Source organism: Schistocerca piceifrons, chromosome 9 (genome assembly GCF_021461385.2).
Source record: "Schistocerca piceifrons isolate TAMUIC-IGC-003096 chromosome 9, iqSchPice1.1, whole genome shotgun sequence".
Classification (NCBI taxonomy): Eukaryota; Metazoa; Arthropoda; class Insecta; order Orthoptera; family Acrididae; genus Schistocerca; species Schistocerca piceifrons.
Genome location: NC_060146.1, coordinates 78,471,073 through 78,543,161, shown reverse-complemented (window position 1 = coordinate 78,543,161; position 72,089 = coordinate 78,471,073).

Genomic DNA, 72,089 nt, shown 5'->3' with positions numbered 1-72,089 from the left:
AAACATCTGACATCTAAAATCTAAAATCACTCCTGCTGGACAACTCCCATTCCATTGATGAATTTCTGCTTAAAAGCTGGTAGCCAGTAAAAAAAAAAAAAAAAAAAAAAAAAAGATTTGTTCATTAATGTTAACGCTAAAGCCGTATACGTATCCTGTAAGATGACGCGTTCCACATTTTGATAAAAGAATCGTTCAAATGATCTATAGAACATCTATCTACTCTGAAGCCAAGACAAAATTAGGCTAACTACAGCGCCCATAGAGGCGCTTAATCAGTCATTCTTGCCCTCTGAAGTCACGACTGGAACGGGAATAAGACCCCTCTAATGACCTCGATGTCGACGAGACGTTAAAGCCAGGAATAAGCCTCAAATCGTGGAACAACGGGAGTTACTCCCTGGCATGCAGTTGACAGCGCTTCTGCAGAGTACAGCTGCAGATGAGGATGCAGAAGGAGACGCGCCTGGGTGGAGCATCTGCAGCGAGGAGCAGACACAGTGACGGAAGCCGTTTATGCAGGGCGGTGAGTGGGGAGTCGTGTCGTGTGTCTGGCGGTTCCCCGATACACCGCGCGCGCCCTCCGCCCTCTCTCACAACGCGCGCTCGCTCTGAATAAAAGTTTACAAGACTTCCCTCAGAGAGACTTCCGCGCTCTCGGTTCCACAGCGGGGCGCGGTTTTCGCCCTCCGCCTGTGATGGTGAGATTATTTCATGCCGGCTGTTTACGGAGGCCTGAAACGCCTTTGAAGGAGCAGATCGACCAGGCATGAGAAACCATTACGGCACTAGATTTACAGTGATGTGACCTCTGAATCATTTTATGAGGCGTTCAGGTTTTCAATTGACCAGATGCCCTTTCACCTAACTGTACCCTTCTTTTCGTTTTTACCCTCTGAAAATCTCTCTATCGCTGCACATGTCAATTTAGAGTAAACATAGCGATTGCTAGGTAGTGATGCGTGCATTTTCCATTTTTTTAACGCCGCTTCACAGACTCAAGTGACGCGACAGCGCCATGACCGGCCCGTTATACCGCCGACGAGTATAACGCCTCCAATCCCAGTCACGCCGACGCAGAGCTGAAGATTACACTGTGGAATGCAATAGGAGCTGAGATAGAAAACATTGGTAAGTGCGTACTTATATACTTCTGATTTTACATCAATGAATACATCCAGCTAAGTAGAAGATCATTGTTTGAGAATGTAGGCTATAGCTGTAACATATTCCCGTGTGCCCCGACATCAATAGCAATATAATTACATTGAGTAACTACAAGAGGCAACGAGGTAACTAAAGAATCTCCCCCTCCCCCCCGAAGCATGGACCTTGCTGTTGATGGGGAGGCCTGTGTGCCTCAGCGATACAGATACCCGCAATGCAGGTGAAACCACAATGGAGAGGTACCTCTGGAGAGGCCAGACAAACCTGTGGCTCCTGAAGAGGGGCACCAGCCATTTCAGTAGTTGCAGGGGCAGCAGTCTGGATGACTGACTGATCTGGCCTTGTAACACTAATCAAAACGGCCATGCTGTGCTGGTACTGCGAACAGCTGAAAGCAAGGGGAAACTACAGTTGTGATGCTTCCCGAGGGCATGCAGCTCTATGGTTAAATGGTGATGGCGTCATCTTGAGTAAAATATTCAAGAAGTAAAATAGTCCCCCATTCGGATCTCCCAGTGGGGACTGCTCAGGAGGGTGTCCTCATTATGAGAAACAAAACTGACATTCTACGTATCAGACTGTGTAATGTTAGATCTCTTAATCGGGCAGGTAGATTAGAAAACTTAAAAAGAGAAATGTACTCGTTGAAGTTAGACATAGTGGGAGTTAGTAAAGTTCGATGGCAAGAGGAACATGACTTCTGGTCAGGTGAATACAGGGTTACAAATACAAAATCAAATAGGGGTAATGCAGGAGTACGTCTGATAATGAATAAAAAATAGGGAACTATGAACAGCATAGTGAACGCATTGGCCAAGATACACATGAAGCCCATATATACCACAGTAGTACAAGTTCATATGCCAACTAGCTCCGTAGATGATGAAGAGACTGGAATGGCGTATGATGAATTAAAGAAATTATTCACATAGTTGTGCGAGACGAAAATTTAATAGTCGTGGGGGACTGGAATTCGACTGTAGGAAAAGGAAGAGAAGGATAAGTAATAGGTGAATATGGGCTGGAAGTAAGGAACGAAAGAGGAACCCGCCTAGTAGAACTTTGCGCAGAGCATAACTTAATCATACCTAACACTTGGTTTAGGAATCATGGAAGAAGGTCGTATACGTGAAAGACGCCTGGAGACACTGGAAGGTTTCAGATAGAGTGTACAATGGTAAGACAGATATTTAGCAAACTAGGTTTTAAACTGTAAGACATTTCCAGGGGCTCATGTGGACTCTAAGCACAATTTATTGGTTATGAACCGTAGATTAAAACTGAATAAGATGCAAAAGGTTAGGAATTTAAGAAGATGCGATCTGGAGAAAAGACTCAGAGGTTGTAGAGAGTTTCAGAGGGAGCATTATAGAACGATTGCCAAGACTAGGGGAAAGAAATACAGTAAAAGAAGAACGGTTAGCTTTGACAGGTGAAATAGTGGAGGCAGCATGGAATCAAGTTGTTCGTCCGATTCTTGAGTATTGCTCATCAGTATGGGACCCTTACCAGGTTGGATTAATAGAAGAGATAGACATGATCCAGCGAAAAGCAGCGCGATTCGTCATGGGGACATTTAGTCAGCGCGAGAGCGTTACGGAGATGCTGAACAAGCTCCAGTGGCGGACACTTCAAGAAAGGCGTTACGCAATACGGAGAGGTTTATTATCGAAATTACGAGAGAGCACATTCCGGGAAGAGATGGGCAACATATTACTACCGCCCACATATATCTCGCGTAATGATCACAACGAAAAGATCCGAGAAATTAGAGCAAATACGGAGACTTACAAGCAGTCGTTCTTCCCACGCACAATTCGTGAATGGAACAGGGAAGGGGGGATCAGATAGTGGTACAATAAGTACCCTCCGCCACACACCGTAAGGTGGCTCGCGGAGTATAGATGTAGATGTAGATGTAGATGTAGAAGTATGAAAAAGACGAGGGCTAGTAGAAATCCTTGTTAACACAAGAGATATCGTATTCACTTGATGATAGGAGAAAATACAGTAAATGTAGCAGGATAAAGGGACCACAAACGTCTAAGAGATGAGCTTGACAGAAACTGCAAAATGGCTAAGCAGGAATGGCTAGAGGACAAACGTAAGGATTTAGACGCGTATATCACTTGGGGAGAGATACATGCTGCCTAAAGGAAAATTAAAGAGACCTTTCGAGAAAATAGAACCAGCTGTATGAGCATCAAGAGCTCACACGGAAAACCAGTCCTAAGCAAAGAAGGAAAACAGAAAGGTGGAAGGAGTATACAGAGGGTCTATACAAGGTAGATGTACTTGAGGTCAGTATTATGAAGATGGAAGAGGACGTATATGAAGTATGAAGTGGGAGATATGATACTGCGTGAATAATTTGACAGGAACCGGAAGTAGACAACATTCCGTTAGAACTAGTTATATAGCCTTGGGAGAGCCAGCTATAACAAAACTCCTCCATATGGTGAACTACATGTATGAGACAGGTGAAATACCCCCAGATTTGAAGAAGGATGTAGTAATTCCAATTCCAAAGAAAGAAGGTACACAAAGACGTGAAAATTACCGAACTATTAGTTTAATAATCCACGGTTGCAGATCACAACACAAATTCTTTACAAAAGAATGGAAAAACTGGTAGAAGCCGATCTTGGGGAAGATCATCTTGGATTCCGGAGAAATAATACAGGAGAGAATATAGACCATACAACTTCTCATAGAAGATAGGTTAAAGAAAGGCAGACCCACGTTTATAGTATTTGTTGACCATGTTGAGTGGAATACTGTGTTTCAAATTCTAAAGGCAGTAGAGGTTCAATACAGGGAGCGAAAGTCTATTTATAATTTTTACAGAAACCAGATGGCAGTAAGAAAAGGCGAGGGGCATGAAAGAGAAGCAGTGATTGAGAAGGGAGTGAGACAGGATTGTAGCTTGTCCCTGATGTTATTCAGTCTGTACATTGAGCAAGCAGTTAAGGAAACAAAAGAAAAGTTTGGAGTAGGAATAAGAAGAAATAAAAACTTTGAGGTTTGCCGATGACATTGTAGTTCTGTCAGGGACAGCAAAGAGCTTGGAAGAGCAGCTGAACGAAATGGACAGTATCTTGAAACGTGGGTATAAAATGAGTATCAACAAAAGGAAAACAAGGATAATGGAATGTAGTCAAATGGAATCATGTGACGCTGAGGGAATTAAATTAAAAAAAGAGACATTCAAAGTAGCAGATGAGTTTTGCTATTTGCCCAGCAAACTAATTGATGATGGTCGAAGTGCTGGCTCCAGTGGCCGAGCGGTTCCAGGCGCTTCAGTCTGGAACCGCGCGACCGCTACGTTCGCAGGTTCGAATCCTGCCTCGGACATGGATGTGTGTGATGTCCTTAGGTTAGTTAGTTTTAAGTAGTTCTAAGTTCCAGGGAACTGATGACCTCACATGTTAAGTCGTGCTCAGAGCCATTTGGTCGAAGTAGACACGATGTAAACTATTGACAGACAATGACAAGAAAGGGGTTTCTAAAGAAGCTAAATTTGTTAACATCGAGTATACGTTTAAGTTTCAAGAAGTCTATTCTGAATGTATTTGGAGTGTATCCATTGTAAGTGAAACATTGGCGATAAACAGATTAGAAAAGAAGAGAACAGAAGCTTTTGAAATGTGATGCTGAAGATTAGATGGGTAAATAGCGTAACGAACGAGGAAGTATTGAACAGAATTGGGAAGAAAAATTGTGGCACAACCTGACTAGAAGAAGGGATGAGCTGATAAGACACATTCTGAGACATCAAAGCTGGATGGATGCTTGGGGGGTAAAATAGTAGAGGGAGGCCAAGAGATGAATACACTAAGCATATTCAGAAGTATGTAGGTTGCACTGATGAAGATGATAGAGTGGCATGGAGCTGCATAGAGGAGTCTTTGGACTGAGGACCACAAGAACAATAAGTAAAGAATAGTGATCCTGTGTTCGATTGGGCTGAATGGAAAATTATTTCCGAACTAAAGCTTCTCTGAGGTTAGAAAAAAATGCTACATTCCATACAAACCCTTGGCGATGTTCTGCTAAATTTCTTCTGTGAGTAGGCATCAAATCATCCATCATATTGTCTGCAATTGTCTTGAAGGATTTCTCACATGATCTTGTGAACCGTAAAAAGGCCCGCTTGATAACTAAATGAAACTGTGTTCAGGCATATCCAGTGGTACAATATATCAAAAGAAAGACAGGACGCTAGGGATACTGCAAACAAAGGTTTCACATGTGGTCTTAGAGGTAATAAATCAGTATCGCACGAAACACAAGAAAATACTGAAGACTATACAACAGTAGCCAATAATGATGAATGTTGATTCCAGATATCCAATTAGAAATAAAGGGACTGAACCATGAATTTACTTTCAAAATCTTTTCTTAAAAAATTTACTTCATCTACAATCAAGAATATTAACACATTGAAAAACACAAGGTGAACGTGGAAGTAGTTGCCAGGGAGTAACTGATGAAAATGAAATTACCTTTAACAAATGGGAATTTTATTCATAAAAGCCTTTTCAAAAACAGATTTAAAATTTATAAGCAGAAAAGCACCATCGAAATATCAACTTACAATTGTATTTAGAGGCAGAAAGAACAATATTGACAGTATGAGCCATCGGGCTGAGAAACTTGCCGCTCCCTTGCAACACGACCGTAGTCATGATCGCTCACAACAACCTCTGAAAGACTACACTGGTGCAAATCTGCAACACACCAGATTACTTTAAACTAAAAATTTTAACAACTCACACAAACACATTAACTATGCACCGCGTAAGAGGGATGGAAATGGTACAAACACTCACTCTCAGAAATTATTTGCCACCGAAAGTGCAATTTATTTTTAAAAGGACTCTTACGGTGGAAGGGTGGCAACTTTATAAAAAAGATTATTTAAATAAAACTCATGAAATTCAGACTTACATAAATGTACAACATGCTCTACATTACACATATACCGTCTTGCAAGATGATAGGCAAGATAAAAACATATTTTAGGAATTCGGCCTTTACACCTTAATTCTATAAATTCGTTAACACCGAATCCGACAAACATGACAGGGGCAGCTATTAACCTATAGCAGATTGACAGGGGAATTAGTTTACAACCTGAACCGCAGATTGCTCTAACCCTCCCCAACTCCACAAGGAAAAAACGGACCACCCAATTCACAAATAACCACCTTCCCGTGGGTGGGCAAACGGAGAATGGTGGGACCACCCCAAAACGAAGCGGATGGTGACCTCACCAAGAAAACAAGTAGAATTTAACAAGTAAATGAAACAACATATCTTCAATCACATAACTTCTAATAAACTGCGATTTCTGGCGAAGACCTGGCGCAGCACCCGCAACGCTGTCCCGAACCGTCCGCTGCCAGCCGCTTCAACGGACGCAGGAAGGCGCGCCGATCTCCCGTCTCACGGCGTCTCAGCTCGCCCCGGCCAGCCCGATGTCGTGGTTTCACTCCTGTTGCTCTCGTGTCAACCCCGAAGCCACTACCCCTTTCTATACGGAGCAGCCCACTGGACTCACGTGGGGACCTCACATGCGCCGACGCTCAAAGCGGACAAGTCATCTCGTGTCTCAGTGCGCGACTGACCAACCAATTGATCCAACTGCCAATGACCGTTGCCCAAGCAACTCGAGCAGATTGGCAGCCTAACGTGCAGACTCAGATGCAGGAACTCAGCCCTGACTGGGCGCCCACTAGCTGAGTTCTGTTACTGGCAGAGTGGCAAGACTCTCATTTTGTGGCTTAAAGCTTGATCCAAACGACAGACATACTCGCACTCCCATGACAGACAGACACTAACTGCCGCACAAATGCAAACGAGAGACAGACCAGCAACTGGTGATGTGAGACTGACCTAGCCTCACTCTGGCTGACCAACTGCCTTTTTTTTTTATTGTGATTACATTCCCCTGCCTCATATGGGGCAGGGGAGGGCTGTCAGCGGCACAATCCGCCGCTCTTCAGCCGAGTGATATGACAACTTAAAATAAGAACAAAATGTTACATACATAAGGCGATAAAATAGGGGAATTGAAAACGGAATAATGGGAGAAAATGGAGGGAAAAATAGACTGACATGGAGACGTTCATGGAGGACAGTTAAGAAAGTCACCAGAAAGTTAAAAAAAACACAGTTGGAGATTCTTAAAACACAGAGAAGACACTGAATGGACATGCCACAGCATTAAAAACACTCCAGAACAACACACTTAAAACCCACTCGGAACACACATGACGAAGAATAAAACTGCCAGGTGGGACCTGCCGAGGGAAAGGTCAGAGAGGATGGAAAAGGAGGGGTGAGCAAGGGGCAGCAGGGGAAGCAGCGGGATGAAGAGAGGAGGGGCATCAGTGGGTACATGAAGAGGCAGGAGACACGTGGGGTGGGAGATGAAGAGGGAAGACAGGGCAGGAGGGCATGCAGAGACACTGAAATGGGGCACAAGAGAGGGAAGGGGAGTAGGAGGGGGAAGCCACTCAGGAGGAGGGAGGGCGAGGAGAGGGAGCCCTGAGGAGGAGGCAGGAAGATCCCCATCTTAGAGTTGGTAGGAAGGGTAAATGTCAGCACGAAGCTCATCTTCCGGAAGGGGCACAGGAGGGGTAGATTATGGAAGTTGTATTGGGCAAGGAGATGGTGGGACACAATGGTAAAGGAGCGGCAACTGGTTGGGGGTGGAGGAAAGGAGACACCAGGGTGTGAGGGGGATCAAGGCGGCAGACAATATATAGTGTGTGGATGTGTTCAAGGAAAAGGAGTAGGTGGGGGAGGGGGATGAGGTCATACAGGATGCGTGTGGGGGACGGAAGGCGGATGCAGAAGGCGATGAGAAGCGCATGGCGTTCGAGGATTTGGAGGGCTTTATAGAACCAGGGAGGGGCGGAAATCCAAGCTACGCTAGCATAACAGAGGATGGGGCGGATCAAGGATTTGTAGGTGTGAAGGATGGTGGAAGGATGCAGACCCTACGACCGGCCAGACAGGAGTTTCAGGAGGCGGAGGCAGTTGTGAGCTTTGTTTTGGGTGGTAAGGAGATGGGGAATCCAGGTGAGGTGGCAGTAGAGTGTGGCCAAGGTATTTGAGGGTAGGAGTGAGGTGGATAGGACGGCCATAAATGGTGAGGTAGAAATCATGGAGGCAGAAGGAGCAGGTGGTGCGGCCTATGATGATTGCCTGGGTCTTAGAGGGATTGATACGGAGAAACCACTGGTTGTATCAAGTGGTGAGGGTACGTTGGGACCGTTGAAGGGTAGGATAAAGGGCTAGGAAGGCGGTGTCATCAGCAAACTGGAGAAGATGAACAGGTGGGGGAGGTTTGGGCATATCAGCAGTGTACAGGAGATAGAGGAAAGGACAGAACCTTGGGGCACGCTGGCGGAGGGATAGAAAGTACGGGAGTTGGAATTTTGGATAGTCACATAGGAGAGGAAGGAAGCAATGAGACGGACAAAGTTGATGGGGAGAGCATAGGTCTGGAGTTTGAAGAGGAGCCCAGGATGCCAGACACGGTCATAGGCGTTCTGGAGATCAAGGGAAACAAATATAGCAGAGCGATGGGAGTTAAGTTGGAGGGAGAGAAGATTGGTAAGGTTTAGGAGCTGGTCGTCGGTGGAGAAGGAAGGCCGCAAGCCACATTGGGTAAGGGGAAGGAGGCAGGGCTGGTTAAGGTGGCGGTGAATACAGTGCGAGAGGATGGCCTCAAAGACCTTACTGAACATGGAGATGAGGCAGATGGGACGATAGGAAGAGGTATCAGAGGGGGGTTTGTTAGGTTTAGGGAACAGCAAGACACGGGAAGTCTTCCACAAGTCGGGGTAAAATCCAGTAGAGAGGAGGACATTGTACAGGGTAGCAAGGACAGACAGGAAGGATGGGGCAGATTCCTTTAGGTGGCGGTAGGTGACACCATCATGGCCAGGGGTGGTGTTGCGTTTGGAGTGGAGGACGAGTGTGATGTCTTGTGCGGTGATGGGAGTGTTGATGTCTGAGGGGGTAACCGATCCAAGTACTGGAAGCTAGGGGCGAGTGGGGCGGACAGAGGTGTCAGTGCCGTCGAGGACAGTGGGGAATAGGTAGTAATCAAAATATGGATCGTCAGAAATGGAGAAGACCTTGGATAGGTGGGAAGCAAAATGGTTAGCCTTACTGAGGTTGTCAGGAAAGGGTCGATCGTCATGGAGGATGGGGTAATGCAGAGTGGGATGGCTACCAGTAATGTGGTGGAAGGCTGACCAGTATTTGGAGGAGTTGACAGGGAGGGTGGAGTTGAGGTGTGTGCATGTCTGGCGCCAGTCCTGGCGTTTCTTTGCTGTAAGAATGTTCCGGATGTGTCGCTCTAATTGCCAGTGGGTGTGGAGGAAGGAGCGGTAGAGCCTGCGGGATTCACGCAGAAGAAGGACAGCCTGTGGAGGAAGCATAGGGGGGTGAGGGTGGATGAGTTTGGTAGTGACATGAGCCTCCACAGCGTCAGTGATGGTCTTCTGAAGGAAGGAAGAGGCGTGGGTGATGTCATCAGGGTGGTGAAAGGTGAGGGGATGGCTTTAGACCTGTAAGGCAATGGATTCCCAGTAGGCATCCCAATTGGCATGGTGGTAGTCATGGACAGACTTTGGAGGGCAGCTGGGCGGGTGGCTGCAGGGGCGGGATGGGTAGAGGAGATGGTGAGAAGGACCAGGAGATGGTCACTACCAACGGGATCGAGGACATCAACGGCGATGCGACCAAGGAGGTTAAGGGAAGTGAGGATAAAATCGGGGTGGAGTTGCTTTCAGGATGGGTGTGCTGTGGCAGAGGAACAAGGTCACCATGGACGGTGGCAAGGAAGTGATGCCACCGCCGAAGTGTGGCAGGGTCACGGGTGTGAATGTTGAGGTCAGTGGCGATCACATAGGTGCAGAAGGTACGAACATGGGAAATGAAGTCAAAGGGGAGAGGAGTTGTGGGGTGGACATAGATAGTGGCACAGGTGATGGTGTGGGAGGGAAAAAATAGGCTGAGTAGAAAGTGTTCGGTCGGCTCATTGAGGAGAGTTTGTGCCCAGACAGGGAGATGCTTGATGTGGTCCATCGCGACCCCGCCTCAGGTTAGGGGAAGGGGATTGTCAGTGCGGTGAAGGAGATAGTGCAAGGTATGGACAACATGGTGGGGTTGGAGGAAGGTTTCATTAAGGATGAAAAAAGTCAACCTGGTGCTGGGAGAGGGTATGCATGAAGAGGTATTTGTTTGCAGGGAGGGAGCGAATGTTGAGGTAGAGGAGACGATACTGTTGACGCGCTAGGAGGTTGGAGGTGAAAAGGATGTGGGAAGGGGAGAGAGGGGCTTACACGAGGGTGCCAAGGCGGCTGAAGTTAAAGTGGGCCTGGTTGTGGGAGTAGGTGGCGTAGGTGTTTAAGTGGAAAACAGAGCGGGCGGCAAGGGAAATCTGCTGGAGTGTGTGGGGGCGCTGGAAGGGGTGGATGTTCTGCAGGACGATGGTGAGGAACTGGATGATGTCTTCTACTGTAGGGGGAGGGCGGACGGAATTGTTAGGGTGGATGGGTGGGTCGATGGGGCGAACGGGGACAGTGAGATCATGGTTGGTGGGAGGGGGCTTGGCTTTGCATTTGGAGGAATAGGTGGGGTGAGGTTCATTGCAGGTGCTGCAGGAAAGGGGGGAGGCGAGGTTGGGACACTGTTTAAGGAATGGGGGCAGGTGGGTGGGTTCTTGCGGTTTTGGGTGAGGTGGTCGTTGTACAGGAGACAGCGCTGGCAGTGGTAGGATTGAGGAGGGGAAACTGCCGAGCTCATAGCGCCCCTTAAATGCACGTGAACAGGCAACCTTTTCACTTTCCCACCAGAGGGAGATACCAAAGCTGCGATTGCCACAGCGGCGCCACCGCCAGAAACGGAGGGCGCTGCGGCGCGCTCTTCAAACAGCAATTTTTTTTTTACCATGGCTATGGGAAAAAATGTCTTATATACCAACTAACTGAAGCAAACGGAGATCCGTTCTCTTCGTGTGATGGCTTTAATTAACAATAAAGTGACAAAGTGTGTTTTAATTGTGTTACTTGAGATGCGACAATAAAGTAATGAGACTGATTTGAAAAAAAAAATGTTGCTTACCGTTTTAGTCAAGTTTAGTGTTGTATCCTTCAAAGTAGTTCCCTTCTGATTGCACACACTTTTTCCAGCGTTTCTGCCATTGATGGTAACATTTCTGGAACTCATATTCTGTAATATCCTCCAAGACCCTCGTCACAGCTTTTTGGACATCTTGTGTTGTTTGAAAATGGTGTCCCTTGACCGCCGTTTCGACTCTAGGAAATAGAAGAAAGTCGCACATATCTGGTGAATAATGTGGCTGTGGTAGCACTGAAATTTGTTTTGAAGTTAAAAATTGCTATACTGACAGAGCAGTATGGAATGGCGTATTATCGTGATGCAGAATCCAATCATCAGCAATGTTGGCACGGACACGAAGAGCTCTTTTACGTAGTCTTTCTAAAATTTCTTTGTAGTAAAATTGGTTGTATGTCCAGGAGGCACCCACTCTTTATGAACAATTCCCTTGGAATCAAAGAAGCACACAAGCATGCATTTGTCTTTTGACTTTGACATGCGAGCTTCTTTTGATCTGGGTGAGCCCTTTCAGCACCATTGCGAACACTTTGGCGTTTTCTCTCTGGATCATACTGGAAAAAAAAAAAAACTTTCATCACCAATGATAACACGGCTCGACAATTCTGGATTGATTTCCGTTTGCTCTAACAGATCGGCTGCCACATTTTTCCGTGTTTCTCGCTGTTGTGGTGTGAGATTTTTGGGGACCATTTTTGGACAAATCTTTCTCATACAAAGATCTTCACTTACTATTAGACGAACCTTTTCTCGATTCATGTTCAGTTCTTCTGCAAACATTTTCATGAATAATCTTTGATCAGATTGTACGAGTTCACGCACCCTGGCCAAGCTGACATCCGTCCATGAGGTTGATTGATGGTCGTCCACTGCGGTCTTCATCTTCAACATTCGTTCTGCGTTCACTAAACATTTTATGCCAATGAAAAACTTGAGTTCTTCACATAACCTCCTCTCCAAAAGCCTTCTGAAGCCTACTGTAAGTTGTCGTCGCGTTTTCACCCAATTTAACACAAAAAGAAATGGCATACCTTTGCGCAATATTATGTGGTTCCATTTCCGTGACGACAGACACAAACACGTGTTAACTTATTACAGCACAACTCACGACTGAGCAGTTGCATCGATGTGCCGCTTGGACTAGAAGCAGTTTATAGACCAAGGTCAAAAATATTGTGCCTACAGATGCCTGTAGGCATCTTGCAAAGAAAATAAGTCTCATTACTTTATTGTCGCACCTTGTATACCAACTGGAGCAAACGGCGAGCCGTTCTCTTCGTGTGATGGCTTTCCTTGCTGTGTTTCGCTCCTTCATATGAACTTCCAACTTATTCAATACTAAGTCAATGCATCTTCTGTCAGTCTGAATTATGCATAAAACTTTGCTCCATTGCTCGTCAGTTAACTGCATAGAACCACAAATCCCCTTCTGTTGCTTTATTTGCCTGATGAAACAATCCCGTTTTTGCGCTTGTTTTTCCTGTTCCTCATCCAAAATTCAGCATGCATGATAGCTTCGTCCGAGAACTTCGCCATAGCGACCGCTCGAGTGCATTGCCACGCGCTGGGAGAAACTATGACCTCTGTGAATAGGCGTCACCGTGGCATCATGGCCGGTGCACTCAGGGACCGGTCACGGGACTGTCGCATCAGCAACGTGCGTCAATTGGCCTTTACTGTCAACTGCGGCGAGTAGACAATTTCAAAACCCCGTGGCAGATACGCTGTGCACTAGTGTAGGGAAGTCAAAATCAGTTTTGTGTTGCGTTTTTAATAACGGTGTCTTTGCGTGAATAGCACACTGTGGAATGTTTCTGAAGAGCTCTCAAGGATACGAAGCGGATTAGCGAATAAAAAATACATTATACAATTTGGAAACGACGTACCGCTGTTCTTATCTTCGCAATGATGTAAGGAGTGTGTCAGAACTCCACATTACATTGAAAACAATATAGCCAACTTCACGCTATCCTTTGCATTGTGTAATCACTCAGATATCGATAGTAACAATCTGAGGACGAAACATGGGAGCGCGATTCTAACTATTGTTGTGAGACGATGTCTGTCTGCGAGAGTGGAAGCAGTAGTGTCAGTCGAGAGCTCGGAGACAGAAGACGTGCCACGCTGCCCTCACGTCGGTGATGGCAGACCTTACCACACTCGAGGCCTGACTTCATTTAAATGGCCAGGAGAGATTTAGATGGCTACACAACGTTAGAAGATGGAACTCGAGGTAAAATTGCCAAGCACGGCACAAAAGCAATTGCAGGGCTAGGCTCGTGATTTTTAGTCAGAGTTTGCAATAATCCCATGTTTTACTTGTTAGTTAACGAAGCCTCCTTATCCTCCAAATAGATAAATGCTGTGGTTATTAAATGTTAACTTTGAAACTGAAATAATTCGTTAGTTTGGCACTCGGCAATTATTAATACGTATATAGTCATTGTGAGGCATTTCGCCATTATTAATACTTAATTATGATACTTTCTGAAGTTTTTAAATATACTTAATTTATGAAATCCCTTCTCACAAGTCATTTATCAGTTAACAGGAGCCAAGCAAACTCCATTTATTAAATTCATGCTTAGTAGCAATAAGCTTTAGCCGCTGCTGCTGCGAATTGCTGTAAACCACTTGGAAAAAGGCAGTCATGTAAAGAGGCGAGTGTAGAACTTAGGGTCAAAACAGAGACACTGACACGTCACAACATGTCATGTACTCTAATCCAGTAAATTCCGTTGCACAAGCCAGATTTTATATCACTTCCAATTCTTATTGAAAATCGCAGTCAGATAGCTTAGGTATTCATTGCTACTGGTTCATTTGTTCCTATAGATCAGGTAGCTTATCGAGTCCATTTCCAATGCCGAACATAGGTAAATTTGTTGCAGAAACGACACATATTTGTTGCATATACGTTACAATGAACAAAGTTACAAGAAAGGCAGCTGAAGTATCCTGGACTTGGAACACTTGCGCAAGAAACGCGAGAGCATGTAGTTCATCCGTTACATTTAATAACACAATGAATTCAACACAAATGGTCCTTGTCGACCGTCACAAACAAGTAACAAACTTTGTAACTAGTTCCTAACAGGAAAATACGTTATGTGATCAAAATTATCCGAACACCCCCAAAAACATACGTTTTTCATATTACGTGCCAACAACCCTGCCACGGCTCAGGTTCCAGCGACTGGCAGGTCACGCGAGGACACACCAGGCAAGAGACAACGTTCTAGAAATGAATGCTCCGAACCAGCTGCAATAGCGTAATACGTTTTCTAATATTACCATTATAAAATGATCTGCGAAATAGCGTTAATAAGATTGTCTATATATTAATTGTATCTGTTTTACGTTTTCGCCGCGCGGGATTAGCCGAGCGGTCTGAGGCGCTGCAGTCATGAACTGTGCGGCTGGTCCCGGCGGAGATTCGAGTCCTCCCTAGGGCATGGGTGTGTGTGTGTTTGTCCTTAGGATAATTTATGTTAAGTAGTGTGTAAACTTAGGGACTGATGAACTTAGCAGTTAAGTCCCATAAGATTTCACACACATTTGAACATTTTGTTGTTTTACGTTTACATTTCGGCTGGTACTTCCGTCTAGTTGGAACTGATGGCAATAGCGAACCTATAATAAAGTTTTTCTGTCAGTTGTCCCGATACTTTTGATCACATAGTGTAGTCCTTGCAGTTATCGAAATGTAAAAATAAGTTTTGGTCCGGTATTTTGAGAGTTCAGTTTTGATAGTTCTTTACTTTGATGCAATATGTTTACAAAGCATATACAGCATACTGTAAGACGTCGTGGTCTCCTGACCTTCATTGCTTACATATTCCGCCCTCACAATCATGTTCCACACATCAAGACACTTCATTCGAACCCAAACGCGATAAGATAAATTCAATGTTGTTTGAATTCATGTAAACGATATGCAATTTACAACTGAGTGCACCGTGGTTTGAAATGCTCGAGGCTGGCGTGCACACATACATTCCAGACACGACGGTCACAGAGGCTTTTAGTTCGGGAGAGAGGCCGCACAACGGGACACCAGGCCCTTCAGAGGACGACCCAGCCCATGTCGGCCGGTGACCGCCTGTAGCGGACAGCGTGGGCCATAGTGGAAAGGGGGTAACAACCCCGTGTTTGGCTTAAAATCAAATTCCGCTACATTGTGTGGGAGCGGCCAGCCTACGCATTCTTTACACATAGCACGCAGTTTCAGAGATTTTCACAGGGAGACAGCAAACGCCAAACGCCAAAGCTATAGGTTTCCAGATTGGTCACCTTAAACGAAACGTCAATCTCCCGTTTTGGAAGAGCAATGCTAATTGGAAGACGATATTTCTGACGCCTTGAGATGAAGGAATAATGGAAGAGACCGAAAGATATACCCCTTCACATCTGGCGTGGAGAGGCACCGTTCCGTTGTCGCTCGTGAAGCGAGAACACGTAACGAGAGTGTTCGCGCTTGTACGTGTACTCAAAGAGCGAGGAACAAGTCGCTCCTCAGTACTTCACTGGGAGAGCACCTCGGTCAAGAGGCGACTCTATATTGAGTTCTTGTGATTGTTCACTGTGTTGGCCGACACACTTATTGTGCAGTGTAAATAGACAGAGTTATATTTAAACACCTGCGAGTGAATTTTGAGTGGCATCACGGTGGACTGGTTATCTGACCGGTGTACCACGCCAATAGTTAGGAGTAGGGGCAAATAGGAATCCTTGACTTCATCAAGGCATAGGGAGAGTTTGATTGGCGAAGGTCAATCCAGATAGAACGAGAGTTATCTTATTTGTCAGCAGCGAGCGGCGCAGACAGCAGTCATCGTGGCTTACGGTATTGTGCACTACAGCTATTGCGAGCCCCATATTTCCTCCACAACTGTACACTTCACTGCATTTCACACGCGACAGCCTCAACCGTACCTAAGAACATTCTAAAGGATAATTATTCAAGTTGAGTAGGTGCGCCTCTGAGCTATTCTGCCAAGGCAACAAGCATCTTAAACTTTATATAGAAATCTCATTAGCGAATCCTATCCTTGAAAGGTAACTTCACATTCCGAAAAGAACCAGGATATAACTTGTTCAATTCATAACTAAAAGTGTCATTGTGATTTCTCAGAATTTTTGCAAAATAAATAATAACTTTCGTTATTTCATGCTTTTCTTACACGAACTAGCACTACTCCAGTACCCAAGTTTCCAACTAGTTACATAAGAAATTTTGTGAATGTTTGTGTCATTTCCTTACAGCGGACGACTCCAGAAGATATTTATTGCTGAATGTTTTTCAGGCATTTCTCTTTAGAACTTTAGGAGCGTCTGTCTGACTTCTGTAGTAGTGTGGAGGTGGAAATTGCATCTTGCAGGAGCCACAGGGTAAGGGATACATCTCAGATTAATCCGTTGCGCAGAATAAGAGATCAACCCCACACACCTCAGAATACAAGCGAAGATATTACCTCTTGTTTTCCTTATTTTCTTTTAAATTTTATCTATGCTCCGTATACGTTCTGTTTACGTCTTTTCGTGTTCTATTATGTCAATAAAGTTTTCTAGGTAGTATTTATGTTCTAAATCTGTTTGTTCACTTAGAATTTCGTGTGGATATTTCCTTGTATGAAAATAAATACCCAGTTCTTCGAGAATGTTGATAATGAGTCCTTTCGGTACTTTGTGCAATATTTCTAATGCAGTTTAGATTCTCTCCGCTTTGCAGTGTTAGGTTTTCAGGTCTAAATAGAAGCTTGACGGATTACTATCACTGTTTCTTCAAATCTGGTGTTCAAATTTCGCCCGGTTTGGCCAATATGGACATTGTTACAACTGTCACAGTTGATGTTGTATATTCTAGAAGTGGCATATTCTGAGATTTTGTGCACCGGCCGTTGTGGCCGAGCGTTTCTAGGCACTTCAGTCTGGTCGCAGGTTCGAATCCTGCCTCGGGGATGGATGTGTGTGATGTCCTTAGGTTAGTTAGGTTTAAGTAGTCCTAAGTTTCAGGGGACTGTTGACCTCATATGTTAAGTCCCATAGTGCTCAGAGCCATTTCAATCATTTTGAGATTTTGGTTGTTCTTGAGTGTAATTTCGTTATAAAATTGTTCTTTCTACTGTCTATACCAGTGCTTCAGTATCACAAGCAGGAGTGAATGATGGTCTCTGCCATGCAAGATCACTGCGGAGGCCACTCCGTAGGTAATGACTGACACGGATAGTGGTAAGTTTCGTGAACAACATTACTCAGCTCTTGAGTGTGGAGTTCAACAAATAATGCAGACATAACACTTTCAATCATCTACAACCGCTCGATCACCGATAGATCTGTACCTACAGATTGGAAAATTGCGCAGGTCGCACCAGTGTTTGAGAAGGGTAGTAGGAGTAATCCATTGAACTACAGACCTATATCATTGACGTCGGTTTGCAGTAGTGTTTTGGAGCATATACTGTATTCAAACATTATGAATCAGCTCGAAGGGAACGATCTATTAATAGGTAATCAGCATGCTTTCAGAAAACATCGTTCTTGTGCAACGCAACTAGCTCTTTATTCGCACGAAGTAATGGCCGCTATCAACAGGGGATCTCAAGTTGATTCCGTATTTCTAGATTTCCGGAAAGCTTTTGACACCGTTCCTCACAAGCGACTTCTAATCAAGCTGCGGGCCTATGGGGTATCGTCTCAGTTGTGCGACTGGATTCGTGAGTTCCTGTCAGGAAGGTCGCAGTTCGTAGCAATAGACGGCAAATCATCGAGTAAAACTGAAGTGATATCAGGTGTTCCTCAGGGAAGCGTCCTGGGACCTCTACTGTTCCTGATCTATATAAATGACCTGGGTGACACTCTGAGCAGTTCTCTTAGGTTGTTCGCAGATGATGCTGTAATTTACCGTCTAGTAAGGTCATCCGAAGGCCAGTATCAGTTGCAAAGCGATTTAGAAAAGATTGATGTATGGTGTGGCAGCTGGCAGTTGACGCTAAATAACGAAAAGTGTGAGGTGATCCACAAGAGTTCCAAAAGAAATCCGTTGGAATTCCATTACTCGATCAATAGTACAATTCTCAAGGCTGTCAAGTCAACTAAGCACCTGGGTGTAAGAATTACGAACAACTTCAGTTGGAAAGACCACATAAATAATATTGTGGGGAAGCCGAGCCAAAGGTTGCGTTTCATTGGCAGGACACTTAGAAGATGCAACAAGTCCACTAAAAAGACAGCTTACACTACACTCGTTTGTCCTCTGTTAGAGTATTGCTGCGCAGTGTGGGATGCTTACCAGGTGGGATTGACGGAGGACATCGAAAGGGTGCAAAAAAAGGGCAGTTCGTTTTGTATTATCACGTAATAGGGGAGAGAGTGTGGCAGATATGATACGCGAATTGGGATGGAAGTCATTAAAGCAAAGACGTTTTTCGTCGCGCCGAGGTCTATTTACGAAATTTCAGTCACCAACTTTCTCTTCCGAATGCGAAAATATTTTGTTGAGCCCAACCTACGTAGGTAGGAATGATCATCAAAATAAAATAAGAGAAATCAGAGCTCGAACAGAAAGGTTTAGGTGTTCGTTTTTCCCGCGCGCTGTTCGGGAGTGGAATGGTAGAGAGATAGTATGATTGTGGTTCGACGAACCCTCTGCCAAGCACTTAAATGTGAATTGCAGAGTAATCATGTAGATGTAGATGTAGATGTAGATGCACTTGTCCAGAGCGTATTCATGTCTGCTTTCAGTCACTGAAACCTACACTGTCAAAGGTATTTCAACCTCCTCCTCCGAGTGACTGTGCCTGCTCTGGAACGCGTTGCTGGCCACACCATCTTCTTAGCTCATTCCTCTATGACGGACCGTTTCCTGCAGTGAGCCCCCATTTAGGAGACTCACTCTGTATATAGCGTGTGTTGCAATTAATTTTTTTTTGGTCATCAGTCTACTGACTGGTTTGATGCGGCCCGCCACGAATTCCTTTCCTGTGCTAACCTCTTCATATCAGAGTAGCACTTGCAACCTACCTCGTCAATTATTTGCTTGACGTATTCCAATCTCTGTCTTCCTCTACAGTTTTTGCCTTCTACAGCTCCCTCTAGTACCATGGAAGTCATTCCCTCATGTCTTAGCAGATGTCCTATCATCCTGTCCCTTCTCCTTATCAGTGTTTTTCACATATTCCTTTCCTCTCCGATTCTGCGTAGAACCTCCTCATTCCTTACCTTATCAGTCCACCTAATTTTCAACATTCGTCTATAGCAACACATCTCAAATGCTTCGATTCTCTTCTGTTCCGGTTTTCCCACAGTCCATGTTTCACTACCATACAATGCTGTGCTCCAGACGTACATCCTCAGAAATTTCTTCCTCAAATTAAGGCCGGTATTTGATATTAGTAGACTTCTCTTGGCCAGAAATGCCTTTTTTGGCCATAGCGAGTCTGCTTTTGATGCCCTCCTTGCTCCGTCCGTCATTGGTTATTTTACTGCCTAGGTAGCAGAATTCCTTAACTTCATTCACTTCGTGACCATCAATCCTGATGTTAAGTTTCTCGCTGTTCTCATTTCTACTACTTCTCATTACCTTCGTCTTTCTCCGATTTACTCTCAAACCATACTGTGTACTCATTAGACTGTTCACTCCGTTCAGCAGATCATTTAATTCTTCTTCACTTTCACTCAGGATAGCAATGTCATCAGCGAATCGTATCATTGATATCCTTTCACCTTGTATTTTAATTCCACTCCTGAACCTTTCTCTTATTTCCATCATTGCTTCCTCGATGTACAGATTGAAGAGTAGGGGCGAAAGGCTACAGCCTTGTCTTACACCCTTCTTAATACGAGCACTTCGTTCTTGATCGTCCACTCTTATTATTCCCTCTTGGTTGTTGTACATATTGTATATGACCCGTCTCTCCCTATAGCTTACCCCTACTTTTTTTCAGAATCTCGAACAGCTTGCACCATTTTATATTGTCGAACGCTTTTTCCAGGTCGCAATTAATAGTGAATCTGATACTGCAGAAAGTGACCCGTCTCTAGGTATCGATATCAGAGAGCCTCGATACGACTGCGCTGTGTCGGTCGTTATCTGCGGCCGACGTGGGAGTGCACGCACATCGGCTGCTGCGGGGGGGTATTTGAACGATGTGCTTGTGTCGAGCAGCACACTACTGACGCTGTATGCGAACGTTACGGGTTTGTTTTTGCTGCCCATTCGCATTACCATAGACATACGGGATATAAAAATCAAAAAGCTGGCATACTATGCTTACTTTCATTCCATGATGTCATATGGGATTATTTTTTGGGGCAATTCATCAAGCCAAGCTAAAGTTTTCCGGGCACAAAAACGTGCAGTAAGAGTTATGTGTGGTGTAAACTCAAGAACATCTTGCAGAAGCCTGTTTAGGGAACTAGGAATACTAACTACTGCTTCCCAATATATTTATTCCTTAATGAAATTTGTCATTAAAAATATATCACTTTTTCAAACCAACAGCTCAATTCATGGAATCAGTACTAGAAATAAGAATAATCTTCACAAGGATTTAGAGTCACTTAGTCTTGTACAAAAAGGTGTGCATTATTCAGGAACACACATTTTCAATAAATAAAAAGCTTAACAACCAATGAAATTCAGTTTAAGAGAAGCCTAAAGGATTTATTGGTGGCCAATTCCTTTACTCCATTGTTGAATTTATTCAGTAGAATCAACTGATTTATATATATATATATATATATATATATATATATATATATATATATATATATATATATATTTTCTGCACGACTTCAGTGCAGTAATGTGTTCATTGTAAATAAGTATTTAGTAGTTGTATTACACGTTTATTACCTTATAAATAAATAAGAAACTATTTTATTTTAAGTTAAATGCATTATTATTTGTAAAATGATTCTTTCATATAGTGTTCATTAAAAAATGACGACCATGCCACTTGGGACCTGTGGAATGGTACATTAGCTTATTTGTTTGAGTTGTAAATATTTGTCATGTATTGTTGTTTTTCTGACATGTTCTACATCCTGGAGGACCTCCTCACTACGGATCAACTGGAATGAAAGCAAATCCAATCTAATCTAATACGTTTTTCTACATTTACAGCCAGCCGGCGTTCATCACACCAACTAGATATTTTGTCTAAGTCATCTTGCATCCTCCTACGATCACTCACCTTCGACATCTTTTTGTATAAAGAAAATAGTAGCGGGTCAGTTACAATCCTGACGATATCCTTGTCTGTGATGAACACTCGCCGCCGAGGACAACGTACTGGTTTCTATTACTTTAGTCTTCGAGCCACTCACACGTCTGGGAACCTGTCCCTTACAGTTCTATCTTCGTTAAACGTGTGCAGTGGGGCACGGTGTCAAATGCTTTCTGGGAATCTGGAAATATGGTATCTGCCTGCTTTCCTTTATCCACAGTTCGCAGGATATCATTTGATAGAAGAATTAGCCGAATTTCGCAAGAACAATGCTCTCTAAAAACGTGCTATTTGTAAGCATAAACTTCTCTGTCTCAAGAAAATGTATTATATTCGAACTGAGTTTGTAATTTTGCGGATATGTTATTTTACCTTCCTTATATACGGGGTGTTCAAAAAGTCTCTCCGCAGTGCCGTATGCTTGTTAGCCGCGTGTGCCGTATGATTGTTCGCCTGCCTGGTTACTTCCCTTCAAGTGGTCTCTCCCAACATTCCATTGTTTCGTTTATCTCAGCCAGCGTCAGTAGTGTCGTTGGTGTGTGTCGTTACGTGTTGACGTGAACGTTTAAGTTCAGTTCCTTTGTTCGTTTCTTTCGTTTTTGTCACTGCTAAAATGCTAACCATTGAAGAACGTGTGTTTTTAGTCGAACAAGGGTTCAAAACTGGCCGTAAATACACAGTTTCAGTTCGTCAAACATTTAATTCATTTTTCCCGGAGACAACACTCCCTCATGGCGATACTGTGCGAGATTTGATTAACAAATTTCGAAGTACCGGTTCAGTGACAGATGCACCGGGAAGGGGTCGTCCTAGCCTTTTGTCTGAGGATAAACTACTTGATATTTTCGATAAAATGTCCATGAGTCCGAACAAGTCAGTAAGAAAACTGGCCCAGGAAATTGATGTTAATGTCGGAACGGGTCACGCAGCTGTAAGCAAAAAATTAGAACTTTTCCCATACAAAGTGACAGTCGTGCAAGAACTGAAAAATACTGATCATGGCAAGACACTGCATTATTGTCAATGGTTCAAAAATTTCGTTCAACGAAATGGAAGGGATATTCTTAGTGAAACGTTTTCCACTGATGAGGCGTGGCTTCATTTATCGGGGTACGTGAACTCGTGAAATTCTCATGTGTGGAGTACTGCGAATCCATCGTGTATTCATGAGGAACCACTTCATTCTGTGAAAATAGGAGTTTGGATTGCAATTTCTAGACGTCCCATATTTTTCAACGAAACAATAAACGCACAACGATGCTGCAGTGATATTCTGTACCCACTCATAGGAGAACAAGATGGTGCAACCGCGCATACAGCTCGCGTTTCAATGTCACTGCTTGCTGATGTTTTTTGGTGATCGTATAATTTCACAGAGACTATGGCCTCCACGATCGCCTGATCTAACACCACCTGACTTTTTCTTCTGGGGTGCAGCGAAAGCAACTGTCTATAAAAAACCGTCCAAAATCCATCGATGAATTGAAAACTGCAACATCCACTTTCACTGCTTCTGTTACTGAAGAAATGTTACAGCTTGTGTTTGGAAACTTGATTACACGAATTGAATTGTGTATTCAACAACAGGGGGGATACGTTCAACATTTAATGTAAAAATTTGTAAGTGGAAATGAATATTCAATAAATTAATAACTTGTATTTCACTGAGTTTCAATAAATGGGTCAAAAAATGGTTCAAATGGCTTTGAGCACTATGGGACTTAACATCTGAGGTCATCAGTCCCCTAGAACTTAGAACTACTTAAACCTAACTAACCTAAGGACATCACACACATCCATGCCCGAGGCAGGATTCGAACCTGCGACCGTAGCGGTCGCGCGGTTCCAGACTGAAGCGCCTAGAACCGCTCGGCCAGCAGCGACCGGCTCACTGAGTTTCGTTTCGGTTTATTCACTGCGGAGAGCCTTTTGAACACCCGTACAAGCGTCGCCTGCGCTTTTCTCCAGTCGCTTATGAATTTGCGCTCGGCGAGAGAAGCACCTTTTTTTCCTGTCTTCATCTATCACCCTTCACTAGTCAACGAGTGACTGAATGGAAGCCTTAGACCCGCTCAGAGATTTTACATAGGACCATAATACACTCGGGTTTTCGGCTATATCTTCTTCTAAAGTACGATGGTGGCTGGTAGTTCTTGCATGCTTCGTGCACTACGCAACTACCTGCTTACAAGCTTACCACCGAACAGTATGTCCATAATGGCCCACTATCATTTCAAAGAATCAAAACTTGGTAAAGTATTAAAGAATCGTGGTTCGTTGTAATACTTTTACAGTTCTTAACGTGTTTTCTTCCTTTGTTCTTTCTAGCAGATTTGACTTCAGAGTGACGACAGACCAGAAGAAGGCACAATATTTCATCTCGTTCCGAAAACCCACACAGCACATGTTAACACATTCTTGAAAGCCTGAAACCTAACGTCTGGTGTGGCATAATGCATGGTAGAGTGGTTGGCCTCTTCCTCTTCGCAGGGAAAACCTTAATCTGAAATGTTTACCTGTACATGCTGCAGCAGATCCCGCTACTACAGATCAAAGAGCTGCAGCCGTCCACCATCTTCCAGCACGATGGTGCACCCACACATTGGAGTCTGAAAGTGCAGGATGTGCTCAATGGCACATTTGCTGAGAGGTGGATGGGTGGTGATCGCGCCATCGCATGGACCCCGCCCTCTGCCATGGTCTCGCCATTAGATTTCTTTTTGTGCGGTTACGTCTAAGGGCGACGAGTGGAGCACACTTTGAAATTCATGAATAACAGGGAAAAAAACTTTGTGAGCTGCTAAACGTTTTACAGCAAACCTCGATGAATGAAATTTTCACTCTACAGAGGAGTATGCGCTGATATGAAACTGCAAGGTTCGCAGGAGAGCTACTGTGAAGTTTGAAAGGTAGGAGACGAGGTACTGGCAGAAGTAAACCTGTGAGGAGGGGGCGTGAGTCGTGCTTGGGTACCTCAGTTGGTAGAGCACTTGCCCGCGAAAAGCAAAGGTCCCCAGTTCGAGTCTCGGTCCGGCACACAGTTTTAATCTGCCAGGAAGTTTCAAACCTCGATGATTTGTCTCTCATAATTTTCGAGTCACGATTTTTTTAATGAATTTTTTTAATGTGTGGACGCTACTACAGCTTTTGGCTAACGCTCTCCATGTCAGATTTCCCGCCGAGCTAATACAGTAGCAGATCACAACGCGCTTGCCTCTGGTGTAGCCCACAAACGACTAAATGCGTTATGTCTGCCACTATCTGACGCAACCATCGACGTTTAAGCCCCGTGTTAGCACAACGCGTTGCGTGCTGCGGGACTTATCTTCAAAGCGTATCGCTCGCTGCCCCACGTTACACGCTTACAAAGTTACCTGCTGCGTCGTTTTCACACTAATCTCCAACCCCGCGTCTCTCAACAGGTGCCTACGATCGATAAATAGCTGAGCGGAGCGACTAGTCGTAAGCAACTTACGTGTGCTAACCCCATTACGCAGTAATCTGACAGACATGTGCCTAATCAGGTTTTCAGTGTTGAATACGTGTAGCAATACACTTCGCCCGCAGGGAATCTGACAGAAGCGTTCTTAGCACAAACTGTGAGAAAAGTTTCACGCGCTGAGAGCAGCATATGTTCGTACGTGAATCAGCCAGAAGCTGAAGCCAAACGCGTTCACCGAACGGTGTTCGAATATTACATTCATTGTCATAAATTATTAAAACAGTACTAATAACCGGACTGATGGGAAACTTTCTATAATCTTTTGTAAATGTCACAGTTAAGAGTTGAACAAATTTCAGCTTGTTATATTAAGTACCTTTTGGTATATGAAACACTGTATAAAACACAGAATTTAAGACTTTACTTGAGAAATAACTTTCTGACATGTTAATGTTTTCACGTGAAAAGTCAATGAAGAACGTTCAGTAATTACCTGATATTTACATAATGCACTAAACACATTCTGATGAAAGCACTAACAATTTACACAATAATTTCAATCCAGACTGGTATTATTATTTCTACTGGACAATGTTACTTTCGTTTGTTTTCTTGTTTACGTAAATGAGGGAATTAGTGGTGCATTTATGTAAAGTGTGAATCACCAAAATTGGGGATAACTACACTCATGCTCACAAATTAAGGATAACTTCAGAATATCGTGCCAGACAACGTGGCACTACACAAAACTGGCGCTAATAGCATAGGCAGATAGGGAACACACACGACACAGATCTGTAAGTCCACCGTATTGCTGATAAGTTGAGGAAACCGTACAGAAACAAATGTGCTACGAAACGCCACTGTTTCCTGCGCATGTACCCCGACATCAATATGGGATATGATCACCATTCACCCGTAAACAGGCGACACAACTGGTTGGCATACTCTGGATCAGATGGTCGAGCAGCTGCTGGGGTATAGCCTCCCATTCTTGCACCAGCGCCTGTCGGAGCTCCTGAAGTGTCCTAAGGGTTTGAAGATGTGCAGTGATACGTCGACCGAGAGCATTCCAGACGTGATCGATGGGGTTTAGGTTTGGAGAAGAGGCAGGCCACTCCATTCGCCTGATATCTTCTGTTTCAAGGTACTCCTCCACGATGGCAGCTCGGTTGGGCCGTGCGAATCATCCATCAGGAGGAAGGTGGGACCCAACGCACCCCTGAAAAGGCGGACATACTGGTGCAAAATGACGTCCAGATAGACCTGACCTGTTACAGTTCCTCTGTCAAAGACATGCAGGGGTGTACGTGCACCAGTCATAATCCCACCTCACACCATCAAACCACGACCTCCATAGAGGTCCCTTTCAAGGACATTAAGGGGTTGGAATCTGGTTCCTGGTTCACGCCAGACGAAAACCCGGCGAGAATCGCTGTTCAGACTACACCTGAACTCGTCTGTGAACATAACCTGTGACCACTGTTCCAATGACCACGTACTGTGTTCTTGACGCCAGGCTTTACGGGCTCTCCTGTGACCAGGAGTCAGTGGAATACACCTTGCAGGTATCCGGGCGAATAAACCATGTCTGTTCAGTCGTCCGTAGACCGTGCGTCTGGAGACAACTGTTCCAGCGGCTGGGGTAAGATCCCGAGCAAGGCTGCCTGCAGTACTCCGTGGCCGTCTGCGGGCACTGATGGTGAGATATCGGTCTTCTTGTGGTGTTGTACACTGTGGACGTCCCCTACTGTAACGCCTGGACACGTTTCCTGTCTGCTGGAATCGTTGCCATAATCTTGAGATCACACTTTGTGGCACACGGAGGGCCCGTGCTACGACCTGCTGTCTTAGACCAGCCTCCAGTCTCCCTAGTATTCTACCCCTCATAACGCCATCAATATGTGTTCTTTGAGTCAATTTCAACACACAGTCACTATTAGCACGTCTCAAAACGTCTGCACGCTTACTCGCTGCACCATACTCCGACATGCACCAACATCCCTTTGTGTATGTGGACTGCTGCCAGCGCCACCGTGCGACGACCGCAGGTCTGATTCACCGCATGGTCATACCCCGAGGTGATGTAAGGCCGCAAACCGCCCACCAGAGCGTTGTTTCACCATGTATCAGCATTATCCTTAATTTTTGAGCATGAGTGTAGATCTGCTTCAACGTAGGACTCCGTATCCGTCAACTTGAGTAATAGTGGTTCTTTGGACAATACAGTTCATTGGTAAAATTTTATAATAATTCGTGGATGATGTCTACGAAAATTTCAGTATTTTTAGTTGGAACTGCAGCTTTCTTTCAGAGAGTACAACTACTGCGTGGTGTGCTGTGCAGTCGAAAACGCGAACTTTTATGTGACTGCAGGCTGTCTCGGCGTATTGCAGCTATGAAATTCTCTCGGGTTACGATGATGCGGCACCAATCTACATCTACATCTGCATCTACATTGATACTCCGCAAGCCACCCAACGGTGTGTGGCGGAGGGCACTTTACGTGCCACTGTCATTACCTCCCTTTCCTGTTCCAGTCGCGTATGGTTCGCGGGAAGAACGACTGTCTGAAAGCCTCCGTGCGCGCTCTAATCTCTCTAATTTTACATTCGTGATCTCCTCGGGAAGTATAAGTAGGGGGAAGCAATATATTCGATACCTCATCCAGAAACGCACCCTCTCGAAACCTGGCAAGCAAGCTACACCGCGATGCAGAGCGCCTCTCTTGCAGAGTCTGCCACTTGAGTTTTTTAAACATCTCCGTAACGCTATCACGGTTACCAAATAACCCAGTGACGAAACGCGCCGCTCTTCTTTGGATCTTCTCTATCTCCTCCGTCAACCCGACCTGGTACGGATCCCACACTGATGAGCAATACTCAAGTATAGGTCGAACGAATGTTTTGTAAGCCACCTCCTTTGTTGATGGACTACATTTTCTAAGCACCCTCCCAATGAATCTCAACCTGGTGCCCGCCTTACCAACAATTAGTTTTATATGATCATTCCACTTCAAATCGTTCCGTACGCATACTCCCAGATATTTTACAGAAGTAACTGCTACCAGTGTTTGTTCCGCTATCATATAATCATACAATAAAGGATCCTTCTTTCTATGTACTCGCAATACATTACATTTGTCTATGTTAAGGGTCAGTTGCCACTCCCTGCACCAAGTGCCTATCCGCTGCAGATCTTCCTGTATTTCGCTACAATTTTCTAATGCAGCAACTTCTCTGTATACTACAGCATCATCCGCGAAAAGCCGCATGGAACTTCCGACACTATCTACTAAGTCATTTATATATATTGTGAAAAGCAATGGTCCCATAACACTCCCCTGTGGCACGCCAGAGGTTACTTTAACGTCTGTAGACGTCTCTCCATTGATAACAACATGCTGTGTTCTGTTTGCTAAAAACTCTTCAATCCAGCCACACAGCTGGTCTGATATTCCGTAGGCTCTTACTTTGTTTATCAGGCGACAGTGCGGAACTGTATCGAACGCCTTCCGGAAGTCAAGAAAAATAGCATCTACCTGGGAGCCTGTATCTAATATTTTCTGGGTCTCATGAACAAATAAGGCGAGTTGGGTCTCACACGATCGCTGTTTCCGGAATCCATGTTGATTCCTACATAGTAGATTCTGGGTTTCCAGAAATGACATGATACGCGAGCAAAAAACATGTTCTAAAATTCTACAAGAGATCGACGTAAGAGATATAGGTCTATAGTTTTGCGCATCTGCTCGACGACCCTTCTTGAAGACTGGGACTATCTGTGCTCTTTTCCAATCATTTGGAACCCTCCGTTCCTCTAGAGACTTGCGGTACTCGGCTGTTAGAAGGGGGGCAAGTTCTTTCGTGTACTCTGTGTAGAATCGAATTGGTATCCCGTCAGGTCCAGTGGACTTTCCTCTATTGAGTGATTCCAGTTGCTTTTCTATTCCTTGGACACTTATTTCGATGTCAGCCATTTTTTCGTTTGTGCGAGGATTTAGAGAAGGAACTGCAGTGCGGTCTTCCTCTGTGAAACAGCTTTGGAAAAAGGTGTTTAGTATTTCAGCTTTACGCGTGTCATCCTCTGTTTCAATGCCGTCATCATCCCGGAGTGTCTGGATATGCTGTTTCGAGCCACTTACTGATTTAACGTAAGACCAGAACTTCCTAGGATTTTCTGTCAAGTCGGTACATAGAATTTTACTTTCGAATTCAATGAACGCTTCACGCATAGCCCTCCTTACGCTAACTTTGACATCGTTTAGCTTCTGTTTGTCTGAGAGGTTTTGGCTGCGTTTAAACTTGGAGTGGAGCTCTCTTTGCTTTCGCAGTAGTTTCCTAACTTTGTTGTTGTACCACGGTGGGTTTTTCCCGTCCCTCACAGTTTTACTCGGCACGTACCTGTCTAAAACGCATTTTACGATTGCCTTGAACCTTTTCCATAAACACTCAACATTGTCAGTGTCGGAACAGAAATTTTCGTTTTGATCTGTTGGGTAGTCTGAAATCTGCCTTCTATTACTCTTGCTAAACAGATAAACCTTCCTCCCTTTTTTTATATTCCTATTAACTTCCATATTCAGGGATGCTGCAACGGCCTTATAATCACTGATTCCCTGTTCTGTACATACAGATTCGAAAAGTTCGGGTCTGTTTGTTATCAGTAGGTCCAATATGTTATCTCCACGAGTCGGTTCTCTGTTTAATTGCTCGAGGTAATTTTCGGATAGTGCACTCAGTATAATGTCACTCGATGCTCTGTCCCTACCACCCGTCCTAAACATCTGAGTGTCCCAGTCTATATCTGGTAAATTGAAATCTCCACCTAAGACTATAACATGCTGAGAAAATTTATGTGAAATGTATTCCAAATTTTCTCTCAGTTGTTCTGCCACTAATGCTGCTGAGTCGGGAGGTCGGTAAAAGGAGCCAATTATTAACCTAGTTCGGTTGTTTAGTGTAACCTCCACCCATAATAATTCACAGGAACTATCCACTTCTACTTCACTACAGGATAAACTACTACTAACAGCGACGAACACTCCACCACCGGTTGCATGCAATCTATCCTTTCTAAACACCGTCTGTACCTTTGTAAAAATTTCGGCAGAATTTATCTCTGGCTTAAGCCAGCTTTCTGTACCTATAACGATTTCAGCTTCGGTGCTTTCTATCAGCGCTTGAAGTTCCGGTACTTTACCAACGCAGCTTCGACTGCCCGAGAATATTTCATAGCACGAACCTTTAGAGTCGAAAACTGATGTGCCACTGACTGATCGAGCATACAAAAAATCCTAAACACTATATGTTTTTACAAATTGTTTACTAGATGGTGAAAACTGTGGTTTTCCAGTGTCTGAGTTAAAACCATGATAGGCATCTAAAGAGAGGGAGTGAGTGTTGTGTGAGAGAGTTGGTACGAACTATGCGTATTTGCGTTCTTTCCTTTCTATATGTCTAAGCCGTGAGCTCACTACAACGCTCCTCAAACTACTGTAGCGTGGTTCTCGCTCCGAGACACGGAGAGTTAGACAGCTGAGGACACCGTCGTGCGTCCGTCGCGCTGCACGTTTCGAGCCGCCGTTCACCTCGATGACGGCGGTTGTCGAGACAACCATCGACCTGCTGCACCAGAAATGTGATTCACTCGAAAAGCCAACACGTTTTCATTTATCGATAGTCGAATCTCGATGGTCTCGTGCCCACTGCAATCGTACTTGACAATGTTATTCGGTCAACAAGTGAACACGTAGAAGCGGTCTGTTGTAGAGCTCCATATTCAACAATGTACAAAGAACGGTGAGCTGCGAAACACTTGTGCATGCTATTTCGGCAGAGATGCCCAGCTCATCATCTAACCTACTTTACAGACCAGACAAGCGTCCAGACCCCACCGTTCTGCGAAGTGTCGTGGACGTCCAATCGTTTAGCTCCTAGTGTCCTTCTGCCTCTTTCCGTACATGTTCACTACAATAGCACGTGAGCATTCGACCAGCTGCGCTGTTTTCGAAATACTCGTTCACAAGCTCTGCGTATAATAATCCGCCCTTCCTCAAAGTCACTTATCTACTTATCTGAATAGATTTAATAGATTTCTCGCTAGGGGGGTCCCCCGTCCGTGTCGGCTCCGCTTACATATTTTTTACAGCGTTGCTTACCTGGCGAACATTATACGTCGCTTTGGGGTAGGAGGTGTTTCAGAGGAACTCACAAAAGTAAGTACTTCCTATTTTAGTAACAAGGCAAAAAAATAATGCGCGTCGTCACAGGTGGAGCTACTCGGAGGGTAAATGAATAAGTACAAGCAGTTCTTTTCTGCTCCATAGATTCATAATGATGAATCAACAATGATGTACCTTGACGTCACTGTTATTTTCGTACGTTTGCTATTCCGGTTCAGTGACTATCTCTATTCGTACTTGTTTTCTGCACATTTTGTTATGAGTAACCGTATGGATGAAGAAAGAAATGAGGCCAGTGATTAGTTTCCCGCACTCTCGAGGGAACTAAATCCAGGAGACTATTCGCAGAAAGCGGCTGCTGCTGTCTTGGTGAAGGAGAAATTCACGAATGGATAAATTTCTTCAAAATGGGCGTGTTTTTGCCTGCAATGAACAACTTCATTTCGAAAATGGACAGCTTATAACACACCGACACAGCTTATAACACAGTAACACAGCGCCTCACAATTTTTCTTGTGTGTATATATTTGTTTTATAAGTTGTGGCAACATTCACTAGCCCGCATCTCGTGGTCGTGCGGTAGCGTTCTCGCTTCCCACGCCCGGGTTCCCGGGTTCGATTCCCGGCGGGGTCAGGGATTTTCTCTGCCTCGTGATGGCTGGGTGTTGTGTGATGTCCTTAGGTTAGTTAGGTTTAAGTAGTTCTAAGTTCTAGGGGACAGATGACCATAGATGTTAAGTCCCATAGTGCTCAGAGCCATTTGAACCATTTGAACCAACATTCACTATTTAAAAATTGTAATATTGTTATGAAAATACTATTCAAAAACATTACTGTCACAACTTTGTAGTGGAAACCACAGTCTAATAAATAGTCACGACACTGTCTCGTGCAAAAGTTGTTACTGTTTGACAGCTTGAGCGACACTAGCGCCCCAAGTGGCAAGAAAGCACAGTCACATGCATTGTAAGCATTATGTTCATTTTTAATTCTTTTCTACATAATCGCGGAAACAATGGTTATAATTGTGCCTTCCACGCGTTGGTAAATTACCAAGAGACGTGAATTATCCTGAAATACATGTAAAACCAGCCGAATCACAATAATTCAATAATAAGTAACAAATTATTCATGAATAAAGACTTTAGAATATATGTATATTTGCAGCTTACTACACTGAAATCAAGAGAATACAAACATTTTTCATACATTCCAAGCATTTATTTCTATCGTTGTCTCCTGTTATTATCAAAGACAGTTTCTTTGACAAGTAAACAAATTTATGGAATCTAATGATTTGTCCATTTTTACACTTGCCTTTCTAGTACCCGAATAATTTTGTAAATGTAATCACATTTGTTTCAGTAGTGAATGTGTTGAAGATTTTTGCCATTTGCAGCTCACATTTTGCTACAATTGTGTAATTGTTTTTTTTTTCTTTTTTTTTTTGTCAGGAAATAGTTTTATTTGCGTCTGAATGCTTATTATCACGTCTGGGTCGTTTTCTCTTAAGCTACAGCTGTGGTGGTTTACTTTGTGCATTAAATAATGTATGTATTACACTGAAGCACCAAAGAATCTGGTATACGCATGAGTATTCAAACAGAGATATATGTAACCAGGCATAATACAGCGCTGCGGACAGTGACACAGTTGTTAGATCGGTTCCTGTTGTTACAGCGGCAGGTTATAAAGATTTAAGTGAGTTTGAATGTGTGGTCATAGTCCACGCATGAGTGTTGGGACACAGCTTCTCCGAGGTAGCTACTAGGTGGGGATTTTCCCGTACGACCATTTGACGAATGTACCGTGAATATCAGGAATCCGGTAAAACATCAAATCTTCTTCATCGCTGCAGCCGGAAAGAGATCCTGCAAGAACGGGACCAACGACGACTGAAGAGAATCGATCAACGTGACAGAAGTGCAACCCTTCCGCGAATTGCTCCAGATTTCAATGCTGTGTTAGCGCGTGAAATATTCAATGGAACATCATCTATAGCGGGTTTCGGAGCCGAAGTCCCACTCATTTACCCTCGATGATTGCACGACACAAAGCTTTACGCCTCGCCTCGGCCCGTAACACCGGCATTGGACTATTGAAGAGTGGAAATACGTTGCCTGGTCAGACGAGTCTCGTTTTACATTTTATGGAGCGGATGGACGTGTACGGATATGGAGACAACCTCATGAATCCATGGACGCTTCACGTCACCAGGGGACTATTCGAGCTGGTGAAGGCTCTGTAATGGTATGGGGTGTGTGCAGTTGGAGTGATATGGGCCCCCTGATCCATCTAGACACGACTCTGACAGGTGACACGTACGTAAGCATCCCGTCTGACGACCTGCATCCATCCATGTACATCGCCCATTCCAATGAACTTGGGCAATTCCAGCAGGACAATGCAACACTCCACACATCCATAATTGCTTTAGAGTGGCTCCAGGAACGCTCTTCTCAGTTTAAACACTTCCGCTGGCCGTGAAACTACCACGACGTGAACATTACTGAGAATATTTTCGAAGCCTTGCAACGTGCTGTTCAGAAGAGATCTCCACCCCCTCGTACTCTTACAGATTCATGATGTCAGTTCCCTCCAGTACTACTTCAGACATTAGTAGAGTCCACGTCACGTCTGCATGGCAGCTGCAGCAGTTTCTTTCGCTCTTGAGTGTAAATTCCATATAGGTTTACTACATTCCAAATTCAGTGATTTCGCTGAGAGTATAGTAAACTAAACTTCACTTTGTTGGGTAAACATACAATGTCTTTCTGAAAAAGGTCAGGCCTTCCGATGTCTACTAGTACTTTTTTGTTCTTAAAGGAAAACGACATTTTTCAGTAAATATCTGTACGTTACAAGAGAATCGCAAATAAACCGTCCTGTAATGTACTGTTTCGTACCTTCCAGGGTCCTTAAGAAACTAAAAAAAATGTTCAAATGTGTATGAATTCCTAAGGGACCAAACTGCTGAGGTCATCGGTCGCTAGACTTACACACTACTTAAACTAACTTATGCTGAGAACAGCACACACACACCCATGCCCGAGGGAGGACTCGGACCTCCGGGAGGAGCAAAGCAATCCATGACATTGCGCCTCAAACCGAGCGGTCACTCGGTGCAGCAAGAAACTAAAGAATGACAAATGTGTTGTCATTGTCGATTTTTATGGCACTGTGTAGACTCCCCAGTGTGAAAATTATGTTACGTATCAATATAAACGTTTGCCTTCGCTTTCATCCGATGTCGTATTCAGAAGTGTCGCTTGCTGGACGCTTGGGGCGCTACTATCGCTGTGGGTGACAAGAACGAGACGGAGTTTGGTGACTGTTATGTTCGACTGTAGTAAAAACGGTGGCAAAGTCAGTACCTGGGACTGATCTACCACCGTGTCATCCATCAGCCAATGGCGTGCAGCCAACACAGCGCTCTTCCGGTTGCTGTCGGCTTGCGTACCACCGAGCCACTACTTCTCGCTCAAGTCGCCAGTCAGTCGGCATCACGAGTACTAGTAGACCCCTCTCCAGTTCTCCCACAAAGGTAAAATTCCTAGCAGTACCAGGGTCCGAACCCGGTTCGTCCGGATGGCATTCAGCCACACTGATGACTCGGTTACGGAGACAGACTTAGGAAAGAATAATGCACCCTTAACGATCGCGTATGGAATGCCTGTGTGAGCCATTCTTGGGTACTACTCGAATTTTTGAGATCCCTATTACGTCTGATTAAACCGAGCGACATAGTGCAGTGGTCAGCACGTTGGACTCGCATTCTGGAAGACGTCGGTTCGAATCCTGTCCGGCCATTCTGATTTGGATTGTCCGTGATTTCCTTAAATCGATTAAGGCAAATGCCTGGGTGGTTTCTTCGCAAGGATGCGGCCGATTTCTTTTTCCACCTTTCTTAGTCCGAGCTCGTGCTCCGTTTGTAATTACCTCCATGTCGACGGAACATTAAACGCTAATCTTCCTTCCTTACATCGGATTAACGAACGTCGAATAGACAAATACATTTATCTGTTGGGTCAGTACAAAGCATTGCTCACCCTATGTACATAACTATCTACAAGTATTAAAATTGAGGGTAATAGGATATCAGTGATAAGGTTCTCTGATGACACTGCTGTTCTCAGTGCAAGTGAGAAAGAGTTACAGGACGTGCTAAATGGAATGAATACAGGATGTGGATTGGCAGAAAAACCTAAGAATTAGGAGGAGAAGAAACGAGTTTAGTGATAAAATTGGATACCACAAAGTAGACGAAGGTAAAGAATTCTGCTACCTTGATAGTAAAATAAAACATCGCGGACGGAGGAAGAAGAAGATAAAAAGCAAATTCTCAAAGGCAAAGAGGGCATTCATGGCCAAAAGAAGTCTGCTAGTATCAAGCATCGGCCTTAAAATGAGAAAGAAATTTCTGAGAATGTACTTTTGGAGGACGGTATTGTTAGGTACTGTGAAACAGGTACTAAATGGAGCTGCAGTGTACAGAAACCGTAGGGGAAACAGATATTGGAATACGTCCAGCCAATAATTGAGGACGTAGGTTGCAAGTGCCGCTCTGAGATGAAGAGGTTGGCACAGGAGAGGAATTCGTGGTGGGCCGCATCGAACCAGTCAGAAGACTGATGACCCAAAGATAAAAATAAAATAAAAAGGAACTCTTGCTCATTGTGAAGATTTTCTTTTTCAAGAGCAACGTTGTTGCAATTCTTTCATACAACACATACGTATGTAATATTCTACTATCAGCTCCAATCATTCGGTTATAACCATCCTGCACTCTCCATTTTATTAATGGTTTTAATGGCACTTGTAGATACCTAATGTTCCTTACTTAACAGGAAGATACATCGATTCCGAAAAATAATGGTAACCGAAAGAATGCAAGCAGTTATAACCTGATAGCTAATGTAGCGATACTCATCGCGCTCAATAATGATCAAAAAAGAAAGTTCTGTGATACGTTAAATGGATTACTGTAGCTAATGATTTGTAATAGGTAATCGAAATAGTATGAAGTGTATATTGAAAACAATTAATTATTGTCGACTACCCATAAAAGAGCAAAAAATGGCTCTGAGCACTATGGGACTTAACTTCTGAGGTCATCAGTCCCCTAGAACTCAGAACTACTTAAACCTAACTAACCTAAGGACATCACACACATCCATGCCCGAGGCAGGATTCGAACCTGCGACCGTAGCAGTCGCGCGGTTCCGGACTGCGCGCCTAGACATAAAAGAGCAAAAGTTAACATTTATTACTGACTGAATCGACTCTGAAATTACGTAATAATTGTAAGCTTAAAGGAAGATCGTAGCGAGATAGAATGCACATGCGCAAGATTGGCTGTACACACCTCTGCACTTCCAATATTACGCAAGTTAGAAGCACATGAAATATTTGCAAAAACACACAATATAAAATTATGTAAGTCACATCAGTTGGAATGGCATGTGCGTTTTGCCAGTGCGTTTTGCCAGTGAAGTAACACTGCAGATGAAAGGTCTCTGTTGGAATCCTTTCATGTTAATTTCTTAAATATGTTGTCATTTACGGCATACATTCCACATCTAAATTTACTGTGGTGTTTCTGACTATCTGGAAGGAGACTGAACAGTAGAACGTGTTAGTTTTACACATAAACAAGAACGATATGTCACACTACTACACTTTAAAACACAGTTTATATGTAATTCATGTCACACAGTCTCATAAGGAACCTACATCTGCTTTCTTTTATATACTGTATATGATAAGATACTGTCATCCCCCTTCCCTTCTGTGTGAGAGGATGAATGAGCAAATGTATTTCTAGTTGCATGCTTGATTGTAGCAGACAAGCCTGTCTGCTAGAGAACAGTAGGACCAACGCCGGAACAGGTAGCTACGCTTTCTAAAAGCAGAGAGATTTCTATTCTTAATATGGTCCTGTCCGTCCCTTGTCATGTTGGTATAGGAAGCTGCCTCTCTGGTCACTTCCGTTTGTATCTGTGCGGCACCCTCAGGAAGGGACCACGTCAGTCTGTCTGCGGCGAGCGTCTGAAGTGGTAAGATCTCCGCTAAGCGCGTCTCTGCTAAGTCCATAGGACAATGGATTTCTTAAGTTCAGCCTAACTGAAAATTTAATCACCTTTATTTCAGGTTTAGATCTAAAGTATCTAATGTTATCTTAAATTGCAACGCAGTGTATTTCGAGTGTGAAGTTCAGAATATCTTCCAGTAGTTGCTTTGTCACTACTTTGTGAGTAAAGTGGAACCACGAGTTGATCAGTAACTAACTAAGATCATCAATCTTAAATGCGAATTTGCGTGAGATTATAACGTCTCGTCTTGACAATATTTTTCAATAAAGCAACTTTTCTTTATGTTCAACCCACGTGGGGTGTACTTTGTGAGACCAGTACCACATACTTATACAATTGTTTGACCCATCAGGTTAATAGTAAGACGACAGTAACCAGATCGAGGTTTTTCTTTTGTAAATTGCGTTTCGAGGTAATTTATTTTAATTATCAAAATTATTGTGAAGTTACACTCTTTGTGTAAACCAAGTTGACCACGTGAAGCATGTGGTGTAAGCATCAAAGTAGCCCTCAGCTATTCTTTTCGAGAAGATTTCACAGAGAGTTAGTATGAATTTAGTATACCAGTGTGTGGTAATTTCATGACGGACAGGATTGCGCTACGAACGTAACTTCTTTGGGTGAAAATTGAATCGGTTGGTTGTGGTTAATTTCCTCTTGCATATGTTTCAACGTTCTTCGTGTGTTATTTTATGAATGCAGTGTTGTATGCAGTCTCCCAATCTTGGCTCCATATTTGATGTGTTCCGTAAGATTACAAAGTCACATTTTCACAATCCTAAATAAGGCACCAGTTTAGTTATGAATCAAGTTTAATATGCTGAAATTTCAATGATCAATGTTAAAATAAATTTCCAAATATAAACTGATTTATTTCTTTTTATTTAAATTATCTTTTTATATATATATCACCGGTTGTCGTATGACGATTAGAAGATTATAATTAATGTTAATCTGGTTGCGAATTTGGTAAGCTAGACTGGATACCTCGTGAAACAGTTGCTCAGTAATGCAAGGTTGACTTCCCCAGACAGCTCACAGCTTTTAACCCGCTTTTATTTTGAATATCAGCACCGCTGTCATAACAAATTTTGGCAACAACATTACACAGTGCATAAAGAACTTTAATTGCTGCTCTATCTGACTTCATGACTAGCTGATTTCAGTTAACTGCAAACGTCATTAATTTCACTTCACTGAATGAGGAATATTTCTTTCACTTGTGAGACATTCTCGGTAATAATGGAGACAGGATTGGACCCTGCTGATGGTTAATGAATTGGGATTATCAGTAGGACTCCAAAGGTGTATGGTTCAATTATATCAACTAATGTTCAGCTGCTGAAGCTACTATGTTGACAAGCTACAAAGATAACTGCCTTGATCTTTCTTTGGGGCGACTTGATGGTGGTGTGACGTAATGCATTTTGTAATGACTGTTATTGCCTGCACTCTCTTCTTTCACAGCGAGGAAGCTTTAGTAATATTGGGCGACAGAGTACTCTTCCTCAGTTACCAATCCTACCTTGTACTGTGCCCAGACATAGGGTCGCTCACATATCCACAGTGCCTCTCCGTGCTTGCAACGCAATTTTCAGAACGATCTTCATTATGCATTAGAGCACCACCCAAGAATAGCAACTACAAACCTCTCACACTCTTACCTTTTCCGCTATTCCTCCGCGCGTCCTCGCGCCCAACGATGTTATTGTCAACACAGAAACAAATACTTTGTACTTTCCCAGCTATTCTGGCTTTCAGACTGTTCGCCTACCCCAACAAAGGTGCTGATTCCATTTCAGGTCTTTTCGCCTAGATGTTTTTACTCCACGCCACAGTGTCAACCGCCACACCACGCAGACTGTACTGGAACATTACAGGGATATTCCCTGACGGGAGATTCACACTGCTGTCTCCTTGGCTGGGTGCCGTGCCGCGCAAGGCTACCGACGTCACGCCTGCTCCCAGCTGGCCGCACCTGTAACCTGCAGAAGAGCAGAGCGGCAGCCGCTGCCTTCTATCCTCCGAGCCACACCTCGGGACTCTGTAATGACTGAACATGTACTAGATGGGCAACGTGAAAAGGCTGCAGTGTACTTGCTATTGTGCCTCAAAAAAGTTATTTTTCTTAAAAGAGAGAGAGAGAGAGAGATAGAGAGACAGAGAAGGGTCTCGTACTTCGGTCGGTAGAACCGGAGCCCGTATAGTGTCATTTTTGCTGTCCGTCTGTCTGCCCAACTGTTCGAAACCTTATTTCTCTGGAAAGGGTGGACGTATCAGGTTGAAATTTATGTCGATTATCCAGTCATACGGTCTCTTGTCGAAGTAAAAAAGTAAAGCTTCCAAGTCAATGCAGTCAAAAGGTCACGTATTTTGATACAGACTTAAGTATTAAAAACTATAGGATATTTCCCGTTGAGGTAGAATTATGAAATCTGCCAAGAAGCAAGGCAGCAACTTTCCACAAGACAACCAAAATAAAAAATCTAAAATTTGTGAATTTTTAATTATCACACAAAAAAAACGATTTTTTGTCATTTGTTTTCAAACTGACTGTCTGTCCTTTTCTCAGGAACTGGAAAACGTATGAAGTTCAAATTTATTTCACGTACTAAGGTCTATGGTCCCTTGGCTATATAATAAACGTTACATTCTGAGTCAGTGCAGCCAAAGGACACGGCCATCTACGTCAACATTTTGATAGTCTCAAAGTCATTCATCACAATCTACAGGGTACTTCCCGTTGACAAAATCATGAAATTTGCCAGGCAGCAGGGTTTCACAGTACAACCAAAGAAATAAAAATCCGAAATTTGTAAATCTGTAATTATGTCATATGAAATAAAAATTTTGTCATTTTTTATCAGACAGTGTGTGCTTCCATTTTTTTTTTTTTTTTTTTTTTTTACTTTCTTCTATTCGTCACATTTTGAGCAGTTTTATGCGGCACGTCACTAATTCCTCTCCTGTTCCAACCTCTTCATCCCAGAGTAGCACTTGCAACCTACAACCTCAGTTATTTGCTGGATGTATTACAATCTCTGTCTTCCTCTATGGTTTTGCCCTCTTCAGCTGCCTCTAGTACAATGACAGTTATTCCGTGATGTCTTAAAACAGATGTTCCATCATTGTGTCCCTTCCTTTTGTTAGTGTTTCCCATATAGTTCATTCCTCACTAATTCTGTGGAAAACCTCCTCATTCCTTACCTTATCAGTCCACCTAATTTCCTTCTGTAGCACCACATCTCAAAAGATTCTTTCCGGTTTTCCCACAGTCTGTGTTACACTACCATACAATGCTGTGCTCCGAACGTACATTCTCAGAAATTTCTTCCTCAAATGAAGGCCTATGTTTGATATCAGTAGACTTCTCTTGGCCAGGAATGCCTTTTTTGATAGTGGCAGTCTCCTTTTTATATTCTGGTTACTGCGTCCATCGTGGGTTATTTTGTTGCCTAGGCAGTAGAATTCCTTAACTTCTACTTTGTAATCAACAATCCTGATGTTTAGTTTCTCGCTGTTCTTTTTTCTACTACTTCTCATTACTTTCATCTTTCTTCTGTTTGCCCTCAATACATAATTTCTACTCATTAGACAGTTCATTTTATTCACCAGATCCTGTAATTCTTCTTCACTTTCACTGAGGACAATAATGTCATCGGTGAATCTTATGACTGATATCCCTTCACCTTGAATTTTAATCCCACTCTTAAACCTTCCTTTTACTTCCGCAATTACTTCTTCTATTTACAGATTGAATAATAGTGACGAAAGACGACATCCCAGTCCCACACCATTTTCAATCTGAGCCCTTCGTTGTCTTTCACTCTTATTGTTTCCTCTTGGCTCTTGTACATATTGTATATTTCCGTCTTTCTCTATAGCTTACTCCTATTTTCTTCCGAATTTCGGACCTCCATCTGTTTACTCAGGAACTGGTAGAAGTATCGTGTTGAAATTTATGTCACATACTAATGTATATGGCCCATTGGTGGTATAACAGACATTAGCTTCTAAGTCAATGCGATCAAAAGAAACGGCCATTTACCACTTATTTCGATACTCGTAAACCTACGCATTAAAACCTGTAGGACACTTCCCCTTTACGTAAAATCATCAGATTTGGCAAGAAGAAAGGTTTCACAGTACAAGTAAAGGACAAAATTAGCAAACTGTTAATTTGTAATTGTATCACACGGCAGAAACATTTCTTTTATCATGCGTTATCTAAATTCCAACTTGAAATTAAAACATCGTCGAAAGTCTTCGAATCCCTAGAACCGATATCTTGCTAGTACCAGTGTCGACAGCAGGTAAAAATCGTTCGTGACGGGCGATACACGGAATGGGTGAAATGTCTATAGTAATAATTAATCTCCCTGCCACAAGGCGGTGTCCGATCCGACACATCTCGTTTGTATGAGGCTATTGTGTATTATGTACATAAACCTAATGAACCTGATTTATAAGGAGAGGGAGTGTCTTATATGACACGGCCTTGTGACATGTGTCCTGATATTCTGCAGTGTGGCAGGAAGGTCAAGCTTGTACGGAACCCTCAGTGCGAGTGCCATTTGCACCTGATCAGTTTTTTTTTATTATTATTATTTAATGTGCCTCAATATACGATGTCGCCCATGACGTACCTGTTTACCTAACAGCTCTGACACTCATATTATCCCAAGATTAATATGGTGAAGCGGTGGCTAGTGTTAATAACTGTTTGCATTTTATTCGTTTTCAGAAGATTTCATTCCCTCTAAGTAGAAGGTCGTTTTCTTAGTGCTTTCACGTTGGGTTCACTTGTCAACCGAACACTGCTGTGAAGAATCAGGTACCTGCAGCCACAACACGATGTGCTGTACGAGGAGCACCGGTCCTTACGTCACATCATTCCGGCACCAATTGTAGACCTGTGCTGTGACCAATGTCCCCGTATTTCGCCTTCCTTTGGGACGAATTTTAATAAGTTTGACTCACAGCTTCGTTTAGCAGAAAACGAATACCGTTACGTAACTCTTTCCTAGTGTAAGTTGACAGATAGATGGCCATTGCCACACTCAGATGTGAATCTGCATGATGCTGCCACCTACCTTTCTCTCTATTTGGACGCCAGAGTTTGTACTTTGTTTAGGCATATAAAACAGATGTTTACATATGATACATAATCGAGTGGAGAAAATAAACAGATGTCTATTTAAAGTTTGAAAAGCTCAAGTTGTTATCATTTTTCCTGACTAAATTTTTAACAAATAGCATTAGAAATAAGCTAGACCATTCTATGTTACCATTTCATACTATTTCTTAAAATTAATCATAAGCGACACATAAAAACGAAACTACTAGTACTATCGAAATCTAGAGATTTTTTTCCTATACGAGTACGCTCAAGGACATCAACTGTCACTTTGTAAAGGTGAGTATATTTAGTAAATAAATCAGAAGATGGATAATAAGTAATGTGGTAGCCCATACTGATGAATATCTTGAAATATTCCCCTCTTTCACAGTTAAATTCAGGACGCGAAAACAAGATGTGGTTACCATCGACTTCTAACTCCGAATCAGATTCACTTGCAGGATAACCCGTGAATGTTGATTCCTTGTTGATGCTGGGACAAGGGGCTTAGTTAAAGCTGAGTCGAATGATGGTGAAAACAGCTGATCGGTCCAAATGTGTCCTCGTAGACCCCGGTGAGTTTCTAATGCCGCGTAATATCCATCTTTCGGTTGTTGGGACAATTCCGACATCTCTTGCCATTTCTGTTTTACGTGACTCCTCACCCCACGTGAGTATTCTGTGTAACGGTTATAGAGGCTGTTCCCGTAAGAGCGTGTAAAAATGTAACAGGACGTAGAGAATGCTCCGCTGAACAGTTTGAGGTAGGGAATCTGGGGTCGGAGAAGCCAGATGAAGATATGTTTACACGTACCGTGCTGTTTATTTGCATGTACGTTCTTTATTTCGTGCAAGGATACAAGCAAGGCCGGCCTGATGACTAGAAAGTCATGATGCAAGTTTTGTTTACTTATCTATAAGGTGGTTCTGTTGTATCGAATGTACTTTTTCTAATCACAGAACGTGCTATGAATCAACGACAGACCTGTTCATTACTCAGTTCTATTTTTCGCAGAACTCACCTCGTGTGTAGGGAAGTACGTTGCAATGTTTTCTCTGCTGAAAGATTGCACAGGGAACGACTTCGTAACAGGGATCATTATTCGTCACGACAGGTGTTTATTTCTCTCGATCGACGAATGCGGGACACTGGGTCAATGAAAAGAAGAAGGGAGGGACCTGGCAACACGAGGACGACTCGCACACCCGATTCTGAAGAGGAGGCTTGCGAGCGCATCTGACCGGAATCCCCTTGATTATTTCCTATGGAGATATCTGAAGTCACTTGTGTGTGACAATCCAGTCGATACTGAGATGGAATTAGTTGCAGAACTGTAGGTGCCTGTAACGTCATTCGAAACCAGGGATATTTGTCAGGGTGCGTCAGAATCTTGTTCGCAGGTAATTGAGATTGATGGCCGTCAGTTTCAACACATTTTGTAAGATACAGAACAAATGGTACGTTCATTCTGTCAGGGATGTTATCTGCAGTTAACTGTAACTAACGTAAATAAAAAAACACAGTAATGTGATTTATTCCTATTACTTCCTTAAGACGGTGTCTCCGAAGACAGGTTCCAGACCTCAAAATTTTCAATGGAGCATCCTCTATGACCTGTCAAATTTTTGCACGCTTTTACTGAAACACCCTGTAGAAGCAGCTTGCTTCGCTTATGCGTCATGTACCTCATTACAGCGTATGTTAGTGTGGAAATGCACATATAGCAGGTGAATTGTCCACTCTGTCTCTACGGCAAACATATTCCAGTACTAAATCCAGTATATAACCGTTGGTTGTTTTATTCCATCGCTAGGGATGAATAATTTTAATGACGTTTTGAGAGTCAGATACTACTAATATCACTAAGAAGATAGCTGAAGAAAAAACTTCAGAGCTTCCAGTGCTGTTATTATCACTGCAGTCAAAACTGAAATGCTTTTAGGTAGTTTGAAGACTTGGACTGGAGGGCTCAGAATAACACATCTATTATGTTTCTCTTGGGAAAATTTGGATCTATTTGTATATGTAAGATGCCCCAGAAATATTGAGACAAGCTGCTATGGGTTGTATCAGATGTCTTGAGGATCAAATGGAGGATAGGAACCAGTGTCTGGAAGCATCATCCAACGACGCTATAGAGGACTGAGGTTATAGGTGCCGGCGCCTGTCGCTAGGCCACCCGTTCGGCAGCAAACGTGACTTCGTGCACTGATGTGGAGAGTTTCGCAATGTTGTCTGTTATTCCAGTGATCGCGACTCATTGCCATGACCGCCAGTGGAGAAGATAGAACTATCTCTTGCGTAGAAACGTCTTTTCTCCATTGAATGCGAGGCTCTGTTACCTTGGCGGATGACGATTTTGGGCACAGGTTTCCATTCGCAATTTATTTTCGTCCTGGAGCCGGCTAAAATCTCTAATGTTTTTTGGTACACACAAACAAAAGGCCTTGCAGCAGAGAGGGGGTATACTGCCCACCAGCGCCGCCACTGGCGGGAGAAAAGAATCCCTGCCAGGTGGATGTGTTCAGGACTGATCGCTCTGTGCATGTAGTTGTAGATAATGGGCAGCATCAAACCAGTGTGAAGACCGATGGCCTAAAAAAAGAAACGAATTCTTCCACAAGGGCGGTCTATTTCAATTGTTAAAAACCTTTCAACAGCCAGGATCGTATAAAATATTTCTTTATTTACGACAACCAGTTTCGACAGACTTCGCTGTCATCTTCGAGTCTTGAACTTTTTGTTGTGAAATATGCTCATTTTACGCTGTACCTCACGCACAAGATGCCAAGCGGAAAAAAATAAGCACATTATAAAAGATTTGTCGTCGCTAAAATATCTAAAAACATAAAAAACCTTGTACAAAAGGCCATGTCCATGCACAAATGGCTCCCAGATGATTGTTACATCATATAGACATGGTACACAATAGCACATCTTTTTACATATGCTGGACACATTTTAAGCAAAAGCACGACGTGGCATGTGTAAGTAGGCTGCTTAGGTTTTTTATTGGTAACGCCACGTAGCGCTCTATGTGAAAATCACTGATTGTGCTGTGTGAAGGCTGTGGTTAGTTTGCATTGTTGTCTGCCATTGTAGTGTTGGGCTGTTGGCTGTTAACAGCGCGTAGCGTTGCGCAGTTGGAGGTGAGCCGACAGCAGTGGTGGATGCGGGAAGTGAGATGGCAGATTTTTGAGAGCGGATGATCTGGACGTGTGTCCATCAGAGACAGTACATTTGTAAGACTGGATGTCATGAACTGATATATATAACATGACTTTTGAACAATATTAAAGTAAATACATTGTTTGTTCTCTATCAAAATCTTTCATTTGCTAACTGTGCCTTCAGTAGTTAGTGCCTTCAGTAGTTTGAATCTTTTATTTAGCTGGCAGTATTGGCGCTCGCTGTATTGCAGTAGTTTGAGTAACGAAGATTTTTGTGAGGTAAGTGATTTGTGAAAGGTATAGGTTAATGTTAGTCAGGGCCATTCTTTTGTAGGGATTTTTGAAAGTCAGATTGCGTTGAGCTAAAAATATTGTGTGTCAGTTTAAGCACAGTTATGTATAATTGTTGCGCTAAAAATATTGTGTGTCAGTTAAAGCACAGACATGTATAATTGTTCAAAGGGGACGTTTCACAAGGACTCGAATAATGTCTGAAGTACTGCTGGAGTGAACTGACACCATGAATGTTGCAGGCCTGTCCATAAATCCGTAAGAGTACGAGGTGTTGGACATATTTTCTGAACAGGTCGTTGCAAGGCGTCCCACATATGCTCAATAATGTTCATGTCAGCGTGGTTTGGTGGTCAGCGGAAGTGTATAGACTAGGGTGACCAAACGTCCCGGAAAACCGGGATTGTCCCGGTTTTCATCCCGGTGTCCCGAAAATTTGTTTCGGGACGCTCAAAAGTCCCGGAATTCAATTTTTAAATATATTTCGTGAAACTTTCTCAGATTTTTGGGATTTCGCTATATTAAAGGAAATACAACACAAGAAATTAATATATTTTAGCTTATTTGTCTAAAACCTCCATTGTCCCATACTAGTAATCGCAGTATCAGTATTGATACACTCATGCAATAATTTACTTTGAGCGGTACTTTGGCCAACAAGTAGTAAGTTGTATTATTGTAACAGAGTTATGAAACCGACCAATTGTCGCGCCACTTATACACTCATTGTCAGAACAGTGTAGTAGTTGATGTCAGACAAACTGCAATAGTTTTTTCTCATATTAATGGTATTATTGCTGCAGTACTGTGAAACGCAATGCCGAAACGTGCCTGCAAGTTCAGTGACTGTTATTCTAAGGAATGGAAATTCATTAAGAAAGGTCGTTTTGATTACGAAGCAGAGTGTTCCGTATGTAACTGTTTTATTAGTATAAGTCATGGTGGACATTCCGACATAGTTGATCACATCAGGCCAAAGAAACACGTTAACAAAAAAATGGCTCTGAGTACTATGGAACTTAACTTCTGAGGTCATCAGTCTCCTTAAACCTAACTAACCTAAGAACATCACATACATCCATGCCCGAGGCAGGATTCGAACCTGCGACCTTAGGTAGATACAGTGCGCCGAGCTGCAGTAAAACTCTACAAAATTACTTTGAGAAACATCAGTCAAGTGAAGAGACGAAAGTTTGAGCAGCCGAGCTTACACTAGCCCACCACACGGTAAAACATCACCAAACTTATAGATCGAGTGATTGTGCTAATAAGCTTAACAGCGTTATGTTCGATGATTCTTCCATTGCAAAAAAGTTTAGTTCAGCAAGAACTAAAGTGTCAGCCTTAGTGAAAGGAGTTATTGCTCCCCAGAGTGTAAAGGAGAGCCTTGAATACATCAAAAAGTCTTCTTTCTACGGGATATCCACCGATGCCAGCAATCATAAGGCCACTAAAATATTTCCGTTTGTTGTTCAGTTTTTCGATATTAATCAGGGAATTCAGACCAAACTTTTGAAGGTGAGTTCCCTACCTAATGAAACATCTGACGAAATTTCAAGATTTTGTATGAATACTGTCGAAATGTTTGCTCTTGAGAAAAATAAATGTGTGGCATTTTGTGGAGACAACACCAACACAAACTTTGGTGGTTTAAAAAGACAAGGCAAAAGCAACGTATTTACCAAATTAAAGGCAACATTGCATGAAAACATTGAAGGCAAAGGGTGCCCTGCACGTGTTTAACACAATAGCGTGCAGACATCTGCTGACCGTTAAAGCTGTGATGTTGAAACTATCGTCATGAAGGTATACTCTCACTTTTACATATATACTGCCAGAACAGAGGGGCTTAAGGAGTTCTGTGATTATGTGGGAATTTAATATATGAATGTAATGTGTCACTCGAAAACTCGCTGGTTATCACTGTTTCTAGCAGTTGAAAGAATAATCCGCCTGTTTGAACCGTTAAAAGATTTTTTCCTAAATGAAGACAAAGCCCCCAAAATATTGGTTCAGTTTTTCACTAACCCTTTAAGTGAAGCCTACTTATGGTTCATTCACAGTCAGCTTAGCACTTTGCAGCCTGGGATAAAGGAAGTTGAGGGGAGCACGAAAAGTGTAATAGAGATAAATGTTGTTGTTGTGGTCTTCAGTCCTGAGACTGGTTTGATGCAGCTCTCCATGCTACTCTATCCTGTGCAAGCCTCTTCATCTCCCAGTACCTACTGCAACCTACATCCTTCTGAATCTGCTTAGTGTATTCATCTCTTGGTCTCTTTCTACGATTTTTACCCTCCACGCTGCCCTCCAATACTAAATTGGTGATCCCTTGATGCCTCAGAACATGTCCTTCCAACCGATCCCTTCTTCTGGTCAAGTTGTGCCACAAACTTCTCTTCTTCCCAATCCTATTCAATACTTCCTCATTAGTTATGTGATCTACCCACCTAATCTTCAGCATTCTTCTGTAGCACCACATTTCGAAAGCTTCTATTCTCTTCTTGTCCGAACTATTTATCGTCCACGTTTCACTCCCATACATGGCTACACTCCATACAAATACTTCCAGAAATGACTTCCTGACACTTAAATCTATACTCGATGTTAACAAATTTCTCTTCTTCAGAAACGCTTTCCTTGCCATTGCCAGTCTACATTTTATATCCTCTCTACTTCGACCATCATCAGTTAATTTGCTCCCCAAATAGCAAAACTCCTTTACTACTTTAAGTGTCTCATTTCCTCATCAAATTCCCTCTGCATCACCCGACTTAATTCGACTACATTCCATTAACCTCGTTTTGCTTTTGTTGATGTTCTTCTTATATCCTCCTTTCAAGACACTGTCCATTCCATTCAACTGCTCTTCCAAGTCCATTGCTGTCTCTGACAGAATTACAATGTCATCGGCGAACCTCAAAGTTTTTATTTCTTCTCCATGGATTTTAATACCCACTCCGAATTTTTCTTTTGTTTCCTTTACTGCTTGCTCAATATACAGATTGAATAACATCGGGGAGAGGCTACAACCCTGTCTTACTCCCTTCCCAACCACTGCTTCCCTTTCATGTCCCTCGACTCTTATAACTGCCATCTGGTTTCTGTACAAATTGTAAATAGCCTTTCGCTCCCTGTATTTTACCCCTGCCACCTTTAGAATTTGAAAGAGAGTATTCCAGTCAACATTGTCAAACGCTTTCTCTAAGTCTACAAATGCTACAAGCGTAGGTTTGTCTTTCCTTAATCTTTCTTCTAAGATAAGTCGTAAGGTCAGTATTGCCTCACGTGTTCCAGTGTTTCTACGGAATCCAAACTGATCATCCCCGAGGTCGGCTTCTACCAGTTTTTCCATTCGTCTGTAAAGAATTCGTGTTAGTATTTTGCGGCTGTGGCTTATTAAACTGATTGTTCGGTAATTTTCACATCTGTCAACACCTGCTTTCTTTGGGATTGGAATTATTATATTCTTCTCGAAGCCTGTTTCATACATCTTGCTCACCAGATGGTAGAGTTTTGTCAGGACTGGCTCTCCCAAGGCCGTCAGTAGTTCCAATGGAATGTTGTCTACTCCCGGGGATTTGTTTCGACTCAGGTCTTTCAGTGCTCTGTCAAACTCTTCACGTAGTATCGTATCTCCCATTTCATCTTCATCTACATCCTCTTCCATTTCCATAATATTGTCCTCAAGTACATCGCCCTTGTATAGACCCTCTATATACACTCCTTCCACCTTTCTGCTTTCCCTTCTTTGCTTAGAACTGGGTTTCCATCTGAGCTCTTGATGTTCATACAAGTGGTTCTCTTATCTCCAAAGGTCTCTTTAATTTTCCTGTAGGCAGTATCTATCTTACCCCTAGTGAGATAAGCCTCTACATCCTTACATTTGTCCTCTAGCCATCCCTGCTTAGCCATTTTATGTTTTGAAAAATACTCTGGAAACTGTTACTAAGAGGACAGAGCAGCAGTTCATTTATTTTAATGTTAAATATGTCCTTAAACGAGCAGAAGTATCAGAAGCAGCGGAAAGGAGTTTTAGAGAAGAAGTTAACAAGTTTTATGACACTTGTGTAGAATATCTCAGCAAGTAGGGCGCCTCATATTTACCCTCATCGCCGGTGTTTGATTGGATGTTACTGAAGAGAGGGCCAAAATGGGAAAGTGTTGAAGAGACAGTTTCTTATTTGAAGAGTAAAGAGATTGAAATCGATGATTCCATTCTCTTTGATCAGTTCGGCATACTGACAAATTTTGTTGAAGAAAGTCTTCACAAGTGGAATGATGAAAAAAAAAAACACCATTGGAATATCATGAGAAGTGGGTGAGTTTTTTAAAAAGCTGTGACTGTCTTCAGTATTACTCCGAGTTGGTTGTAAATGCAAGGTATTTATTTGCAATCCCAGCCCATAATGCCAATGAGGAAAGAATATTTTCGTTCATGAATATCCAGTGGACTGATGAAAGAAACAGGATGGAGGTGGACTCTCTTGAAGCAATCCTGCAAATCCTGTACAACTACAAAATGGATTGTGCCGAGTTTTATCACTGTATTTCAAAGAACAAAGACATGATTAAGAAGGCTGGACGCAGGGAAAAATACCCTTTTGTCCAAGGACAGTCAATTCCATCTACAAGTGCTCAGTAATATTGAAGCTCATGTTAATATTAATTGATTAAAAGTTGAATGGCTGTCAAATTTTGTAAAATGGTAATACATATCTTTATTACTGTATTCGTTTATAAAATGTCATTAATTATACAGATAATCTAGATTATATCAATCTTTTGTATCCTCTTATTAGCTATAATAATCGGGTTAACAAAATGTATCAACAAAACATTAATATTTAAAATTAAGAAACCTGGGTACATGTGGAGTGAGGTGTCCATTGGCACCCGGGTGAATGTGTCCTGGTTTTCACCGAAAATAATTTGGTCACCCTAGTATAGACTCAGAAGCTGTTCTGTAACAATTCTGGACTTGGGGAGGGGGGGGAGGGCATTGACCTGCTGGAATCGTCCAAGTCCGTCGGAATGCACTATGGATATGGATGCATGCAGGTGATCAGACAGGATGCTTACGTACGTGTCACCTGTCAGAGTCGTATCTAGACGTATCAAGGGTCCCATATCACTCCAACAGCACATGCCCCACACCATTACAGAGCCTCCACCAGTCTGAACAGTCCCTGCTGACATGCAGGGTCCATGGATTCATGAGGTTGTTTACGTACCCGTACACGTTCATCCGCACGATACAATTTAAACGAAACTCGTCCGAGCAGGCAACACGTTTCCAATAGTCAATATCAGTGTTGACGGACCCAAGCGAAACGTAAAACTTTGTGTCAAGGGTACACGAGAGGACCTTCGGCTCCGAAAGCCCATATCGATGATGTTTCGTTGAATGGTTCACAAGCTGAGACTTGTTGATGGCCCAGGTTCGAAATCCGCAGCAATTTGCGAAAGGGTTGCACTTCTGTCACAATGAATGATTCTCTTCAGTCGTCGTCGGTCACGTTCTTGCAGGACTTTTTTCCGGCCGCAGCGATGTGGGAGAATTTGTGTTTTATCGGATTCCCAATATACACGGTACGCTCCTGAAATGATCGCACGGGAAAGTCGCCACTTCATGGTTACCTCGGAGTTGCTGTGTCCTATCGCTCGTGCGCTGACTATAACACCACGTTCGACGTACAAACTCACTTAGATCTTGATAACCTGCCATCTTAGCAGCCGTAACTGATCTAACAACTGCGCCAGGCACTTGTCTTGTAAAGGCGTTGCCGATCGCAGCCCGTTTACATATCTCCGTATTTGAACACGCATGCCTATACCAGTTTATTTGGCGCTTCAGTGTATATAGACACGGTCTTTTGCGGAAGACGCTTTACGTTTTGAAATATTTTAGCGACGACAAAACTTTAAAAATTAAAATTTAGAACAGTCTTGATCGCTATTTTTTTATTGGAGTGAGTGACCGGTTTCGACTCTATCTTCAAACTCTGTAAAGATATATTGCCAAAGTAGTGTAGACGCTATAATAAGCACATAAAAATAAGATAAATAGTAATAAATTATACCCAGAGCGGTGGATGGACACTGCTAGGTGAGTTCCGTCGACCCTGAACGCTCGTGTAATTGCTGACTGTGCATGGAGGGAGCGGGTATTAGTAGGGCTGGTCACACCCATCGTTCTGAGTACATCATAAGTAGCCAATCAGAAAACACTTTCATGATTAGATAACTTCATACCTAACTACGAAGGGACAGTTACAGTTGGAATACGTCACAATGTCAATTATTGATCATTATTCGTCAATGAACATAAATTATGCTATTAAAATGGTTCATTGGTATGAAATAAGGCTTAGAGTCTGCTGCCCTCTCAACTCATAACTACAGAATCTGCACCAAAGGTTGTCGTCGCCCCAGCGTTAACGTGGATAATCGAGGGTTACCATGGAAATGGCGTCCCGTTCCGCTGTGGACGTTAGTGGTGCTATCAAATATTGTACTATGGGGAGCTACGTCGTATGTTAGGATTATGTGCCATAGAAATACGGTTAATTTTGCTCTCTTCTGATGTCAGCGCTATGAAAATAACTGTACTATGGCGGAACCACAGTAATATTTCTGTAGTAACAGCGGAACGATGTTCCTAAAGTGCATCGATAGTCGCCGTAGAAACGGCATCCTAGCCCGGTGAGGCAGGCATCAGATGATCAGAGATTATTGTGTACTGCGAAAGATATCTCAAGGGTTGACATTTCGACCACGAAATCAGTGTTTGCATAGATATATCGGCAGTTGTTGTAGAAATAGCGTCTTATTCTCACTGCGACAATCTATGGTGCTGTAACAAAGTTATAATTGGCGTAATTTGACGCCTTTGTCAATATAGCATAGTATTCGTCATTATGACAAAATTATACGTCATAAAAGGAGAAAATAAAAGGTTAGAATCAGCTTAAAAATCTCTTCACAAGGAATTCTCTATGTCAAGTTATAATACGAACAGGATGCCATGAAAGTGTATGGTGATTGGTGGGAACAGGTGCCTGATACTGCTATGGCAAAGTACATAGTGTACATTAAAAATAGGCGACGACTGGCAGCCTTTGATGGAAAAATATCGACAGCAAAATAAAAATTAGCAGTGTGACAAGTAACAGTTTACATGTTGTTGTGTTGTGGTTTTTAAAATAAGTACCATTACAAAAGTGAGATACAGATAGTTAAAAAATAGTTATAAAACACGAATAACAAAACAAGCGTCGTCTTTATGGTGTGCTTTTATCCGCTTGACATCTGGAGCGTGAGGACCAATGTAAAATAAACATGTCTGTGGTGTGTGTACTGTAAGACCTTCAGTACACACACCATCAGATTATTTGACTTGTCGCTCTAATCAAGTAGGCGAGTGTCAGCAATATGTCTCCTGGTCTTATTGTGGCGTGTTTATCTTCTGCCATTAGGTCAGATGATAGAAATGCCACTTGCACGCTTAGAGTAGCAGATTGACGGTGACCAACTAAACAGAATCTGATTAATTTTCACACACATTTATTAGAACAATGACAAGTATAAACATTACTTAACTTGATTCTGGATGCTATTTACAACTGACAATCTGAAGTTCCTTTGGTCTTGGTACGTTAATCTTATTCTCACATATCTCCGATACTTGACAAAGTGTCTATACATTTATCTTCATGGCTATGTACAGGAATATGATACTCTTATTAGGAGCAGACTGAAATTTGACTATAGACTGGTAAACACTAATGCAGACTGGTACAGACTGGTGCAGACAAATGCAGACTAACTGATCGGAGGTCTGTACACTCGTTATAATACCTTGCGCATTCAGGTATCACTGCACGAGTGTGATCCGCGAGGAGAAAAGGTTCTACGTTAGCAGCAATCTCATTGGCTGGGTTACACATTAATACGCGGATCGGCGGAAGCAGAATTTGGTCCGTCTCTAAGGCAGCGCCATCTCGTAGTGCCAAGACAGACGAGTGCTGCGCCTGCGCCGTTGTGCTTAGTGGGGCGCGCTCTAGTGGGAAAGTTGAGTATGCGGTGACTACGCGGAACTATATACACAAGAATGTTTCACAACAGTTTAAGACCTGGAGAAAGCAAAGTCTGTTGAAACCAGTTGTGTTAAATAAAGAAATATTTTATGCGATATTGGCTGCTGAATGGTTTTTAACAAGAAGAACTGGCTAGATTGAATAGTCTCGTAAATATCAAATGTGGCACAGTGAGCACATTTGCCGTTTACGAGGCAATTTTCAGCTGGATCCGCTATTTATCAGGCTGAGTTTAACACGTCTGTTAAAGCTTGCTAGGACTGTCGGGGCTGCAACGTGTGAACACGGATCAGCACGCAGCCGGCCCACGGAGCACGCAGCTTTGTAACGTAACGAGTCCCCGTCACGGCCCCGTGTTCGGCGGATAAGCCACCGTGGGAAGTCCCGCACGTGCCCCACTCGCGTGGCGTGTGGCGTGTACTCTGCTGCGTCACGACACTGGCGCGCCTGAGTGCGGGCCTGCACTTCTGGGAAGCGGCCCGGGGGGCTTCCACTGCACGGGCGCCCCATCCGCAAACACTCGTCCACGGGAAACTATCGCTAGTCGGGGGCAACACTTTCAACACGGAAAATGTTACAGCAATATTTTGGTGCAGTGTTCTCGACAAAACGAAGCACTCAAGTTGTACAAACAAGACTGCCACGACAGTTCGTAGAAATACAAAAGATACAAAAACATTATCTCATTTAGATCATTCTACAGTGCACACCAAAATATATTTCTTTGGGTCAAATCACTGACAGCTTCTCTTTCTTTCTCTTCTTAGTATCCCCAAGTCATCTCCTGTCAGTTTCAGCTCTACATCTACATCTACATTTATACTCCGCAAGCCACCCAACGGTGTGTGGCGGAGGGTACTTTACGTGCCACTGCCGGCCGGGGTGGACGAGCGGTTCTAAGCGCTACAGTCTGTAACCGCGCGACCGCTACGGTCGCAGGTTCGAATCCAGCCTAGGGCATGGATGTGTGTGATGTCCTTAGGTTAGTTAGATTTAAGTAGTTCTAAGTTCTAGGGGACTGATGACCTCAGATGTTAAGTCCCATAGTGCTCTGAGCCATTTGAACCATTTTTTACGTGCCAATGTCATTTCCTCCCTTTCCTGTTCCAGTCGCGTATGGTTCGCGGGAAGAACGACATCCGGAAAGCCTCCGTGCGCGCTCGAATCTCTCTAATTTAACATTCGTGATCTCCTCGGGAGTTATAAGTAGGGGGAACCAATATATTCGATACATCCAGAAACGCACCCTCTCGAAAGCTGGACAGCAAGCTACACCGCGATGCAGAGCGCCTCTCTTGCAGAGTCTGCCACTTGAGTTTGCTAAACATCTCCGTAACGCTATCACGCTTACCAAATAACCCTGTGACGAAACGCGCCGCTCTTTTTTGGATCTTCTCTGTCTCCTCTGTCAACCCGACCTGGTACGGATCCCACACTGATGAGCAATACTCAAGTATATGTCGAACGAGTGTTTTGTAAGCCACCTCCTTTGTTGATGGACTACATTTTCTAAGGACTCTCCCAATGAATCTCAACCTGGTACCCGCCTTACCAACAATTAATTTTATATGATCATTCCACTTCAAATCGTTCCGCACGCATACTCCCAGATATTTTACAGAAGTAACTGCTACCAGTGTTTGTTCCGCTATCATATAATCATACAGTAAAGGATCCTACTTTCTATGTATTCGCAATACATTACATTTGTCTATGTTAGGGTCAGTTGCCACTCCCTGCACCAAGTGCCTAGCCGCTGCAGATCTTCCTGCATTACGCTGCAATTTTCAATTGCTGCAACGTCTCTGTATACTACAGCATCATCCGCGAAAAGCCGCATGGAACTTCCGACACTATCTACTAGATCATTTATATGTATTGTGAAAAGCAATGGTCCCATAACACTCCCCTGTGACAAGCCACGGGTTACTTTATAACGTCTGTAGACATCTCTCCATTGAGAACAACATGCTGTGTTCTGTTTGCTAAAAACTCTTCAATCCAGCCACACAGCTGGTCTGATATTCCGTAGGCTCTTACTCTGTTTATCAGGCGACAGTGCGGAACTGTATCGAACGCCTTCCGGAAGTCAAGGAAAATGGCATCTACCTGGGAACCTGTATCTAATATTTTCTGTGTCTCATGAACAAATAAAGCGAGTTGGGTCTCACACGATCGCTGTTTCCGGAATCCATGTTGATTCCTAGAGAGTAGATTCTGGGTTTCTAGAAATGACATGATACGCGAGCAGAAAACATGTTCTAAAATTCTACAACAGATCGACGTCAGAGACATAGGCCTATAGTTTTGCGCATCTGCTCGACGACCCTTCCTGAAAACTGGAACTACCTGTGCTCTTTTCGAATCGTTTGGAACCTTCCGTTCCTCCAGAGACTTGCGGTACACGGCTGTTAGAAGGGGGGCAAGTTCTTTCGCGTACTCTGTGTAGAATCGAATTGGTATCCCGTCAGGTCCAGTGGACTTCCCTCTGTTGAGTGATTCCAGTTGCTTTTCTATTGCTTGGACACTTATTTCGATTATTTCGTTTGTGCGAGGATTTAGAGAAGGAAATCCAGTGCGGTCTTCCTCTGTGAAACAGCTTTGGAGAGAGGTGTTTAGTATTTCAGCTATACGCGTGTCATCGTCTGTTTCAATGCCATTATCATCCCAGAGTGTCTGGATATGCTGTTTCGATCCACTTACTGATTTAACGTAAGACCAGAACTTCCTAGGATTTTCTATCAAGTAGGTACATAGAATTTTACTTTCGAATTCACTGAACGCTTCACGCATAGCCCTGCTTACGCTAACTTTGACATCGTTTAGCTTCTGTTTGTCTGAGAGGTTTTGGCTGCGTTTAAATTTGCAGTGAAGCTGAAGCTCTTGTAGAGGTGTTCCGCCTTTTGTTCAGTTTTTCTGTTCCCAGACACGTTTCAGCACTTTTCCTACTATCTTCAGTGCGGTATTTTACTCTTCAGTCTGGAAATTAATGCTATGATAACTTTCGTATTTCAGCTCAAAGATACATAAACGGTGTTAGGGATGTAAGTGCACGTATTTTTTATCGGTGACGGGAGAGTGTACTGGACAACATTACATCAGTATTTATTTCATTTGCAAACTAATAATTACAGCTGCTAGGAGAAGTATGTTTTCGGGTTGGTTACTCCTTCCAAGTACATGTGGCAAGCGCAGGCCATATATGGTTACACTGGTAAGCCAAAACGTTAGGACCACTGCCACCGATACGTTCAATGCAGCCACGTGGCGTTGCGGGCACGTGCCGCGGTAGCAAAAGTGTGCAAGCAGAGCAGATACGGGCGAAGGTCATCCTAACGAAGAAATGGGCTGCAAATGGGGAAATCCAATGAGATAAGCGACTTCGACAAAGGCAAGGTCATTATTCCGCAGAACCTGTGAACGAGTACCTCGGAAACGGTGAAGCTGGTGGAACGGTCACGTACTGCTGTCGTGAGCATCTACGGAAAGAGGTAGAAGGACAGTGAAACCACCACTAGGCGCTAAATGGTTGGACGTCTACGACTCTTCACAGAACGTGGAGTCTGGAGGCTTGTCTGATCGCTAAAGTAGGGTAGCTGGTGATTTGTGGCGTCTCTGCCGAAAGATCACATTGCTGGTGCACGCACAAGTGTTTCGGACCACACCGTTCGTCGTACGTTGTTGAATATGGAACTCCGCAGCAGACAACTCCTACGTGTTCACTTGTTGACCCAACCACATCGTCAACTTCGATTGCAATTGGCACGAGACGATTCGAATTCGACTATCGATCAATGGAAACGTGTTGGCTTTTTGACTGAATCACATTTCTGGTGCAGTAGGTCGATGGTCGCCTCCACAAACGCCGTCATCGAGGTGAACGGCGGCTCGAAACGTGCAGCGTGCCAGGGACGCAGGCTGGTGGGAGCAATACTATGCCATGGGGGAAGTTCTCCTTCACTTGCGTGGGATCCCCTATGGCGATGTCGCCTTTTAGCAATATAACTGTGTTTTCTCGTAGCCAGAACCGTGCTAGAGTGGTTTGAGGAGCATTATAGTGAACTCACGTTAATGTCTCGGCGACGAAATTCACGTACCATGGAACCCCTTTAGGCTATCGGGCACCATCACCTCGTACTTAAATCAGCGGCCCATTATTTTCGCTAATTGCGTGACATGTGCGTATGCATCTAATGCTACATATGTCCACAATGTCCACAATCCTACCAACAAACTGTGGGTTTCCTTTTACGCAGAATCGGTGATGTATTTCTTTGCAAAGGCGGACAAACTTGCTATTAAGCAGGTGGTCATAATGTTTTGGCCACTCAGTGTGCTTTCCCCTGGGCAGCAGGTCAGGTCTTCAAGTGTGTTACACTTGCTTGTAGTCTTGGTTTCACTGCTTGAATTACGCTCTCATCCGTTTCAAAGTGTGTCCCACACAGGGAATCAGAGAATTCTGAAGTGGCTCAAACACGTGTAAGTCCAAGCGTGCCAAGCCTGCATTGCAGGGTGGTTGAGGCAGTGACCTCCAACCGAAGCTGGCGATCCATTCCCGGTTCAAAAAATTGCTCTGAGCACTATGGGACTTCTGAGGTTTAAAAATTGTTCAAATGGCTCTGAGCACTATGGGACTTAACAGCTGAGGTCATCAGTCCCCTAGAACTTAGAACTACTTAAACCTAACTAACCTATGGACATTACACACATCCATGCATGAGGCAGGATTCGAACCTGCGACCGTTGCGGTCGTGCGCTCCCAGACTGTAGCGCCTAGAACCGCTCGGCCACCCTGGCCGGCGATCCATTCCCGGGTTTTGAGACTTGTGTGTGGGCATACATTGTCATACTGAAGCAAGATTTCTTTCGGATTCCTGTCTAGCCGAAACGTCGTAAATACATCTTGAGCTCTTTCACTCCACTGAATTAATGGTAACCCTTTCAGCGGCACATCAACGGGAATGCAACCACCAGTATCGCAAAAGACAGTCAACATACCTTTGCCAGCAAAAGGAGCTGTCATGAATTTCTTCTGTTTAGGACCTTGCGAGTGTTGCCTCTCTAGCGGCTGCCCTTTTGTTTCCGCCTAAAAGTGATGCGCCCAGACTTCGTCCTCTTGATAAAGACCCGTGACATAAAGATCTCTCGATTAGCTTCAGACTTCTCAGCCAATTCAGATGAAATGGCTTTTCTTTGGATATTGTGGTATGTTGTGAGCATTCTTTGAACCAGTCTTCAGCACATCTTTGAATATCAGAGAGCCTCAATCCTTTCAAGCGCAGTGGTAATGGTCACCAATGGCTGTGGAGCAAATTTTCGAGTTGTGATGCTCAGGTCTACAAGAATAAAGGGAGCCGCACCACCCACCATGCAGGGAGCAGCGTCCTCCACTCCCAGACTCTTTGACTTTCTTTCCCCACCGACCATCAGTTCTCGTATGAACTGCATCATTTTCGTTCGCTGCACACCATCGTTCATCGACGTTCACCACGGTTTCTTTTTTAGAGATCAATAATTTAATTACAGCACATTACTTGAATGGTTGTGCTTCGTAGACGTCATTCGGATGCATCACTACGCTTGTGCCATGTGGTACGTGCTACAAACCGGACACAATAGGAAGGACCAGGCCCCTTTGCTTTTTTCTTTTATCACTCGTTTATTACATCAGAGAAATACTTATTTTAAGACAAAATGTAACTACATGAAATATTGCTCCCAGTACAGGTTAACATAAGCAGTGACAAAACTTAGTTGTCTTATGGGTTTCTGCTGGCAAAAAATTTTAAAGAGGCAATGTAAGGTTTATATCAATTTAGCTCAAACATGTAGCTAGTGATTGAATCACGACATAGACACCTTAACAATTTCGGCAACAAATAAATTGCGTGAATTTGTACTCACAGTAACCAACTAATCAACAGCCTTGCCATTGAATAAGTAGTAGGCCATTTTCAACGAATTAGCAACACCCAGCAACTAGGGGAGTTAATACCAACATTCTTTAAATGTCTTGCTCCCCGTTAAATAAACAAACTTACAGTAATTAAATGAATAACAAATCAAACATACTACGCTCCACTCAAACTCTTCAGTGGAAGCCAAGCCAAAATGAAGATCCTGTTAACTAACTAGCACTGAAGTAACACTAAAGCTCATCTCTGCGTTCCCAGACACACATGGGGCAAACTTACACAAGACAAGATTTTTAAGGGAGCACATAAGTCAAACCGGTAGTGGAGCTAACTCGTGCCACTGAAAATTAAGGTACTAGACCGGGGCACAAGCTGGTATACAGTGAGGTTGCCTTAGTGCTATACTGCGCTCCAAAATATTAATTCAAATGGCCAATTCAAAATTAAGTACACATAAACCAGCATTAATTAACGAGGAGTGACACCAGGTCGCTCGAAGGGATGACAACACTTAATTGAAAAGACGAATGCCAAAAGTCACTTCCCGCTACACAAGTAAACAGTTCACCAAGCACAAGGAAGGAACCCCAAAGAGAACAGTCAAATAAAACCCCCAAAAGATTATAAAGGACAGGGAACCCCAACTATTTAAAAGAATTAGCTCTCCCCTAAGGCAGTGTAAACGCTAAGGCCACGCTTATGAGGCCACCAAAACTGTTTACAAAAGGTCTTATGCATTTGCTCCTTTTCTTTAAAGAAACACAAGGCTGCTTGACTTCTGCTGGCTTCTGCTGCACGTCCGGTATCGCTCGTGTAGGATACACCAGGCAGCAACCCAAGCTAGGCGGTCGCAAGGCACGGCGAGCAAAATCAGGAGGGCAGACAGGCAGGCAGCCAACACATATCCTCCATGCTGAACCAGCAGACCGCGTACAACCAACTCCACATATACGTGGTTGCTTCCACCTCGCACCTCGCGGCGTCTCAGCAGGTAGCCCGAGCAAACGTCAACTGCCACTCGCCCCGCAATTGCGGAAAACAACAAGGCAAGCAAAGATAAGAAACATCGAAGAATCGATAATGGACATCCAAGAGACTGGCGCGCCAGTAACGAGTGCCACGGCTCTCCATGTGTCGAAATTGTTGGAAACTTCGCACAAGTGCAGAAGAAATATCGAATTTGGAGTTTCTAATGGACATTTTGCTGCATACAGTGTGTTGCAAAAACCGACGGCAAAACTTCAAGAATGGTTTCCTCGTGTGACAAGAAGAAAAAAGTCTGGCAAACATAGGCTCTAAAATACACGCCTTAAGATCTCTTAATCTTCGATACTGTGAAACAAATGTCTTCTACTGCAAGCTCATTGCTTTCCTCATTTTGGTAGGTGGTATACACCAAATCAAGAAAAAAAAGTCCAGTAAAGTTGGGAGATGAACACTTGTCGATCATCGCTACTGTGAACACATCTCTCCTACGTGTGCTTGGCTCTTAAGGTATGGCTTTTAGAGCCTATGTTTATTCGACACTCTTTCCTTGTTTTAGTTCATACTGTGTCCTCCAAAAATATGGGCAGAAAAGAAATTGCAGTAGAAAAGAAGTGTTTTAGAGTATGAATGATAAAAATGGAAATGAGCGTATGGCATCGGTGGCCGGGAGGCCCCTATTCGGGGAATTTCGGCCGCCAGGTGCAAGTCTTATTTCATTCGACGCCACATTGGGCGACTTATGCGCCAGAGATGTGGATGAAATAATGACGAGGACAACACAACACACAATCCCCGAGCGGAGAAAATCTCTAACCCAGCCGGGTATCGAACCGGGGCCCGCCTGCACGGGATGCGAGAACATTACCACCCATATAGTCAGGCGGACTATCGAAGATAAACAAGTGCTCATAGCTCTTAATGTACGCACAGAGTTGTAAAACTACCATAGGCTATCGTAGACTACCGTAAGTAAGCGTAGACTATGCTAATCGTAGCCGCGTTACCCGTACGTTTCGTGTGTTCCAGACCTATTACGGGTTACTTCATTCTGATCGGTTTGTTTCCGTACTTGATCAGTGTTTTACTAGATACCCCTAAAAACTGGAGGCGTGAGCCGTCTAGAAACTGTACAGGATATACAAAGGGCCACGCAACTCACGAAACATTTTTCTTCTACATAGTTATCCTGTGTAGGACAGATCAAGTCTGAAATAAAATCGACTGAGACGGAAGCTGAAGGGTGGCAGCCCCACCCACCACTGCACTTGCCCTGTGCAGAAAAAAATGGCCCTGAGCACTATGCGACTTAACTTCTGAGGTCATCAGTCCCCTAGAACTTGGAACTACTTAAACCTAACTAACCTAAGGACATCACACACATCCATGCCCAAGGCAGGATTCGAACCTGCGATCGTAGCGGTCATGCGGTTCCAGACTGTAGCACCTAGAACCGCACGGCGACTACGGCCGGCCCCCTGTGCAGAGTTCGCAACGCGGCCACGGGACACTTCAATGGCTCAAAAATCCAAAGAAAATTCCACGCCGGACTGATCATTGTGCCGATCCATGAAACAAATAACGTAAAGAGTAAAGACACATATCAGAAACGTTTAAACTAGCAACATGGATGTTAAAGGTCCGACACTCAAAGAGACAGAACTGGAACAAGATTTAAGCAATGCTAAATTCGATATTACTAGCATAAATGAAACAAATAGGAAATTACAGAGAACGATAGAATTTTAGAATTGTGTGATGATCTATTTCGGAGAAAGAGCTGCTGCTGAAGTCTCAATCTGAATGTGAAAAGCGTTAAACAAGAGAATACATTCGTAAACATTTATAATTGAAAGAATACTTGTGCTACGTCTTAAAGTTCAGAGAAGATATCTCTCCATATTGTCCTTGTATGTTGCAGAAGAAGGAGGAACTCACTGTTCTATTGAATTTTATGATCTTTTACAGAAAATTATAGGAAAAATAAATAAAAATGATTAGATACTTCTCAGGGCATAATTAAACTCCTGGGTGGGTAAGAAACCCATTAAAGATATAATTGGTACAGAGGGAGAAAATACATTGAATAACAATGCAAAGAAGCTAATAGAGTCACCCACACAAAACGAATTACGAATAACAAATACTTTTCTTAAACATCATGACATCATAAATTTACATAGGTAGGTCGAGGTTCAGCTTTAATAATAAACTATATTCCTGCAAATAAAAAGACATGGGTAAAAATAAACGACGAGACTTTACAGTCGCTTGGACGTATCGTCATATCACTTTTTAGTAAGAACTGACATAACTTTCTTTAGAAAGTCGGAAGAAATCACGCATAAACACTCAGTCGCGTGTAAGAACTTACATGCTGCATCTCCGAGAATATAGTATCGCACTATTGTATCAAAAGAGACTAAATGAGAAATAAAAGTAGTAAGCAAAAACGTAAATGGAGAATGGAATACTATCAAAGAAGTTATAATGCACGCAGCTGCTGAATCAATAGGAATGAGGAAAAAGTAATTACAATGGGATTAACGATTTGGAAAGACCACATCAGTAAGTTAACAATCTTATCTAAAAACCTTGATATTAACTAATAATGTGAATTACAGTGAGGATTGTAAAAGTATTTCTGATTTAGTAAAGAAAGAAATACGAAAAATTAAACGACTCCGTTGGGACCGATATGTGATTGCAATGGAACAAGATATTCCTGGAAGACAAAACAAAGTGTATAAAATTATGTAACACATGAGCAAACAAGAACGAGATACTTTCCAAATAAATGTCTGAAAAGAAATTGTTAAAATATTTCAAATGTCTATGGATTGATAATAAAGAAGAACCGGAAATAAAAATACTAGGGACTCCTTAAATCTGACAACAATCCAATGGTTAAAAAATGTAATCAAACAAACAAAAAACAAAAAGTCGCCTGGCACTGATAATATAAATATACATCTGATTAAACACCTGTCCGATCAACTAAAATATAGACTCTTTAATTTTATGAATGTTTTCTGGCTGAGCGGACATGTGACAGACGAATGAGATGAATTTTTGGTACGCCCTTGTAACAATACGAGTCAAGATAGATGTAACGGAACTTGAATATCGTATTTGCCTCTATTGGTTACGGTGGAGAGATCGATCTTTCGGTCCTGTCTGTACATTTATATATAATATTGCATGAATAAAGGCTGGGCGAGTGTAAAACTATCGTTAAAAACGCACGCCACGCGATTTGTTACGATTTGGCCAGTCATAATAATAATAACATGCTTTTGAATACAATTTAAATATAACGGCAATACCTGTTTAGTGTTATTGGGAATAATATGTAGTAAATTAATGAGTAAGGTAGCCGATCCTATAAGAAGAGGTAAAATTGGGCATATTGAGGTGTTTTTCTTTATATCGACGAAGCCGATGATACGGCGTCATTTTTTCGTTTACTCTTAGAAATAAACAAGTAAAGAAGTGCTAATTGTGCGTAGTGAAAAAATGTAGGGGCGGGTTTTAAATAACTACGGCATACGATCAGAGTAACAAAAGGACATTTAGTTACACGAAATCGCGGATAGCGAAGTGTGTTCATTAAATTGAGTACACCTACAGGCCGATCAATTTCGGGATAAATCTATACGCGTCACACGAGGGACGCGGTATGGAGGCCCTTTTTTTTTTAATTATATCGCAGAGAGCTGGCTCCAATTTATGAAAAGGAGAAAAACGTTAACTTTTACGCGAACCCTTAATAGTAGCGGACCGGAGAGAAAGGTGTTTAATTGTCTTACTCCTAACAAACATTCGTGGAGGGCGGTGGCTAAACTAGAAGAGTCAATTACAAAATACTGTATCATTATCATTGACTGTTGGTGTCGAGCAACCAAAACTGTTCATCAAAGGGTTTCGATGGAACCTGGGAGTTAGGGTTCAGGCACTCGCGTATACTCCACATCAGAGTGTGAATGCGAAATAAAACTGTGAACAAAGTTACGTTAAATAAAACAGAAGAAACAAGACAGTTTGGTCGTGTCTGCTATTATTCCATAAACTGTAAAATTTCTTATCGTTGTACGAAGCCTTTATAGACGATCATTATGACAATTTGCTTCGAAGAGATCTCGTTACGAGTTAAGTTTTGGGGACCCGGTCAAGAGGGGGTAGTTCGTAGATCCTAACTAATGCAGATATTCTGGAATCAGGTGCTACCGTGACCGTTGTGTGTTGTCAGAGGCTTAAAGGCATCATATCTCATGCTCTAAGATCGACGCGCCTTTCCTCTTGGTATAACGGTGCCTCACGGCAACAACGACAACGCCGACGACGAAGGAAGATACGGTAGACCCTGTTTACAAGAAAGTCAAGAAATCGCAATGCGTAAATTACCAAGGAATAAGTTTGCTAAATTCACGCTACACACTGTTTGCTAAAATCATAAGCAAGAGATTAGATTGATCGCTTAGGAATTCACACAAGAGCTTGGAACCAATAGTGGAAGTAAAGATAAATCATATTCCCATTCTCTTTTCACTTTGGCACAAGTAACCGTGAAAAGAAGGGAATTTGGATTGGCAACTTACAATGTTTTTATCAGCTCTGAAAAGATGTTTGCCAAGATAAAGCGGAAAATTTAATGGGAAACACTAAATAAATTGGGAGTTCCAGCACGTGCGATTACGACAATTCAGTGAATGAAGGAGTCAGACAAGGATGCCCACTGTCCCTCACCCTTTTTACTGTTTACATTGACGATATAATTTCGTAAGTGGTTGAGTTTATTAAGTAGCACAATAAGGATAATTTAAATTTAATGACGATGCTGTTTACTGATGATCCGTTTATAATAGGAGAATCTGAAGACAACCTTCAAATTTCAGTTCACATTTTGAGGCAAATTACCGTGAAATACGGAATGGGAATATCGACAGATGAAACAAAAGTGATGGCATTTCAAGGATTGGGAACAATAAAAGCCGAAATTGTTACCGATGGACAAATAAGTTTACATATTTAGGGTGCAATTTTAAATTTGCCATGTCACATGATGCACAGCTAAAACTGCTTAGATTAAGATACTTCTGTGGGACTGTACATCGTACATTGAGACATAACGTACGGAAAGTATCATTAATTAAATTCTAGAAAGTAACAGCATTATGTTGGACCTTAACATGTGATCGATTACGAGGAATCTAATCACCAGAGACGAAGTGCCACCGATTTTGAGGGGGCTGCTCACTATCTGACCACAAAAGAAATACCGATATTAGCCAAGAACTAAGTGTTGAACATATTACAAATACAACTAAAACGATAGCGACTAAAATCTCCAGCGTACGCCTAATGAAAGAATAATTAAGGCGATAATACAATATAACCCAACAGCCAAGAGGAACGTTGAACGTTCCTTAACGAGATGGCGTGAACTATTCTGAGACAGAACTATCCACAAGGTCTAATCCCTGTAGAAGATGATGACAGTTGTCGTCCGGCCTGTTACTTTAAAAAACGGTATTTATAGGAAAATTGAAAATGTGAATGTCTAATTCAGGTACTATTCGAAAGCTCTTGTAATACGAAACAGAGGGATGTTGTAAAACATTAAGAAAAATACAGATTTATCTTCTTTTTTTTTGTCATCAGTCTACCTACTGGTTTGATGCGGCTCGCCACGAATTCCTTTCCTGTGCTAACCTCTTCATCTCAGAGTAGCACTTGCAACCTACGTCCTCAATTATTTGCTTCACGTATTCCAATCTCTGTCTTCCTCTACAGTTTTTGCCCTCTACAGCTCCCTCTAGTACCATGGAAGTCACTCCCTCATGTCTTGGCAGATGTCCTATCATCCTGTCCCTTCTCCTTATCAGTGTTTTCACATATTCCTTTCCTCTCCGATTCTGCGTAGAACCTCCTCATTCCTTACCTTATCAGTCCACCTAATTTTCAACATTCGTCTATAGCACCACATCTCAAATGCTTCGATTCTCTTCTGTTCCGGTTTTCCCACAGTCCATGTTTCACTACCATACAATGCTGTACTCCAGACGTACATCCTCAGAAATTTCTTCCTCAAATTAAGGCCGGTATTTGATATTAGTAGACTTCTCTTGGCCAGAAATGCCTTTTTCGCCATAGCGAGTCTGCTTTTGATGTTCTCCTTGCTCCGTCCGTCATTGGTTATTTTACTGCCTAGGTAGCAGAATTCCTTAACTTCATTGATTTCGTGACCATCAATCCTGATGTTAAGTTTCTCGCTGTTCTCATTTCTACTACTTCTCATTACCTTCGTCTTTCTCCGATTTACTCTCAAACCGTACTGTGTACTCATTAGACTGTTCATTCCGGTCAGCAGATCATTTAATTCTTCTTCACTTTCACTCAAGATAGCAATGTCATCAGCGAATCGTATCATTGATATCCTTTCACCTTGTATTTTAATTCCACTCGTGAACCTTTCTTTTATTTCCATCATTGCTTCCTCGATGTACAGATTGAAGAGTAGGGGCGAAAGGCTACAGCCTTGTCTTACACTCTTCTTAATACGAGCACTTCGTTCCTGATCGTCCACTCTTATTATTCCCTCTTGGTTGTTGTACATATTGTATATGACCCGTCTCTCCCTATAGCTTACCCCTACTTTTTTCAGAATCTCGAACAGCTTGCACCATTTTATATTGTCGAACGCTTTTTCCAGGTCGACAAATCATATAGCCCTAGAAAATGCAATTTCTTCACGGAATAGATAAAAGTTTTAAAAAACGCAAAATAAAAACACATCAGTATTTCCTCTAGCTTATATAAAACATGTTTCTGATATTTATAAACACCTTACGCACTTATCAATAATAACAGGAAACTCTTGCCTTCACTAATGATTAAGAACGTTCTATTGAGCACAAAAGAAGAACAATAATTATGTAGTTTATTTAAACTTTGTGCTTGTAAACTGTACTTGTATCAAAAGTAATTGTTTGTTTGGTCACATAAAACTGCAGAAGTTATGCGATCAAATAATTTTTGTTACTTACTAAATGTAATATGTGTTTCGTAAGGATATAAGACATACACACTGCACTAACACTGCACGATATGCGGTTGTAATTATGTGCCCAACGAGAAATAAACAAAAAACAAAAAGAAATCATAGGCTCCCAGTTTCTTTCCCTACCAATGCTGCCAGTACACCAATACTACCGGTAATCCTAACGTTGACGACGTCATGTATGTAGTGCAGCAGAACTACCAAGCCGTAGTTGTGACAGAGTGCAACTCCAGGTATACATTTCAGTGCCCATGTTTCCTAGACTTATTTTCTTCTTGTTATACGACGAATCCATTCCTGAAGTTCTGTCGTCGATACTTGGAATACCTCGTACTTATGGTGTTTGTAAACAGAGTTTAAAAATTTCCAGGACTTGTCGAGGAGAGTCAGTAGATAACCATGTCCGGAAACTTACCGTTTCCGTTCCATTACGGTTTCAATGCAGGTGCTTAACTCCATAATATTCAGAACGGGAAACCCGTTTCCGTTCTGTGACGGTTTCAATGCACATGTTTGACTCATCCACTTCAAGTGCTTGAGGAACTGATTTAGGCGTTACGCAGTACACTTACTAGGTAAGAATGCGAAAGGAAATGTAACGAAATATTCATTTACCATTTAAGCATATTTGGTTGTATTAATACGAAACATTATTTGTTTACATTATTCCAAAACAAACAAGAAGTCGGGTTACAGTACTGATGCAGTGGCTAGATGTGGCGACCACCACCGTTGTTACACTGCACCTGTGAAGCACGTTCTGGTACGCACTCTGCACTCCACCTGGTGCGTCTACAGTTGCTGGTGCAGCGACCAGAACTCCTGCGAGCAGATCTTCCTCTGTCCCTACAGGAGTCTCGCAGCAAGGCAGACGTTAGGTGACATGAGGACACCGTCTCACGTAGTACACGCCATCCTGTCTGTACTACTGTGTACCAGGACAAGTAACTCTGAGAGTTTTCACTGATCCGCAGACCTGGACGTATTACACAACTGAACTGAAACCGTCGTAGAACGGACATGGTACGTATCCTGTCGTGGGTTCCCACTCGAAATATTATGTACTCACTCCCCTCTACAAATACTAGAAGTATATAACGCGAATTGCCGGACACCCTGTATTAACGATTGTCACAAAACAAAACAAAACAAAACAAAAAAATTGGGGGAGTGTCTATTGAACGGCTCGTACACTAGTGACCATTAAAATTGCTACACCACGAAGATGACGTGCTACAGACGCGAAATTTAACCAACAGGAACAAGATGCTGTGATATGCAAATGATTAGCTTTTAAGAGTATTCACACAAGGTTGGCGCCGGTGGTGACACCTACAACGTTCTGACATGAGGAAAGTTTCCAACCGATTTCTGTTGTGATGTCTGGTGTAAGGTGGAGAAATGCGTACCATCACGTTTCCGACTTTGATAAAGGTCGGATTGTAGCTTACAGCGATTGCGGTTTATCGTATCATGACACTGCTGCTCGCGTTGATCGAGATCCAATAACTGTTAGCAGAATATGGAATCGGTGGGTTCAGGAGGGTAATACGGAACGCCGTGCTGGATCCAAACGGCCTCGTATCACTAGCAGTCGAGATGACAGGCATCCTATCCGCATGGCTGTAACGGATCGTGCAGCCACGTCTCGATCCCTGAATCAACACATGGGGACGTTTGCAAGACAACAACCATCTGCACGAATAGTTCGACGACGTTTGCAGCAGCATGGACTATCAGCTCGGAGACGGTGGCTGCGGTTACCCTTGACGCTGCATCACAGACGGGAGCGCCTGCGATGGTGTACTCAACGACGAACCTGGATGCACGAATGGCAAAACGTCATTTTTTCGGATGAATCTAGGTTATGTTTACAGCATCACGATGGTCGCATCCGTGTTTGGCGACATCGCGGTGAACGCACATCGGAAGCGTGTATTCGTCATCGCCATACCGACGTATCACCCGGCGTGATGGTATGGGGTGCCACTGGTCACACGTGTCGGTCACCTCTTGTTCGCATTGACGGCACTTTGAACTGTGGCTCTACCCTTCATTCGATCCCTGCGAAACCCTACATTTCAGGAGGATAATGCACGACTGCATGTTGCAGTCCTGTACGGGCCTTTCTGGATACAGAAAATGTTCGACTGCTGCCCTGGCCAGCACATTCTCCAGATCTCTCACCAATTGAAAACGCCTGGTCAATGGTGGCCGAGCAACTGGCTCGCCGCAATACGCCAGTCACTACTTTTGATGAACTGTGGTATCGTGTTGAAGCTGCATGGGCATTTGTACCTGTTCACGCCATGCAAGCTGTTTGACTCAATGCCCAGACGTATCAAGGCCGTTATTACGGTCAGAGGTGGTTGTTCTGGTACTGATTTCTCAGGATTGCGTGAAAATGTAATCACATGTGAGTTCTAGTATAATATATTTTTGCAATGAATACCCGTTTATCATCTGCATTTCTTCTTGCTACAGGAAATGGAATGGCCAGTAGTGCGTTATGATCGTATGTCATTTCTTGACAAAACTGAATGTATGCAAGGATATTTCAGCTTTAATTGATACGACGTAGGCGTAGCGGCGGAAGGACGGAAGGCTGGTGAGAGGCGGCAGGTGAACGGCGGGCAGCGCCCCCGGTGCTGGAGGCGTAATTAGGGCGGCCGGCACAGCCCCCACCCACGCCGCCGCCGCCGCCGTCTCTGCTGACGCCTTGTCTCGGCCGTCCCCCTGCCCGCCTCGAGCCACGCCCCCATTACTGTCAGCCTGACACGTGAAGACCAGCTCCGGGGGACGGGACGACGCCGCCATCCGCCCCCGTCGCGTCAAACAAGCGATTCGGTGGCGAGCGAGGCGATCTGTTCTCACGCGTCGCCTTTAGTAAGTATGGCGATATTCTCAACAAACTCTAGCTACTACAAGCTACAGGGTGATTATAATTAAGGTCTCAGTTGCAAAACGCTGTAAAAATCAAATCACTTCTCAGAATGACGTCAAATTTGAACGTAATACTCTCAGATGACAAAAGTCATGGGACAGCGGTATGCCTAGACACAGATGGCGATAGTATCGCAGTTCATTGTCGGAGTTGTCAATTGTACTCAGGCGATCCATCTGAAAAGGTTTCATACGTGATTATATTCGCACGACGGCAATTAACAGACTCTGAATGTGCGTGGGTTATTCCATTGCAGAAATCATTTGGCAATTCAGTATTGTGTGATCCACAGCGTCAAGAGTATGCTGAGAATACCAGATTCCAGGCTTTACTATGGACAACGCCGCCGACGGCCTTCACCTAACGACCGACAGCAGCGGCGTTTGCGTAGAGTTGTCAGTGCAAACAGACAAGCAACATTTGGTGAAACAGCCACAAAGAAATCAATGTAGGGCGTACGGCGTACGTATCCGTTAGGACAATGAGCGAAACCGGGCATTAGTGGGCTGTAGCAGCAGACGACTGTCACCCGCCAGGTTAGCCGAAAGTGCTAATGTGCTGCTTCCTGGACTTGGGTAGGCTCGCCGGCCCCGGATCGAATCCGCCCGGCGGATTAACGAGGTGGGCCGCTGTGTCGGCCAGCCTGGATGTGGGTTTTAGACGGTTAACCACATCCCGCTAGGTGAATACCAGGTCGGTGCCCCCATCCCGCCTCAATTCCACGACACACAGACATTTGTAACACTTCCGCACCATTTCATGGATTATACTACACGCAGACAGCTGGGGTCCACTGATTCCATCCTGGGGGGTATGGAGTGGCGGCAGGAAACGCATCTGGCCACCCCTTTCACTTAACCTGCCACTTCCGTTGTAAACACACGCCGACCCTGCGACCATTGCGGGACAAAGGCGCAAGTAAAAGAAAGAAAGAAAGCATCAGACGACCATCGCGAGTGCCTCTGCTGACACCACGACGTCGCCTGAAGTACATCTGGACTCATGACCATATTAGTTGGACCCTAGATGACGGGGAGACCGTCGCCTGGTCACATGAGTCCCGATTTCAATTACTAAGACCAGATGGTAGGGTTCGAGTGTAACGCAGACACCACAACACTATGGATCCAAATTGTCAACAAAACAGTGTGAAAGCTGGTGATGGCTCCTTAATGCTGTGGAATAGACTAGCAACTCTGATCCAACTGAAACGTCATTCACAGGAAGTGGTTAT